This window comes from Aulonocara sp. 'chitande type north' Nkhata Bay, linkage group LG22 (assembly GCF_057382095.1).
Source record: "Aulonocara sp. 'chitande type north' Nkhata Bay isolate Kocher_YH1m ecotype deep benthic linkage group LG22, A_spYH_male_GT1.1, whole genome shotgun sequence".
Classification (NCBI taxonomy): domain Eukaryota; kingdom Metazoa; phylum Chordata; class Actinopteri; order Cichliformes; family Cichlidae; genus Aulonocara; species Aulonocara sp. 'chitande type north' Nkhata Bay.
In genome coordinates this window covers 36,480,448-36,552,536 of record NC_141364.1, presented here as the reverse complement: position 1 = coordinate 36,552,536, position 72,089 = coordinate 36,480,448, and the positions used below count along the sequence as shown (strand labels likewise).

The 72,089-nt window shown below is 41.6% G+C and overlaps 3 protein-coding genes across 5 annotated transcripts; 1 reads left to right on the top strand and 2 right to left on the bottom strand.

The window, feature by feature from the left end:
* Positions 1-37,548: 37,548 nt before the first annotated feature.
* sdhaf3 (succinate dehydrogenase complex assembly factor 3) lies at positions 37,549-39,035 on the bottom strand. The gene is made up of 2 exons (XM_086280938.1): positions 38,736-39,035; positions 37,549-37,955 (listed from the first exon to the last, which is right to left on the bottom strand). The coding sequence occupies exons 1-2, from the start codon at positions 38,910-38,912 to the stop codon at positions 37,761-37,763; spliced, it is 372 nt and encodes a 123-aa protein (XP_086137064.1). The 5' UTR covers positions 38,913-39,035; the 3' UTR covers positions 37,549-37,760.
* Positions 39,036-45,340: 6,305 nt separating this feature from the next.
* Positions 45,341-48,117, bottom strand: rpa3 (replication protein A3). The gene is made up of 4 exons (XM_086279774.1): positions 47,909-48,117; positions 47,700-47,774; positions 45,601-45,712; positions 45,341-45,520 (listed from the first exon to the last, which is right to left on the bottom strand). The coding sequence occupies exons 1-4, from the start codon at positions 48,005-48,007 to the stop codon at positions 45,438-45,440; spliced, it is 369 nt and encodes a 122-aa protein (XP_086135900.1). The 5' UTR covers positions 48,008-48,117; the 3' UTR covers positions 45,341-45,437.
* Positions 48,048-59,194, top strand: umad1 (UBAP1-MVB12-associated (UMA) domain containing 1). Of its 3 annotated transcripts, XM_086279772.1 has the most exons (5): positions 48,048-48,329; positions 50,889-50,977; positions 55,269-55,354; positions 55,762-55,926; positions 56,969-59,194. In XM_086279772.1, the coding sequence occupies exons 2-5, from the start codon at positions 50,896-50,898 to the stop codon at positions 57,020-57,022; spliced, it is 387 nt and encodes a 128-aa protein (XP_086135898.1). In that variant the 5' UTR covers positions 48,048-48,329; positions 50,889-50,895; the 3' UTR covers positions 57,023-59,194. The 3 variants fall into 3 exon arrangements, with proteins under 3 accessions (XP_086135898.1, XP_086135896.1, XP_086135897.1); XM_086279770.1 differs by having other exon boundaries at positions 48,054-48,329; positions 55,762-59,194; XM_086279771.1 differs by lacking the exon at positions 48,048-48,329 and adding an exon at positions 48,410-48,527 and having other exon boundaries at positions 55,762-59,194.
* The last annotated feature ends 12,895 nt before the right edge of the window (positions 59,195-72,089 follow it).

Genomic DNA, 72,089 nt, shown 5'->3' with positions numbered 1-72,089 from the left:
TAAAGTACTTAATGTCATTAAAATTAAAGTGTGGTATTTTTGGGATACAGCATCTTTAGCCTCAAACTGGCAGTGTAATTTCTGCCACTATCACGATTATATCAAGCATATATAAACCACTTTAAGCCTTTCCATCACATTGCCAGACCAGCCTTTATCTTTTAGTAAAAAACAACCTGTTGCTGGTCAGAGTACACAGTATAGTATCACTTAATGCATGTGACACTTTTGTGCTTCATTTTGCTTTGCATCACATTTTGTAAAGCTGTCTTAGCTGTCAGGTGTAATCTGGCTCTTTAGTTTTTGATAAGACAGAAATAATAAATTTCTATCTGTGAGATTTTCACTCCGGCTTGATGTTGTTTCATCAGTTCAACATCATTTCAAAGGTCCTAAAGTGTTAGCATTTTCCCTGTGTCAGGTCTCCTATGATTATGGTTAATGGGTGCTGCACATTCAACCTGCTCCTGAACATGTACAGAGGTTCAGTGTAAGTTTGTTTCAACTGGGAGCATCGCTTTAGCATTTTTTTTATTAGTGATGTGCTTTTTAACATATTCAACCTGTTTCCCAGATGCTAGTAAACACAGAATGAAGCTGTGTTGTAAAACACAAAAAAGCGCATCTACAATAAAATGGAGGATAATGTGTTATGATAATGTACTTTTCAAAAATTAATCGATGCTAAAGTGATACTCCCAGTACCAAACCTCTCATAGAATGTTACTAACAGAAGTATGGGAAAACTCCAGAATCCATTCTTGCTGACTTCTGGTGATATAGCAGTGTTTACATCAGAGGTCAGGGTTTATATCAGGGAGCTAGATCACTGAAACTCCCCTTTCTATCAGTGTAAAGGAGCTAAACAACATTTAATCCCTGATAAATCCTGTCTGATTCTGCCCCCCAGGGCTTGTGTTTTGAAACCCCTGGTTTACAGGTAAGGAGAATAAATGGACACACACATTTATACAGTGATTTTAATAAGTCAGTGAGTAAGCACTCAGAAATGTTAATGTGTGTTAATACCTATGTTCATGTAACGATGTGTTTTACTGTTATCGTAGTGCCTAAAGTTACTGCACAAAGGTAATAGAGTGGTTACTATTTCAATGATGATATGACACAAATTTTAGCTTCTGTCATCGCTCATTGAGTTACTAGTTATTTAGGTTACTGCTGTAACTAGTAGTGCAGCAGCCACAGATTTCCAATAACAGTCCCAATTAGCTTCAATGCATCAATTTTTAATATCTGCAAATACCAGTGATTCATTTAAACTGAATCATGTTTATATTGACCCAGCGTTAGGGTAAAAGTAAAATAAAATTCCAGCTGTCTGAATAAAGTCTGGCCTCTGATCCTGCATGAGAAGTGTCTGGATACCCTTTGGGCCCTCTTTTCTGTGGGCACACTTGGCGCCCCTAAGAGCAAGCAAGCGTTAAAGTTACATTAACATTTATATTATCTACTTCCAGAGCCAGGGGAGCAGGCAGACTGTTACAGCAGCTCCTACTCAATACTGAGTTTCAATTTTTAATTAATTTATTTTTTTTGGACATACTGTGCATCTCTGTTTCTTCTGGTTTGCTTGTACACACACTGGAGTGGAGCTTTTTCTGAATCTGGACCACTTTGTTTTTGTTTTCTTTTTTATGGTCCTTGTACTCAGACACCGTGTGAGCAGCCATGCTTCAGTTGTTTACACCAGAGATCAGCTGGTAGCTCTCCGTGCTGCATGTTTCCTTGGGTAGAAAGAGACGTGGGACCCACGTCTGTCACAGGGCGGCCCGGAGGCTGGCATGAGGGAAAGGACCCAAAAGCAGATTCAGTAAACTCAGCAATGACTTCACGGTAAGAAAAGAGGAGGGTATCTCCAAACACAGCATGCCCAGGCCCTTTTCTGATCTCTGGGAATTTGAATCATGTCTCTGCCACACCAAATACAATAAAATGCTGGACTTAATACATGCCAAGACCAAGGAGGCATACAGTTCATCACCTCTAACTCCCCCTGGGGACTCAGATCACGGATGATCTGATATCCTCGTGTTGGTGTTGTTCCCAGACCATCATGAAAATGTTGTTCCAGGTTCAACATTGCAAGTGACCAACCACATTGTTGTGACGTTATTTTTTTGCGCGCCAAGCCATTCGTGCATTTATGAAATTCCAATGTTGCAAGGACAATATCAATTCTGCTTACTGTTTATTAAAGGGTTACGGTTAGGGTCAGGGTCCGTTGATCGGCGGACAGAGGCGGTTTCACGCAGCTTTAGTACAGTTTTTTGTTTTACGCCGGTTTTTCCCGAAGTCGCAAAAGTATGACGTCACAACATTCTGATTGGTCACTTGCAATGTTGATCCTGGAACAGCCAATGTATACACCCCTTGTACGCAGAGAACCAGCTGTGACATGCAAAGTGAAGAGATGGTCTGAAGAGACTGAAGAAGCTCCGAGGGACTGCTTCAGCTCCACTGTGTGGAAAGAGCTTTGTGCTCCTCACGGGCAAGGACATTCACAGTATAACAGACTGCATCCATGGCTACATTAACTTCATTAACACTGTGCCCCTCTGCAGTAACAAGCACTGGATTAGCCATGAAAAAAGACGAAGAGAGTCTTTAGATCAGGAAATAAGGAGGAGCCAAGAGCTCTGCAGAAGAAACCAAGAAGAAGATCGGGGACGGAACTAAAAAGATCTACAGGAAGAAGATGGAGGACCAACTGCTGCAGAACAACATCAGTGGGATTTTGAAGAGGCTTAAAAAGACTCCATCCTACAGGCCCGCTCCCTCACCATCATCCTGTCCCTTTCAACACGTGAGGTTGGAATGATCAAGGTGTGAAAGGGTGCAGGTCCAGATGGCATCAGCTCCAGGCTCCTGAGATGCTGCACAGATACATGTTCAACGTGTTCAACATGGTCCTGAAGCTGGGGAAAGACCTCCTGTGTGGTACCTGTACCAAAGTCTACATATCCAAAGGACCTGCACAGCTACAGGCTGATGTCTGATGAAGACCCTCGAGAGGCTGGTCCTAAATCATCTCCGCTCCCTGTTGAGGTCTTCGTTGGATTCGTTGTAGTTCGCCTACCAGCCTGGCATCAGGGTGGATGATGACATCATCTACCTCCTGTACCAAGGTCTGACCCACCTGGAGAAGCCTGGAAGCACTGTGAGGATCATGTTCTTTGACTTCTCCAGTTCTTTAACACTATCCAGCCTGGACTTCTGAGGGACAAGCTAGAGCTGTTAGGAGTGCCTTGAGGCAACCATTGTTATGATTTGGCACTGTATAAATGACACAGGGCTGTGGCTCTGACAGGCTGGAGTGCAGTACAGGGGCCCAGCAGGGAACTGTGCTCATAGCTTTCCTGTTCACCCTAAACAGTGCAGACTTACACAGGTGAGGACGACTCAGAGGACAAAGAGTGGATTCAGGACTTTGTGGACTGGTACCAGCGGAACCGTCTCATGATCTCCATCATCCTGGGAAAACCAAGAAGCTGGTGGTGGATTTCTGCTGGTGCAGACCCACCACACCAACACCAGTGAACATCAAGGCACCTGACACTGAGATAGTGAACTCTTATAAGCACCTCAGTGTTCACCTGAACATTAAGCTGGATTGGAGTCACAACACTGATGCTTTTAAGAGAGGTCAGAGCAGACTCTACCTGCTGAAGAGACTGAGATATTTTAGAGTGCAGGGGCGCTCCTAACGACCTTATTTGACTCTGTGGTGGCGTCAGCCATCTTCTATGGTGTTTTATGTTGGAACACCAGCTTATCTACAGCTGAGAGAAAGTGATTCTATAAGCTCATCAGGAAGGCCAGCTCTGTTTTAGGATGCCTCCTCAACCCGGTGCAGGTGGTAGGAAAGAGAAGAACTCTGGCAATACATCACTCTTGGACAATGTCTCCCACCCCATGCACAAAGCTGTTGCAGACTGCTGGATCCTAGGTTCATAAAGGAGCGTTATCGCAGGTCCTTCCTCCAAGCAGCTGTTAGACTTTATAACCATCACTGCTCCCAACAAACACAATAAGTTGTTTACATCCCTGCTGTTGCACAGTTTTTCCAGTTTTCTGTAAATAGCTTGTCATTGTTGTTTTGAAGCACAAATATACAGCACTTTTTGTACATCTTTTTTAATGATCTCACTCAACTCATTTCTTTGAATCTGAGTAGGTTATTTTTAATAAATGCACCGGGGTTTTTTTTCTTATGTTGTAAAGTTGCCCTGCAGAGTCTATTATTTTTTTGTGTTTTATTTTTTCTTTACTTTTGTGTGAATCTGCATGCCCCATCTGTCTGTCACTTTGCTGCTGTAACACCTGAATTTCCTCACTAAAGAACAATAAAGGATGTTCTATTCTATTCTATTCTATTCTAGCAAAAGACTGCCAGACTCTTGGAAATACTGTAAATGATCAGTGACTTAGTTAACAATGATAATTAACAGTCCTCAACTTTAAACACTACCTCTCTGTCTGTGTGTCTATGCTGAACCATTTATAGTCAGTGTAGCACTGCCTACGCTATGGGAGCAACCAATATGATACCACAGATGCAGTGTTTGCTTTCAACAAACAATGCTCTACTGAACACACTTTGACAGATGATTGTTTTTCAGCTTCTTCTCTAGAATGTACTTAAAGGAAGGCAAGTGTTTGTCCTTTTGTGTCCTGGTTTGCCCTTAGGTACAGTGAATGATATTAAAGGCATTAAATGTTGTCATTTGGGGAAGACAAGAAGCAGAAGTACTTTCAAGAGGTTAAAAGCACCTTAACCCTGCAATCAGAGAACTCAGAGTTTGTTTTTTTAAAAAGCATCTGAAACCGCTCAAGTTTAGAAAGAAGCTTTACATGCTAGGTGTTATAAATAACTAGTATTCAAATAGTTCAGTGGCTTTTATACCAACAATGAGATAAATTGGCACCATGAGCAGGATGCACTGTGCCTTTGGCCTGTGGCAGCTGGGATAGCTTCCAACCCCCCAATGCGACCCTGAATTGAATAAGCAGAAGACAGATTCAGTTAAAGTCAATTAAATTTTATTTACTGTATATACTTTATTTACTGTATATATCACAACAACACAGAAGAAAGAAAAAAAACCAATAATCAGATGACCAAGCGCTATGACCAAGTGCTTATGTTAATAATAACTGTAAGCTGTAACACCTGCAAACTGTAACTTTAGGCAAAGCTAAAATGCCACTAAGTTGGACACCAAATCTTTTCAAAACATAATTTAAAATGAAGGCTATAAAAGCAGTTTTCTCTCTCATATGCACAATTTGTGCACAAAAACTCCCCACCCCCCACTTGCTCTCATACACACTCCAGCTCTTTGCACTCCCTACATCAGGGGCGTCACACTTAAATGAGCCGTGGGCCACTGCTGACACTGTCATCTCATGTGAGGGCCACTTTAGTGTTCAAGTAGTACAAAAAAAACCCAAACAAACAAGAAAACACCCACAAATATTTCCAAAAATGTCGTGTTTTGTTTGTTTTTTAAAATTTCAAATATTGTATAGCAAGACAAAACCGCAAATGTGAATGCAAATTATTTTTCTCACTCTTAGCTAACTGAAGCCTTTCATTGAACTACCAAATAAACACATTGGTCCTCTCTTTCTGACACATGGCAGCACTTCTGCTATCACTGTATTCATATTTAACAAAATAAAAATGCAGACATAAGTGTGCACGTTAGTTTTTGACTCTCTTACTGAACGAACACAGCCAATCCCTCAGCATGTTTGTACTCTATGCTCAGCAGCCTAAGCAGAGAAGCCCAGACCTCCCTCTCCCCAGCCACCTCCTCCAGCTTATCTGGGGGAATACCAAGGCGTTCCCAGGCCAGCCGAGTGATATAATCTCTCCAGCGTGTCCTGGGTCTGCCCCGGGGCCTCCTCCCGGTGGGACATGCCTGGAACACCTCACCCAGGAGGCGCCCAGGGGGCATCCTTGTCAGATGCCCGAACCACCTCAGCTGGCTCCTTTCGATGTGGAGCTGCAGCGGCTCTACTCTGAGCCCCTCCCGGATGGCTGAACTTCTCACCCTATCTCTAAGGGAGAGGCCAGCCACCCTTCGGAGGAAGCTCATTTCCTCCGCTTGTATCCGCGATCTCGTTCTTTCGGTCACTACCCACAGCTCGTGGCCATAGGTGAGGGTAGGGACGTAGATCGACCGGTAAATTGAGAGCTTCGCTTTTACACTCAGCTCCCTCTTCACCATGACGGACCGGTACAGTGTCCGCATCACTGCAGCCGCAGCCCCAATCCGTCTGTCGATCTCCGGCTCCCTTCTCCCATCACTTGCGAACAAGACCCCAAGATACTTGAACTCCTCCACTTGGGGCAGGAACTCATCCCCGACCTGGAGTGGGCACTCCACCCTTTTCCGGCTGAGAACCATGGCCTCAGATTTGGAGGTGCTGATCCTCATTCCTGCTGCTTCACACTCGGCTGCGAACCATTCCAGTGTGAGCTGGAGGCCCTCACCCGATGAAGCCAACAGAACCACATCCTCCGCGAAAAGCAGAGATCAGATTCTGAGGCCACCGAAGTGAAAGCCCTCCACCACTTGGCTGCGCCTAGAAATCCTGTCCATAAAAATTATGAACGGACCTCATCAACAACAGGGGCTCTGCCACCAAGGAGTTGTTTAACTGCCTCAGTGACCTCGCCTCCGGAAATTGGCGGGTCATTCCCCTCATCCCCAGACTCTGCTTCCTCCTCGGAAGACGTGTCAGTGGGATTAAGGAGGTCCTCGAAGTATTCCTTCCACCGCCTGACAATTTTCTCAGTCGAAGTCATCAGCTCTCTGCCAGCACTATACACAGTGCAGGTAGACCACTGCTTTCCCCTCCCGAGATGCCTGACGGTTTACCAGTCTTTTTTTTTTGCAAGTCTTTTTCCATGGCCTCTCCGAACTCCTCCCACATCCGAGTTTTTGCTTCAGCCACTGCCCGAGCCGCATTCGGCTTAGCCTGTCGATACCTGTCAGCTGCCTCCAGAGTCCCACAGGCTAACCAAGCCCGATAGGACTCCTTCTTCAGCCTGGTGGTTCCCTTCACCTCTGGTGTCCACTATTTGGTTCGGGGATTACCACCACGGCAGGCACCAAACACCTTGCGGCCGCAGCTCAATGCAGCAGCTTCGGCAATGGAGATGCTGAACATGGTCCATTCGGACTCAATGTCCCCGGAGGTGTGCGTTGAAGATCTCGCGGACTGGGGCCTCTGTTAGATGTTCCCAGCACACCCTCACTACATGTTTAGGTGCACCAGGTCTGTCCAGCGTCCTCCCCCGCCACCTGGTCCAACTCACCACAGGTGGTGATCAGTTGACAGCTCAGCCCCTCTCTTTACCCGAGTGTCCAGAACATATGGTCGCAGGTCTGGTGATATGATTACAAAATTGATCATTGACCTGCGGCCTAGAGCATCTTGGTGCCACGTGCACTTATGGACACTCTTATGTTCGAACAAGGTGTTTGTTATGGCCAAACTGTGGCCCGAACCTAAGGCGCAGGGAACAAACCCTCTCATTCACCGGGAAAAACCCCAACGTACCGGCAGCAAGCCGAGGGCATATTAGAATACCCAACCCAGCCTGCCGCCTCTCACTAGGGGCAACTCCAGACTGAGACAGAGTCCAGCCCCTCTCCAGGAGACTGGTTCCAGAGCCCAAGCCATGCATAGAGGTGAGCCCGATTATATCTAGCCGGTACCTCTCAACCTCACGCACTAACTCAGGCTCCTTCCCCACCAGAGAGGTGACATTCCATGTCCCAATTGCCAGTCTTGGCAGCTGGGGATAAGTCCACCAGGGCCTCCGCCCCTGGCCGCCGGCCGGCACACAATGCACCCGACCCCTATGGCACCTCCTGCGGGTGGTGGGCCTGCAGGAGGATGGGCCCATGTCTCCTTTTCGGGCTGTGCCCGGCCGGGCCCCATGGACTAAGGCCCGACCACCAGACGCTCGCCCTCAGGCACCCTCCCCGGGCCTGGCTCCAGGGCGGGGCCCCGGTAACCCTATCCCGGGCAGGGTAAACTGTTCCCTCGATGTTTTTCACATAAGGGTCTTCTGAATCGCTCTTTGTCTGGTCCCTCACCCAGGACCAATTTGCCATAGGAGACCCTGCCAGGGGCAAAAGCCCCCAGACAACATAGCCCCTGGGATCCCTGGGACACACAAACCCCTCCACCACGATAAGGTAGCGATTCACGGAGAGGTATTAAATAATGTTTTACTTTTTAAAGAACGTATTTTAACACTGAATTCAACAACAAACAAATCCTTCCTAACAAAAAAGTCACTTCAATGACCAAATTGCATTATATTTCTTTACATCGATATTTGGGCCACAAGTAGAGTCGATCTCCCACCTCTGACTTATCTCCCTGAATCGCTAATTCTGCCTCCTCCCCCTCCAGTCCTGCACCAGCTGCTGCAGAGCTTGTGGTGGCAAACATATAGGTAAGTTTTGTGCATTTCACTGCATCCACCTAAAGGCCTTTTTACCTTTTTTCATTGAGCTTTCCTGCACCCTCATTTGGATTGTCCATAACCACTCCTGTCCAACTCTGGTCAGCTCAAGTGGCAAAATTTGATAACCTTAGTTAAAAAGGGGAGGGGGGACGAGCCGAAGAGGGCTGAGAGATTTCATTGGATTAGCCCAATGTCCTTCAAGAAAATCAACCAGGCCAAGGCCAGTCCAGCCCTGTTGTAGTAGAATTGTCTTGGTGTTCCAGCAGTAGGCCTGTGCTACACAGACCTATCAATACTGTTATTTACTGTAATGACATGTATTCTCTACTGTTGTAAAATTGGGAAATGATCAAACAAAAAAAGGTTTTCAGGGAATACTGTTAAACGTTCAGTTTGTATGCTGTCTGTCGGAACAAAACCCAGAGTGTAATGAAGGTGAGGGTTGGCTTTTTTACATTTGGAGAGAATCCAAGTGAGTCTAATAAGAGATTACATCCAGTGTTGAGGTTGTCATTTTCAGCAACTACATGGATGTTAAAAGCATAATTATTTTGTCTGAGCTGATCACTAAATCAGACAAAGTCTGAGAAATCAGAGATTTCGGCAAGGCTTAGAGTTAGGCTTTTAAATGAATAAAAATTCTGTCTGGGTCTAAGGTTGAGTGCCACTCCCCGCCCACGGCCTGTCCTTCCAGGATAATGAAAGTTAGTTTAAATTAATCATCACCTGCAAGTCACATTAACATGATCATCCTGCTGTAACCAGCTGTCTTTAAGTAAAAGTAAGTCAATATGTTGATCAATTATAAAATCACTATCAACAGAGATTTTCAAGAGAGAGACAGTCACATTTTCAAGGGCTCTAATTAGTAATTAATCAATCAGTAATCAACTCACCTGTTTGTCATTTGGTGCTCAGCTGGCACACTTTAAATACAGAGGATGCTCCTACAGTCATGGCTTTAGTGTTAAACTGGTTATGGTTAATATTCACCTCTGTCTGCTTACATGTTTTTTTGTTGTTCCCTTTCTGCTCCCTCATTCTCTCTTCCATCCAGGAGCCTGATCCGTTTGTCTCGTGAAGGATTCTGTTGAGAGAGTTTGGAAAGGAGTCTGTTTCATGGTTGTGCTTTGAGAATAACTCTACAAGACCACCTGTTTGCATTATTGTATATAGAGGCTCTGGATTGTTTTCCCTATTTGATAGACACTGTAAATAGTACCTGCACTTCACTGTAAATAAATTCACTGAACTGGCAACCTGAGTCTCACCTTTGAGTCCTGCTCAGTGGTTATGACGCCTTTCTTATTGTTACTTGGAGCTGGACTGGTTTAAACAAGTTCACTTTTAACTAGCTTATTAGTTGCACAGACGTTGTAAAGGTGCTAAGACAAAGTATTCAGCAGCCAAACATCACAGGACAGCAAATTCCAACACAGATTCAGGAACAAGCATGACCCAAGCATTACTTAGGCTCACTGCTGGGTTTGCCAGCTGAATTCAAAAGGTATAACCAGGTGTTGTATGAGATGTTTGATTGATTTCCCAAAACTTGGTTTCTATAAAGTTGGTATAAAAGCTGGAATTCAGTGAGTCAATCTAACCAACATCATCATACCCATTATGAACTTCCCTTGTTTTCTATGTAAATTGCATGCACAGATAATTATGTCATTAATTAAGCAAAAATATGCCATATGATTCTTGTTTTCAGCACTTTTGACTGAGAGGCAGTTAATGAAGAGTGGTCAGGCTTTAAAAACTTTGCAACCCTTAAATAAATGAAGGACTCAATCTAAAATGTTTCTTCTTTTAGTCAGTTGAATTATAAAAAGATTGCAAAAGGATCTAATTTTACATTTACTTAGGTTCTATTTACATTTTATGAAATATTTGAATGTAATACACCAAAATAAATCAGAAAGGAAGAAATCAGTTAATACAACACTTTAGTCATTGTTTAGTGTATCTTAAAATGCAACAGCATTTATAGGATAGATGTGATCATGACACAGGTGGAAAATATGCTACTTAAGTCATCCTTCCACCCATATAATACCTTCTGGAGCCATAATGCCTGTTGAAGGAAGCTGCCGGAGCTGCTCAGAGGAATTACAGAGCCCTTCAAAGGGGTGCAGCTAACAATCAAACAATGCATTCATAAATATTTTCACAACATGGAGTCTGAATAGTAGTGTGGTTTTTTTTGTTTGCTTGTTTGTTTGTTGGGGGGGGGGGGGTTGTTTTTAATTGCACAAGTCTTGAACAATTTAGACGTTGGCTAATCAAAACTGCTTACTCTGACAGGAGCTCATATTTGTTGGTATAAACATGTAACATTAATAGAAAAACAAAGTATTTTCTATTTCCTGTGACTTTCATCTGTAAAGCATACAGTTTATTGCATGCAATAGCTACTGTTTTATAAAATAAATCTGATTAGTAACATCGAATGTTGCTACTGTAGGTCGTTTAACACAGTGGGTTTTGAAGTTTGCCAATTCATGGTTTTCATCAGTTTTTGGTCTACTGTTGCATATTTTCAGGTACTTTGACACATTGGCATCTGCTGTGATGCTTACACCTATGACTAAGTCTTACAGGTGTTAGCTTTATTTTGACACCAAGATAGTTTACAGAGTTTAATTGCAGAGAAATAATCAATTCATTTTAACCTCCTAGGACCTGCCGTCCACATATGTGGACATCACATTTTGGGACGTCTAGACCAAAATACTTAATTTTTCTCTACAAGGTCCTGATATTCACTTACGAGGACATTATACTGCCACTGTTCTATCAAAAGTTGAAACAAATGTCCTCATATGTGGATCTCATTTTTTTCATAAACAAAAATTAGTTTAAAAAAAAAAAGGTAATTCTTTGTTTTTACACTCTTTAGGTCCCAATCAACCCAAATAGCAAAGAAAAATTAAAAATGAATGCCATGAAAGAGTTTGGGTCTTAGGAGGTTAAGCATGTCTTTTTTTTCAAGCAGAAAACCCATGGGTTTAAGAGGTTAACAAGAACATGCTGCTAAACATGTCCTTCCGGGTCTGATTGGGGATGAGACCTGAGAAAACTACAGTCTGGCATTGTTTTGACAATACCGATCGAGTTTAAATTTTTGTGACCTCCATATGACGTAACCAGATGTCATTACTGCTAATGTGAATTATTATTAGTTGCGATGTCATTGCTGCAGATCCTAGTGGTGTGGATTAGTGAGTCAATGTCTTGTTCAGTCCTGGCATACACCCTGATGTCATCCATGCAGAGGGGGTGGCTTATAATTGCACCATTTCCGTAGTCGGTATAGGTAGGCAGTCTTGTTAATGATCTGCCTGACGGGGTTAAGGTCTATGTAGAATTTTCATTTTACAAAATCTACATTTATCCTTCGATAGCATACTGATGGTATCTGAGATTAACAACCACTTTCATTAGGTAGATAACTCACCAGTTTTATTAAACCATCGTTTTGTGCACACTGTATTTGCTTAGCGCCCTCGTCTTGGGTCCACTTACTCTGCTTGTCCACCACTTCTATATCCATCACGAGTTTGTCCATCTATATCTAGAAGTCCCACAGTATCTTAGCTCAGGCATTCTCAACCCTGGAGGGCTTATCCCATTTTGACATCAGCGCTTCATCAACACAGATGATGTGCTAGTCATCATCTTTGACTAGCACAGATCTTCCTGCACACTACGCCAGCCACTTGGTTAAGGCGTCCCATGTATGCCCTGTCTGCTGCATCTTGCACCCTGTCTCTATTGATTTTGTGGTTACAGCTCATTCCTGGTGGCCATGATTGATGCCTATGTGCTGTCTATCAGTCCAGCTTTGTGCACCCATTGGTAGGATTTCTCGATGTAAGCCACTTCTTCTATCTGCCAGTGGTGCATACTGTGTTGGCGCCTGTGCTTCCATGATTGCTCTTCTTCTTTCTCAGGTTTCTGCTGTCTGAGGTATTCACTAAGGACATGATCAGTTGGGGCCATCTTCCCAATGTTCTCATGGATCTTTGTTTCATCCTCAATAGGGGTTCTGACACTCATTAGCCCCAGCCTCCTTCCTTGTGCTTAGCATACAGTCTTGGTATGCTTTGGTGTGATTTGGAGTGATGCACTCCATGCATGGTAGGGAACTTCCTTGTCTTGATGTCAGGGGCTTCCATCTCCTCCTTTGGCCAGCTTAGTATCCAGGCAGATCTTGTTCATCCCATTCACCTGACTCCTCAGGACTTCCCTTACCCTCTCCAGATATTTGGTGGTTGCAGCTTTGCCTCTTCATAGTCCCATTTGCCTGTGGGGTTTCCAGTCACTTGTAGCTGTCCTCAATATCTGCAATGTTGCCTTCTGGCAGTGCAATCCCCCCACTTCTGACTACCTTCCCTCTCTTTGTTAACATCCAACTACACTCCTCTAGTCCGAATGACATTCCAAAGTCTTTGCTGTAGATCCTAGTACTGTGGATCAGTGAGTTGATGTCTTGTTCACTCCTGGCATACAACTTGATGTCATCCATAGCCACTCTTGTTAATGACCTAGCTTCTCCATCATCAAATCCCGAAGTTGATGGGAACTTGTGGAACTGGCTTGAAGCTGGCCTCTAGTGTTGCTTGCCACATCTCCATTGGATTCCTGATTAAATGAAGGCTCTTAGGGTCTGTGTTGTCTTCGTATAGCTTTGAATAATTACACAGTATCCACTTGTGTTTTGCGAGCGTCTGCTCCAAACATTTTATTATTTCATTCACAAGTCAGTCTTCTTTTATAGAGGCATTCATGAGCCCTCTCAAATACAGCGCCCCCTACTGGCAAAACCCCATTGGCACATGAACACCCACACATCACCACATCCCCTTTTCTCTGACAACATAGGTCCCACGAATCAACATATACACATATTTGTATTACAACAATATTTTTTTTTCTCTCAACACCATCAGAATATAAGATAAAAACAAATCCAGTCATAGCTTTACAGATTAAGCCTAACTGGTCTCTTGACCTTACGCTCTGACCTCCTCAATACAGGTTCTGAAACAACTGCACTTTTCTCCACATGCTCATGTCCATCCAGTGGTTTTAAACCAGACACTGTCTCTGCATGTGACACATCAACATTTTCATCTTCCTCACCATATTGTTCCTCCTGAAATGTCTCTTTAGTCTTCAGCAAGTTACGACGGTTCCTTCTGAACACATGACCTTCTTCAGTTCTTACGTCATATGATCTCGGACCTGCTTCCTGAAGAACAACGGCTTTCCTGCTCCATGCATTCTGATCTTGGATTCTCACTACATCATCCTTTGCAAGCAATCCAAGTGCTCTTGTTCCCTTGTCGTATTGCAGTTTTTGCTTCCATTTCAGATGCTCTTGCTTTTTTATAATTTCTTCACTCTGCTTGCTTTCTGCATAGCAGGGCAAAGTTGTGTGTAGCTTACGATTCATCAGTAATTCTGCAGGGGATAAACCACAGTCAAGAGGAGCAGTCCTGTAGCTCAGCATAGCTAAATAAGGATCTGATCGACTGTCTGTAGCCTTCTTCAGAAGCTGCTTGATGATATGCACTCCTTTTTCAGCCTTGCCATTTGCCTGTGGATGTTGAGGACTTGATGTGACATGTTTAAAGCCGTATTCTCTTGCGAAATTCTGCCATTCTTTGCAATTATAGCAAGGACCATTGTCACTAATGACAGTTTCAGGTATTCCATGCCTGGAAAAGATAGACTTCACATGTGTGATCACATTATTAGCAGTTGTACTTGTAAGCAGAGCAATCTCAGGAAAGTTAGAGTAATAATCTATCACCAACAGATAGTCTTTCCCATTAAAATGAAATAAATCTGTTCCGACTTTCCTCCAAGGCGCTGTAGGAAGTTCAGGAATCATCATGGGTTCTCTTGCCTGTCTGCTCTGAAACTTGTTACATGTTTCACACTTTCCGACCATGGTCTCAATGTCTTTATTAATGCCAGGCCAGTACACAGTGTCTCTAGCCCTCCTTTTACACTTTTCTATTCCCAGATGTCCCTCATGTATTCTTTGAAGTATCAGCTGTCTCAGACTATGTGGTATCACAATCCTATTGCCTCTCAACAGCAGTCCATTTACCACATTGAGCTCCGATCTAACATGATAATACTTTGAACAAGACCCTTTGGGCCAGTCCCCTTGGATATTTTCGATCACCGTTTGCAGCTCCCTGTCTGCAGCTGTCTCCTCGCATATTTGTTTTATCTTTGCGTCAGACACTGGCAGAGACTCCACTATCATATTAACATGATCGTCTACTTCTTTCTCAGTGGAGCTTGCGTGACACACCTCTGATGCTCGCGACAGTGCATCCGCTAAAGCTAAATGCTTTCCTGGTGTGTATATCAAGTCAAAGCTGTACCTTTGCAGTTTCATCATGAGACGTTGAATCCTCGGTGACATCTCATCTATTCGAGAGTGGAGCTGCTGGCACTAAGAACAAAGGGACAGACCGGCATGCGACACAACATCCCGGCCGAGCTAAAGAGGAGCTACAGAGGCTGCAAAGCTGGAGCGAGGAGAGCGGATCACCGGAGGCGATTCAAACCATCAATCCCGACAGTGATCATGGGCAACGTGAACTCGTTACAGAATAAGATTGACGAACTGTGCGCTCTGAACAACCACAGACTATACCGTGAGTGCAGCTTGTTTATCTTCACGGAGACGTGGCTAACCGAGCTAACGCCGCAGGCTAACGTAGACCTATGTGGTTTCACATCCGTGAGAGCCGATAGGGACACGCAGGCCAGCGGAAAAAGCAGAGGTGGGGGACTCATTGTCTACGTTAACAACAGATACTGTAACCCTGGACACGTCTCCGTTAAAGTTTCGGTATGCCGTCCGGACCTGGAGCTGCTAGCTGTTAGCTTGCGGCCATATTATCTACCTCGGGAGTTCAGTCATGTGATCTGTGTGTGTGTTTACATCCCTCCGAGGGCCGACGCAACAGCTGCCTGTGAGAAAATACACACAGTCACAGCAAGACTTCAGACACAAAACCCCGAGGCTTTCATTATTATATCTGGAGACTTTAACCATGCCACACTGGACTCTACTCTGGCTGCTTTTCACCAGTTTGTGAATTGTCCCACAAGGAGCAACAGGACAATTGACCTACTGTATGCTAATGTGAGAGATGCATACAGAGCCACCCCCCTCCCCCCACTAGGGAAGTCAGACCACAACCTGGTTTACCTACAGCCACAATACACACCCCTCGTCCAAAGGCAGCCTGTCACAACGCGCTCCATCCGGAGATGGACCCCAGAAAAGGAGGTTGCTCTGAGAGACTGCTATGACACCACAGACTGGGATGTGCTCCTGAGCCCACATGGTGAGGACATAGAGGGGGCGACACACTGTCTTACAGACTACCTCAACTTTTGTGTGGACACAGTCGCCCCTGCTAAGATGGTACGGTGTTATCCTAATAACAAACCGTGGGTAACACAGGAAGTCAAAGCTGTCCTCAACATGAAGAAGAAGGCTTTCAGGAGCAAAGTGAAGGAGGAGATGAAAGCAGCACAGCGGGAGGTGAAACGCTGCCTGAGGGAAGCAAAGGACACCTACAGGAGGAAGGTGGAGCAGAAGTTGGAGAGGAACAATATGAGGGAGGTCTGGAATGGTGTGAAAACCATCACAGACCACAACACCAAGAAAAGCACAGTGGGGGGGGACTGTGGAGAAGGCAAACGAACTCAACAACTTCTTCAACAGGTTTGACCAGCCCACAACCCCCCCACCCTCACCCTCACCTTCACTACAGAGTCCTCTCCCCACTCTCCTGCCTCCCTCGCTTCCCCCCCTTCCTGACACCATGACACCCCCCTCCTCCAATCCCTCTCTCAGCAGCAAGACATCTCCCCCCCTCCCCTCCTCCCAAACATCTCCCAGTGTCACAGTGGATCAGGTCAGGAGGCAACTGAGGAAGCTTCGCCCCAGAAAGGCAGCAGGCCCAGACAAGGTGTGTCCTAGGATGCTTAAGGCGTGTGCTGCTGAACTTGGGGAGCCGCTACAACGAGTCTTCAACCTCAGTCTGCGACTGGGGAGAGTGCCCGCCCTATGGAAGACATCCTGCATCGTCCCGGTCCCCAAAAAGAACCGGCCCAATGAGCTGAATGACTTCCGACCGGTGGCACTGACGTCACATCTTATGAAGACTCTAGAGCGGCTCTTCCTCAACTTCCTCCGACCACAGGTACAACATGCCCAGGACCCACTACAGTTTGCATACAAGGCGGGTGTCGGAGTGGAGGATGCCATCCTGTACCTCCTACACAGAGCCCACTCACACCTGGATGGGGGAAAAGGCACGGTCAGGATACTGTTTCTTGACTTTTCCAGTGCCTTTAATACCATCCGGCCCTGTATGCTTCAGGAAAAACTGAACAGGATGGAGGTGGACCCCTGCCTGGTGGCCTGGATCTCCGACTACCTCACCGACAGACCACAGGAAGAGGAGTACAGAAGTCTGGTGAGGAACTTTGTCGCATGGAGTCACACAAACCACCTGCAACTCAACACCTCAAAGACTAAGGAACTGGTTGTGGACTTCGGGAGGTCCAGAGAAGGTCCACTGCCGGTTCAGATAGAGGGGGAGGAGGTGGAGGTGGTCAACAAGTACAAGTACCTCGGGCTGTGGGTGGACAATAAACTGGACTGGTCATGCAACACAGAGCACCTGTATAAAAAAGCCCAAAGCCGACTGTACTTCCTCAGGAGGCTGAGGTCTTTTAACATCTGCAGGAAGCTCCTGAGGATGTTTTACCAGTCGGTGGTTGCTGGAGTACTTTTCTATGCTGTGGTGTGCTGGGGGAGCAGCACAGCAAAGAAGGACTCATCCAGGCTGGAGAAACTGATCAGGAGGGCTAGCTCTGTGGTCGGCATGAAGCTGGACACTCTGGTGACAGTGGCAGAGAAAAGGACACTAAAGAAACTGCTGGACATTATGAACAATGCTGGGCATCCTCTGCACACGGCCGTTAACAACCAGAAGAGTCTGTTCAGTGACAGGTTGCTTCTCCCCAAGACAAGAACTAACAGACTTAAAAACTCCTTTGTCCCACACGCCATCAGACTGTTTAACTCCTCCCTGGAGGGGAGAGGGAGGGGAAACAGGAGGACAAAGGAGGGGGGAACAACTAAGCTGTAGTGCCTCTTCACCTCACTGTGCAATACCTTGTGCAATACTTTTGTAAATAGTCAACAGTGCAATAGACTCAATACTTGAAATGTGCAATTCACTTGTATTTTTATTTTTTATTCCTATTTATTCTATTTATCCCCTTCGTATATTTTATTTATATTGTCTCTGTGTTTATATATGTATGTGTGTGTGTGTGTGTGTGTGTGTGTGTGTGTGTGTGTGTGTGTGTGTGTGTGTGTGTGTGTGTGTGTGTGTATATATATATATATATATAACAATTCTGTAACTGTAACTTCGGTCGTTGCTGTGCTTTTTTTGGAAATCGAATTTCCCAGAGGAACCCACCCGAGGGATTAATAAAGTTCTATCTTATCTTATCTCGTTCAGATGTTTCTTAATGATTGACACCAAAGGACGATGATCTGTCTCAACTGTAAAGGTAGGAAGACCATAAACATAACAGTGAAAAATATCAAGTCCATATGCCAGTCCGAGACATTCTTTCTCAATCTGAGCATATCTGGTTTCAGACTTAGTCATGGATCTAGAAGCATAAGCAACTGGTTTCCAACTCCCTTCTTCAGCCTGAAGTAAAACAGCTCCAAGCCCATCCTTTGAGGCATCTGTCGAGATTTTCAGACTCTTAGTTGGATCATAATATGCAAGCACTGGGCGCGTTGTCAGTGTGGTTTTCAAATCATTCCATTCTTGTTCATGCCTCGCTGACCATTTAAATTCCATGGAATCACGAAGTAACTCCCTTAGTGCTGATGTTCTCACTGACAAGTTAGGTATGAATTTTCCTACAAAGTTTATCATTCCCTCACCCTGAGCACACCTCTCTTATCTGTCGGGCGTGGCATTGTTGCGATGGCTTTTACTTTTCTTTCATCTGGCTCAATACCTCCAGCAGAGAATTTGTCTCCCAGAAATGTTATTTCCTTCACACCAAAATGACACTTGTCACGATTTAGCTTTAATCCATTCTCCCTCATCCGCTGCAGCACCTTCACCAGTCTTTCATTATGTTCTTGTAGGGTGGAGCCCCATATAACCACATCATCAACATAACAGCGAACACCTTGTAAACCCTCTAACATGTTGTCCATGGCACGATGAAAAATCTCAGATGCTGAGATTATGCCAAATGGCATTCTGAGGAATCTATACCTGCCAAAAGGTGTATTGAAAGTACAGTATTTTGAACTTTTCTCATCCAGCTTTATTTGCCAAAAACCCTGTGCTGCATCTAGCTTTGAAAAGTATTTGGCGCCCGCCATTTCACTTGCAATCTCTTCACGCTTTGGTATCTGGTAGTGCTCACGTTTTATGGCTTGATTTAAATCGCCAGGGTCCATGCATATTCTCAAATCATTGTTTTTATTCCTTTTATCCACACACACCATTGAGTTTACCCACGCAGTCGGTTCTTCCACTTTTGTAATGACCTTCAACTGTAACATCCTGTTAAGTTCTTTCTTCAAACGGTCCTTCAGTGGAGCTGGGACTCTACGTGGTGCATGGATCACTGGCTTTGCATCCTCTTTCAGCTGGATACTGTAATTGCATGGTAGACATCCCAAACCTTTGAAGATATCCTCATAATGCTGTACAATGGAGTCAACTGCTCCTCGCTGTCCACTTTCTGTTTCTGGACAGCTGATGTGATACACTCTTTCTACTAGGTTCAATCTTTTGGATGTCACGCCACCCAGCAGTGATTCACGACCTTCTGGAACAACATTAAACAATACATCATAATCTTTATGTTTTATTGTCACTTTAAGCCTGCATTGACCACTGCTCTCAATATACTTTCCATTGTAGTCTTTTAGAGGTACTCTTTTCTTTATTATTTTGGGCTTTGGTTTCATGGCATGGATCTCTGTCATGCTGATTAGGTTCGCCTGCGCACCTGTATCAATCCTTAGTGCCACCAAAGCTCCTTGTATTGGGAGTGAAACAATCCACGTGTCTTCATAATCTGAGCATCGCTCACTGTCCTCTGCTTCGTTATGCTCACTTTTTACATCCTCAAGTGACACTATGCTCGCTTAAGTCAGTCTCTTCAACTACATGCACTGATTTGGGTTTGGCTTTTGACAGACATTGTTTGGCAAAATGATTTTTTCCATCGCATTTCAAACATCTTTTGCCATAAGCTGGACACTGTCTAGGTTCATGTCTGCTACCACATCGCTTACAGGAGTACACTGTATCCTCTTTGCTGGGCTTCTGCGACATATTCTTCCTCATTTTTTTTTAACCACAGCTATTCTTGCACCATCATGTACTGCAGCGACGCTCGTCTCATTAAATGTCTTTGCATGCTGCAGGGCTAACTCACTTGCATGACACAGTCTTTCTGCTTCATCCAGAGTTAACTTGGAATCTCTGAGCAGCCGTTCTCTAGTCCGTTTATCATGGATCCCATACACAATTTGATCACGAACCATAGAATCTTTCAGCTCTCCAAAATCACATGACTGTGCCTTCAGCTTCAAATCAGTCACAAAGCAATCAAAAGTCTCTTCTGGTTGCTGCATCCGAGATTGGAAAACATACCTTTCATATACTGTGTTCTTCTGTGGTGAACAGTGTGCATCAAACTTTTCAATCACTCTGTCATACTTATTCCTGTCACCAACTTCCTCAAACTCAAACGTGTTGAAGACTTCAATGGCTTGAGGACCAGCTACCGTGAGCAGCAATGCAATTTTCCTGGCATCGGGTTTAGAGTCCAGTCCCATGGCAGCCATGTACAGCTCAAACTGCTGCTTAAAACACCGCCAGTTGCTGTCCACATTCCCCACCAGTTTCAGTCCTTCCGGAGGCTTCAAACTTTCCATCTCAAACAGAACTTTGAGCTGCTATCGCTTCCGCTCTCCCGCTTTTACTCCTGGTACCATGTGTTGTCTTCGTATAGCTTTGAATAATTACACAGTATCCACTTGTGTTTTGCGAGCGTCTGCTCCAAACATTTTATATCTCATTCACAAGTCAGTCTTCTTTTATAGAGGCATTCATGAGCCCTCTCAAATACAGCGCCCCCTACTGGCAAAACCCCATTGGCACATGAACACCCACACATCACCACAGGGTCTTGTACAGTTATGTGAGGCAATAATGATATTTGTGTGAGGCAGGCATTTAGATAAAAGCTAGGACAGGGGGGGCAATCTCAGTCCACGAGGGCCGGTGTCCCTGCAGGTTGTAGATGTGTCCTCGATTTAAATGGCTAAATTAGCTCCTCAACATGTCCTGAAGTTCTCCAGAGGCCTGGTAACGAACTAATCGTGTGATTCAGGTGTGTTGACCCAAGGTGAGATCTACAACCTGCAGGGACACCGGCCCTCGTGGACTGAGATTGCCCACCCCTGAGCTAGGAGAATACAATATCAGTAGGTGATATTGAGAAATCCCCCCCAGTGGCTGGACAGAACTGGACTGAAAAACAGCCCAGAGGCACTAATCATGGCTCTAAGCAGAACATCCATATTTTCTACAAGATCCATACTGCAAAGCTCTTTACCTTAAAATATGAAGTCCCTTAAGGTGACTGTTTTTGTGATAAAGTCATCAACATTTCTTTCAATAAAAAAAAATATTTTCAGTAAATAAATGTTTGGCCTTGAGTTTCATCGTTTTGTGTCTTTGATTTTCCATCTTGTTTTATTAAAGCTTATTTCTACATGTAATCTCAGCGGAATTTAATATATTTTTACTTTGAAAACAACTTAGAAGCACCTTTGACTGAATAGTTTGTTTCTGACACAACGTTTTTTTCTTTAAAAATTTCCAAAGCAAGACTCAAGGTTATGTGGTCTTTATAACATGACAGCGTTCAGGGATTTGTTCATTGAATATAAGTTTGACATGTTGACTATGCAGGAATAGCACGCTTCAAGGTTACACTGGCAATATTGTGTTATTGAAATTGGTAGTTACTGAAGGTGAAAAATTCTCCATTACACCTTTAATCCCACTGTGTCAGCAGTCGCCTACTTGTGTGAGGATCAGAGTGGTGGAAGAGAGTCTTGTAGCTGCAGATGCATTGATAGAACAGATGTAATTCAAACCACTGTACCCACCACCTATTGCTCTGCGTTCTTCTTACTCTTAGGGATATAAGGCAGTGTTTTTTTACACAATATTTTTGTGTAGGAAACTATAGGAGCCTTTATTGGGCTACCAAAACAGATCACTGACACCTTAGTTGTAGCACTTAACATCAAGAAAACTATAATGATGCTATTTGATATAGATATGCATCCAGAAAGTGTTCACATCATCCATATTTTGTGATTCTGCACACAATACCCCATGCTGGCAGAGTGAAAAAGGTTTGCTGGAAATTCTTGTAAATTTATTAAACATAAAAACAAAAAATACATAGACGAGTTTTCAAAGACTGCCATAAAATTGAGCTCTGGTGCAGCCTGTTTTCACTGATCACCTGTCATCTTTTTCTACAATTTGATTGGAGTCCACATGTGGTAAATTCAGCTGACTGGATATGATTTGGTCCCATAGTTGACAGTGCATGTCATACAAATGTACAATGACTTATCTGCAGATCTCTGAGACAGAATTATATTGATGCACAGATCTGAGAAATGTACAGAAAATTTTCTGGTTTCAATGACTTTTTGTAAATGTTCACAAAATCACACATTGCACAAGCGTATTGGTAACCAAGTGTGAAAAAGAAATCTTCCCTGTAAAAGTTACATGTAACAGAATAATAAACAAACTAAATCCAATCTATCCCTTCATTATATCTAGACGTGTCTAGGTTGGGGTGTGACTTATCTAAAAATAGCTCAACATTGAGAAGCAGGTGAATGGGATTAATGAGCTTCTGAGAACAGAACATACTTATAATTGCAGCTCAGTTTTATTCATAGTGATTTATTAAAAGAAAAGGAGGGGGATCCTTGTCTAGCTCGTCTCATTTCAGTGGAAGCTTCTTTTATTCCATAAAGAATAAAAACATATATAAAAACAGAGGGGCTGTCCTCTTTCTTCCTTAAAAAAACGTAGATAAGAAGCAGACGTTGAAAGGTAATATGAGCTGTAAAATTTCAAACGCATCCCACACTACCAAAATTTGCATATTTTGCATTTCCATGTATGACAGTAAAAAACTGAAGATATTCACAAGAAAAAAACTAAACTCATTACACACTGTTGTGTGGCCTTAATTATATTTGAAAGCTTTCAGTTATTCAGCAGCACAGTGGCGGTTACCACTGAGTGGAAAAAGATGTACCACCTTTCACAACTGGGATAAGGTCAAGAACTGTCAACCAAACTGCTTTACAACTACATGTCCAATGAAAATCTGAAAAAGTGTTCAACTTTCTTAATATGTCCATATTATGTTTCTTTGGACTAGAAGAGCTGTCATGACAAAACTCAATTGATGAGCATTTACGTCTTTACAGTGTACCAAAGCAGTAAAGCCACACAACCTGCAAAGAGGAGCTAGCTTGTTGGGGATGGCAATTGATAGTGCGGTCAAGCTGAGGGCTTTCTATGCATGAATCCAAGCGATGAATTGTAATGAAAATAATTTTATCATTCATTTAACTTAGTAATGACATTTTGTGAACTCTTTGTTAAAGACCCCTTTTAATCTATTAATAAAATACATAAAATTAAAAGCAGTTAGAAATTAATTTTGACTTATTAATTTTAATCACCTTCATCATCATGTGTGAAGTACAGAACATGGAATTAGAAAATATTGGCCTTGAGTTTCATCAAGTATATTTTAATATACTTCTAGATGTAGGCCAGTGTTGATGGAGGACACCTGGTCCTCACAGGACTACCACTACAAATCAATGAAAATATTTGAAATGAGCTCAATCTTAAACATATGCAGCAGTAATTTTCCATTCAGCAATGATGTGGAAGATTTTTCTGCAGAGTTATTTTTACTTTTGATATCAGTTTCATCTGTAGTGAGGTATTCTCATGATGTTCTATTGATTCTTTTCTTAAAGGAAGAGTTTGAAAAAAATGTATCCAACACTTCTCATTTTTAGCTAACAGTAAATAATTTTGGTAATATAGTAGATATTTAAAGATTATATAAACATATACATTTTTGTCACAGTGGACTGTTTTTTTGTGTGTGTGTGTGTGTGTGTGTGTGTGTGTGTGTGTGTGTGTGTGTGTGTGTGTGTGTGTGTGTGTGTGTGTGTGTGTGTGTTAAATATTAATACAGAGTCACATGCATCAAAATAATGCATATTGTGCTCCAGTAATGAATTGTGCAATAAAACATGCATTTGTAAATTCATTTACAGATCATGTAATTCTTTTATTTATTTAAACAGGACTATGGTCATTATTTAATAATATAATTTAAAATTATATCACTAATTCAAATGTAATTGTTATCTATTAATAAATATTTCAAATCAAAAATGGAAATCACAAAAAAGATTTAAATTCATAATAAAAACTTCAAAAACCATTTTCAAATCCCAGATTTTAAAAAACCTGAATTTCAAACGACTTACAGAAATAGAAGTAACTAGTGTTGGAGTCAAATTGTTAAATGTTGTCATTGTGTTACTTAAATTTGTAAGTCTTAGTTCAAACTATAGGATCAAAGATATTATTTTGTTTCTATTACCCTCCCCAGCCTGTTGGTGGGGGAGGCTGTAGTGTTTTATAGGGGCACATCCTATGTGAGAGTTCTGTTTTCTTGTTTAGTAAACTTCCCGCCTTTATGACCCTTTTGGTGAGCAGGAGGTCACACAAACGCACCCCCAAACACACACACACACACACACACACACACACACACACACACACACACACACACACACACACATACACATTCTCGCACAGGCATACACACACATGCACACACGTGCTTACACATACACACATGGTACCTTATCTTTTATAACCATAGGAGGGTTTTACAATGGGTGGTGCTTGTGTGTACTGTAACTGTTTTCAATAAAAGGCAGCAAGTGGAGGCCGGGGTCGAAGTGGTCTGACCAAGGGCAGAAGGGCTGCTCTGAGATCCTTGTGCAAGTAAAATCGATCGATCGCTGATTGTCTTGCTTCCTTGTCGTTAACGGGAATAAGTTTCTAAACCAGCGGGGCCTGTGGAAGCGCAGACCCAACAACTAGTGAAATGTTTTTCTGTATGCTCCATAGGCCTATAAGGCCTTAAATTCTGTAGATCAGTTCTTTTGGTTCAGTTACTAATATAAGCATTACAGTTTTTTACAGTCGCTAACAAGCGTTTGTCCAAACAGTTGTCACATTTGCAAAACTCTAAACACAATTAGCACAGGATCGGTCTGTTGTGGCCATACCATTCACACATTTCATGTCGTGTTCACCCAATATGCAGTCAGTGAACACATTTCCACAATGCTTACATTTTCTTAACAGACAAGTTATACCTCCCAACAAAACTATGGACTGTTCTTGTAGTATCTACGAATGTTAACACACAACATCCCACAATAGCAAAAACAATATTCCAAACCGTAGATACAGTATAAAAACCTCTGCCCCTGCAATGATATCAGTACAAAAACAATATCAATATCAAAAATATATCTCAGCTGTAAACAAACAAACAATTGAATAATTGACACACAGCTGATTTATGTTGGGTAAATTGGGCCAACCACACCTTCTTCCATTCTGGCTTAGACTCAGTGGGGTTCATAAGGCAAGACCTTGAGGAGTGATGTTTTTGGAAACAAAAAAAAGACAAACACTGTAATGTCTGGTCGAGGAGGAGTAAGAGCAAGGGGCCCAGAGAGAAGAGCAGGCCCAAGGAGAGGGCAAGGTATAGGTGTAAGAATGCGTGGTGGTGGCATTCCAAGGGCTGCAAGAACAGTAGTCAGTGATGAAATCCGTGCCACTATCATTGACCATGTAATCAACCATGGTCTTTCACTAAGAGAGGCTGGTGAAAGAGTGCAGCCCAATTTGAGGTGGTCAACGGTTGCCTCCATTATACGCACCTTTCAACAAACCAACAGGTAAGTATTGCATTTTACATGGATTGTTCCTATTCTCACTTGACATGTCAATATGGTCATACAGTAATGCATATGTTGAATTGTCTGTCTTTCTAAAGAATGCAACGTCTTCCACCCTCTGGGGGAAGAGGAAAGCTCCTCAGTAATGATCAGGAGCTTGCCATTGTAGAAATGGTTACTGCAAATAATGCAATAAAACTGCGTGAAATACAAACCAGAATTGTGGCGGACCATGAGATATTCGACAATATCGATAGAATCAGCCTCACAACCATTACGCGGACATTGTCCAAACACAGAGTGCGGATGAAGCAGCTCTACACTGTTCCCTTTGAGAGGAACAGTGAGAGGGTCAAGGAGCTACGACGACAATATGTCCAGGTACAGTGTATATTCAATCCAATGTCCAGTTCTATAAGCTTTGCACTTTGCAAGTAGGTAACCTACACAATACTAGGTTACAGTACAGTATGGTATACAGTAATAACATGACTTACATAAACTTTGTTTCAGAGAGTTATGGAATTGGAGGCCAACCAGGCCCCTCATGAATTCATATACATCGATGAGGCAGGATTCAATCTGGCCAAAAGGCGTCGACGTGGACGGAATGTAATTGGAAAAAGGGCCACAGTTGATGTGCCAGGACAGAGAGGGGCAAACATTACCATGTGTGCAGCAATTGCAAATGCAGGATTACTCCTTCACAAATGTCAGGTTGGACCCTATAATACAGAGCGCTTGCTTGCCTTTCTCAATGATCTCCACCAGCGCCTGGTTCCAGAGCAGGGTCAGGAGGGTGAAAACATGAGGACCTTTGTAATTACCTGGGACAATGTGGCTTTCCATCACTCGCAAGCAATAACAACATGGTTTGAAGTCCACCCAAGACTGGTGAGTCTCTTCCTTCCACCCTATTCACCTTTCCTCAACCCCATAGAGGAGTTCTTTTCTGCATGGCGGTGGAAGGTTTATGACCATCAGCCACATGACCAGATGTCCCTCCTTGAAGCCATGGATGCTGGCTCCAGGGACATCACAGTTGACGATTGCCAAGGGTGGATCCGACATACCAGGCGGTTTTATCCCAGGTGCATCGACTTGGCTGACATCAGATGTGATGTTGATGAAAACATGTGGCCTAACCCTGAAGATCGCAGAGATTAGATGCAACTTTTTTGCCTTTTTTTAGCCCCCCTCCCCCCCTTTTTATCTTGGCTTTTTGCTGTTGTTTTTTTGTTCAGAATGCTCTTGTGTGTTTCATGGATATTTTGTTCACTGTAAGCAATACTGTAAAACTTTCTCTGTCCTATCATACTGTGTTTCTACTGTACCTCCTGTGGTAAACAGTAAAGAAACAAAAACTTGTTTGCTTTTTACTGGAATGCTTTTGAATGTGAACATTACTGTACATGTGGACATACAGTTACCAACCAAGACATTTCTGGTGTCAATATGGTGGATTGCATGTTTCGCATGCAAATACCTGTGAAACTGAAACATAAAAGTCTATGCAGTTTTTGTAATGTCAATAATAGCCAGTATTTTGAAACCTGGTGTACTTTGATTGACTGCATGTACCTTGTGAAGTGAAAACAAGTGTTATTCTTTGACAGACTAATTTCATTTTGAGTCAGATTTATAGTGTTTTTGTACAGTTAGTGTGTGCAGAGAAAGATGTGTTCTAATTTTGAAATGAGGAGTTAGTATATATTTAACAAAGTGTATTTTTGGGAAGGATATTATCCATTTGGCCAATTGTGTTTTGTAGGTGTGGGTCTGTGTTAAGAGTTTAGAAAAAGTATCTGAAGTATGGGTAGGCGCTTGTTAGCGACTGTAAAAAACTGTAATAAAACTCTTTAATTTAACCATTTTGCCTCCCTGTCTCCTTTCGACCCGGACACTTTTTGTTACCTTCCCTCATCCCCTGGACATTTTTAGGGAAACGAAACAGATGTATATAGTAAATTATGTAGAAATGATTATCACAGAGTACAAAAATTTAGGTTATTTAATCCCGGATGATGTTTAGGCGATGTATCCATTTACATTATTGTGTGTGTTTGTTGACAAGAACTTGAACTTCTCTGGGAAATGAGGACACACCCACATCTGTTCTGTACCATAGTAATGGAGGATGTTACAGCTTTCACATCCCTTTGAGTGAGCATTTTGGCATCTAGCATGCACACAGAAAAACCTGCCACCTGGACTTCAAACGAGGGGCGATCGTGGCTAAAGTGTTGGCAGTTCGTCTTGTAATCGGAAGGTTGCTGGCTCGAGCCCCGGCTCCGACAGTCTTGGTCATTGTGTCCTTAGGCAAGACACTTCACCTGCCTACTGGTGGTGGTCAGAGGGCCCGGTGGCATCGGTCAGTGCGCCCCAGGGTAGCTATGGCTACAATGCAGCTGCCATGTGTGAATGGGTGGATGACTGAATGTAGTGTTAAGCGCTTTGGGGTCCTTAGGGACTAAGTAAAGCGCTATACAAATACAGGCCATTTTACCATTTCAAACAGGAGACACACCTTCACTTACTGCGTCCTCTGCTTTTACCTCTTAATCTCTTTCTCCTTTAACCCACAATTCAAATCACTCCAAAGGAGTCATGTAAAGTTATTAAGAAGGATGTTTGTAACTTCCTCACGTGTGTACTTTTACTCATTTCCTGAGTTATATTTGAGAAAATGATCTTTAAAGAGTGGGTGACTACATGTAGTGATGCTAGCGTTAGCAATTTTAGCCAACATGGCGGTCAGGTTGAATCCAGAGGCACACACTCAGAAGTTCAGCTTGAATTCCTTTTTATTCTTCAGCTATCAGTGTTGGGCAGAGTGTAACACCAAGGCTGGATGCTCCTTGTACAAGCACACACTTCTTAGTAGTATAAAATTATCAATCAGAGAGTTTCTGACATCTCTGTGGCTAGTTTGCATTGCTTTTTGAAGGACCAGAAGAGTCACGGAAATACTAATCTAATAGTTAATCAGTTATCTCATCCAAGAGCTAATCCTGTGGTTAATCCCAAAGCAAATACACTTACTTATACGATAGCTAATCCATGCGCTAACAGGAAAGAGAAATGCAGTAAGAAAATAGATTTGAAAATTAGTGAAATCGCCATTTTACATGTCAGAAATAAATCTTTGATTCTTGAATCCAGACCTGGTCCAATGTTCCACAGCCCAGACAAAAATCCCTTCAAACCCCACACTTGCCCTGCCACTACTCATCGACTCATCCAAGTGACTTCTTCAGTCTTAGCTCAATACAGGTTTTCCCAATTACACAGTACATTTGCACGATGACTAAACGAGCACCACTGACAAACAAGTTTTCTGATCATTAATATGCAAACTGTCATGACCATTGATCAATGTCAATTGATTAATGGTCATGACAATTTACATCTTTCCCCCAGGCTGTTTGAGTTGGTTTATCTGACATTCACACCATTACTTAAAACATTAAATAATGTCCTTAAACACTGGTTGGGCCCTACCACTATTGCTTACAGGCATTGCTCAAAATGTCTGTACTTCCAAATGTAAACTACAGAGGTCCTTCGTTTATCGTGGGAGTTATGTTCCAAAAATAACCTGTGATAAGTGAAATCTGCGAAGTAGCCAACTTTATTTTTTACAATTATTATAGATGTTTTAAGGCTGTAAAACCCCTCACTACACACTTTTCTCAGACAGGCAGGAACATTTTCACACTTTTCTCCCTTGTTTAAATACTCTCAAAGTTCAAACCTTCGTAGAGAAATAAGTCCAGTATTATAGAATGAAACCAAAGGCACCCTTTGGCGGTGCAAAACGTTTCATCGACATGTGTTGTGTTTGTTGGGGAGAAAACTTACAAACATGCACTTCAGACTCACACTGCTAGCATCAAAGATTTATGTAAATTTGACAAGCATTCTGTACTATACAGGAGACACAGCACAAGATTGGTTGACAATGGTCTACAGCCAATCAGGACACTGTAAAAAAAAAATCGGTGAAACAGTGAGGCCGCGAAAGGTGAAACGCGTTATAGTGAGGGTCCGCTGTACTAGAGTTGGATGTCTCGAGACCGGTGTTGTCTCGAGGCCACTCTTACGTGGTCTTGCTCTTGTCTTGGTCTCGCTGTCTCGGTCTTGCTTTCTCAGATCAACATAGTGGTCGGGAGATTTGGAGTCAACCATCGGCGGAGCGGGGGGGTGACTTACTGGCCTTAAGCCCGGGTAATTTTTAACTTTTGGAGTGTAATTTGTTTCATAGTTAGATGCCTGACTGACAACTGTATAAAACAAAAACTACACACATTATTCGAAGCACAAACCGCACAGTTGTAAATTCCCCCTAATTTTCGGTATGATCCGAGGTCAGGCACTATAGGCGACTGAACACAGCACTTACACGTGTGAGTGAGGCGGGGGGGAAGCTGCTGCCTGCGCGTGCGCTGTTGGAGAAGCGCAGCCAGGCAGACAGAGGAGAGCTTAAGTTTGAGCAGGTACCAAAGCAAATCATTCGTACTGTACCAATAATGTAAATATGGTGTATCACAAAAGATTGATATCAAACTGATCACTTGACCCATATTACGTTACTTGCTCTTCGAGTGAATCAACAAATGGCGAAATGAAAAGCCGAACAACAACACTGCTGTTTCTTTAGAGAGTCTTAGCTTACGTGTGTGTTTATTTCATATTTTCAGTTGTTTCCCTCCACGGCTAAACAAACTCTCTAAACCAGTTTCAGTTATGTACTGATGACCACAACAATGGACGTAATGGGCTTCTTACAAAGAAAAAACTCAGGTAGAAGGTTTTTTTATATATTATGCTTTGTATGTTGTTCAGTATATCTCTATGCAAAACAAGAGGAATTTCAACACACAGCAGTATATTGACAGTTGAAACCAGATATTTACATACACTTTATGGAAAACACAAGAACATTTTTTTACTGCACAACATCAGTTTAGAGTAAACTTGTTTTGTTTTGGATAAATAAATATTGAAATATCTTTTGAATTAGTTAAATGTCAGAATAAAGAGAGACAGAGCTTTCTATTTTTTATCTCTTTCATCAAATTTAGGAGTACATATACACTAAGTTTATTGTTAATTAATAAGAAAACTCCAGACGATTCCATTCTGAGCTGAAGAAGCTTCTGATTGGTTAGTAGAGTCCATGTGAGTAAATTGGTGGCACAGCTGTGGATGTGGATATAAGGCAAAACACAGAGCCTGTTTCTTTGACATGGGAAAATCCAGAGATATCAACCAAAACACCTGGAAAAGAATTGTGGAGCTCCATAAGTGTGGCTCAGTTTGAATACAATTTGGTGCCATTTGCAATTAAGAAATACAGATAGTTTCTCTCTTTACTCTTAAAGTTAACAAATATGTTTTTATATTTATCAATCTAAAAAAATTAACATTTAGTCTGATTTGATGTTACAATTAAAAAAGTGTTTTTATCTGAGGAGTACATAAATATCTGGTTTCAACTGTATATTTGATGATGTTGGTGTTTGGCTTGATTGTCAGCACAAAGAGGGAGAGAGAGGAGCAGAGAGAGAGAGAGGAGAATGAGGACAGAACAGAGATGAACATAAGCAGGTGAGACACACATGTTAGTCAAATGGTTGTTTGCCAAAACTCATCAGAACATGTATCTATTACCTAGTGCAGAGCTTCCCAAAATGTGGGGCCCGCCCCCTAGGGGGGGCGCAGAGCCATTGCGGGGGGGGGGGGCGCAGAGCCATTGCGGGGGGGGCGGTATGAAAAGGGGGGGGACCACCTGGACACTGCTAGCACGGGGCACCCACACAAACGCAAAGCAGGAGATGAAGCATCGCTGAATATGTTTCCAAACCAACTTCATTCTAAGCCAAAGACTAGAAAATATGGTGAAGCAAATCTTCCCTCTGGCTTCACCTGCACAAGTGCCGAGGTAGGTCTCCCTGCAGGATTGGTTTTCCCTGCGTCGGGAGCAGCGCTGGGCTGCTGGCTGTTTAAATCACGGACAAACAGGATCCCACATCCTTGATTTTTAGTTCACAAATACTTGTTGTAATGACTAACGACTCCTGACATGTTGGAGATGTTTGCTCTTTATACAGTAAAGTTACAGTGGGATACAAATAACATCAGGCTGATCCTGCCACGATTTGTCCCCCGGTTCAAATCACAGACAAACAGGATCCCACAGCTGTTTATGTTTTTAAACCCATTTTGCACAGAGAGGCATTTTTTGAAAAATGTATTCATAGTAATGTTGAATATTATTCCACAGGAAAAAAACAACTACATGTAAAATAATCACACCGTGACGCCTCTGCCTTTGTAAATGGAGGGACAGTAACTGTGTGTTTATATTTAAGTGTTTAAAAACTGAAGATAGTCAGATTAACAGTATTTTGTCTCTATCTGCCATTCTGCAATTCATCTCATGTAAACAATAACGTGGCCACAGCGTGACGTGAAAAAAGGAACATACCTTTGACATTGTGTGACGAACTCTGTATTCCTCGTCCACACGTAAACGCAAAAAACGGCGTTTTTAAAAAATCTCAGTTTTCGGTGATTTGAAACGCTGTTTACGTGGACGAAAGGTCCAAATGCATAGAAACAGCTGCATTTTCAAAAATACCCGTGTAGGTGCGGATATAGCGTAACAGAGTTAGTAGTTTATTTTATTACTACCTGTAATTTATTGCAGTTTACTTGTATTTGCTTAATTGTTTACTAAATGTTTGAGGTGTGAAATAAACCGCAATGAAGCAAAATATGTGTGTGTGTGGTTGGAGGATGTGCTTGTGCTTGTGCGTGCGCGTGCGGGGGGGCAACATTTTTCTTGTAAAACAAAGGGGGGCCTAGCAAAAAAAGTTTGGTAACCACTGACCTAGTATATCTTTTTAGATGCCATTTGTTACTTTTCAAATTCTATATTTATTAAGTTATGCTGGCTTGTTTGCACAACAAGGCTAAATAATTATATAAACGTTTCTCAATCTAAATATTGTACTTTGGTAGAATTAAAAAATAAGTGTTGTGGTAAATGGTAAATGGCCTGTATTTGTATAGCGCTTTACTTAGTCCCTAAGGACCCCAAAGTGCTTTACACTACATTCAGTCATTCACACACACATTCACACACTGGTGATGGCAGCTACATTGTAGCCACAGCTGCCCTGGGGCGCACTGACAGAGGCAAGTGCAGGTCTATGATGATTTTTAGTGCCACTATCATCTAGTTCTGATTGTGGTTCTGTTTTGGTTAAGTCCTAAATAGTCCTGATTTTGAACTGTTGTAGTCCTGTTTTAATTCCGGATCAGTTCTGGGTCTGGTTGAATCTGGGTTTAGTCCCTATGTCTTGATACAGCCTTGACTTTGTTCTGCCTTGCTGCTTAATTAAAAAACTAGTTTAAGGTGTCCTGCATATGTGATATATATTTTTTCCTATATGAAGTCATTCTTTTTTTAAACAAAGCTCAAAACACAGCCTAATAAATCTTTCAGTCATTTCAAAAGCATCCGCTTTAAGAGCCGTGCTTAGAGAGTGCTTTGTAGTGAATCAGAAGAGTCAGAAGCCATTGAGCGAGAGCCAGCTCCTCACTTAATTTCCTTTCGCTGCTCAGCTCTGCTCCAATCCCTCCATATTGTGGCCAATCACATGCGAGGATATAGGATAATATCAGTATGTGAAAAACAGAGAGGGTGAGAGACGCGACAGTCAGGTGGAGAGTGCGTCTGTCCTCTCAGTAAGTGAGTGAGACAGTAGACAGCGGTGAGGAGGGCTGTGCGAAAGCAAAAACACATGAATATGCCTGAGACCCGTAAATGAAGCAGCATCTGGCTGCAGTTTAAAGACTTTTTGTCTCTGTCCTGGTTTCGTCTCGACTTGGTCTCGGTCTTGGTCTCGGTTTAGGCGGTCTTCACTACAAGCCTACACTGTACTTATTTTCTATAATTCTGACCCATCCAGCAATGAGCTGGTTCGCTCCTCTAGATTCAGTCATTTCAACATTCTACTTGAAGAACAAGACACCCATGAGTAAAACTGGCAACTATACAAAAAACAAAAACACAAAGAGTCCTAGAACTCCACATTTTTTATTCTTTGGCAAATCAACTGCAGTACATACTCAAATGGATCCATCTTCCCCCATCATATATTACTTGGTCAGACATACAACAAAAGCCTCGTGGAAACATTTTCTGGAATATCTAATATTTAACTTAAATCAGTTTTCCATTATTATTATTAATCACTCCTGTTCTTCCTTCTTGGCTTGTTACCAATGTCATTATTGTTGTTGCTGGTTGTTATTATAATCCTTAACACAATCCAATATTTGAATTATTAATTTTTACTACAAACAGCTATGCTAAAAGAAAAGACGATGATAGTGGCAATGACAGCTTAACATTATTGCCATTTTTTTGTGTTGCTTACATATTCCATTTAGTGTTGTTGTATTATTATATATTGTCATATTGTGTCACACACACAATAGCTGATTAATTAGAATAAAGATTCTATTCAACACTGGACACAGGTAATCACAGAGGATTGATCCCTGTAAGAGAGGAGAAGCGTATTACTCCGCTGAATTTGAACAGGTAAGTCAGGAGGATATTTTTTTAAGGAGTAAACATGGCAGATTTTCTTACTTTTGAAATTTTAAGAGCAGTGATTCTGGAAGCATGCATCCAGGTGAATGTTTGGTGGAGAGGTGAAGTGAGAAGCCAAGATGTCCTATCCTTGTTCTTTTCAGAGTCCGGAGGATTCAGGAGGGCAGGTGTAGCTGAGATATAATGTACTGAGTGAGTCACAGTGAACTTTCTCAAACTTTACTATTTAAATAGAATTTTTTTAATACTAAGGGTCCACATGTCACTGTTGTTTCCAGTGGGACACTGCTGTTAAGCATGTTGCATGTGTGGGGGTTCCCAGCCAGATTGCATGGACTCCACACTGGTAAGGCACATTCTCTGTAGCTCCTTACATTTGGTGTATTTTACTTTACTAAGTATTAGTTCTTAAGGCTAAAGGTCCCCAAAGTGCTTTTGATTACTTTGAATGAGAAAAACAGCATTCAAAACTGCCATCATTGTATCATGGACAACCCCTCCCACCCCATGCATGCCTCCATGATGGACTATCAGAGCAAACGCAGCAAAAGACTCATTGCCCCGAAATGCAGAACTGACCACCACAGGAAATCCTTCGTACGGGTGGCATTAAGACTGTACAGCTCTTCCTCACTCTGTAGCGGATTTTCCTGAGGATTAATACCAAAGTTATTCTGTTCCCATAACTATTTATTTTTCAGGATATAGTCATATAGTTACTTCGTTAGAGTTATTTGATATTATATTTTGCACTATCCTACGGTATATTACTGTATACTACTAATATATTCTTATTGTATATATTGTATATCTTATTCCTCTGTCTCTCTTGCTGCATTCAGCACGTGTATGATAAAAGAATTTCCCTTGGGATAAATAAAGTTCTTCTTATGTTATCTTATGAAGAGAGGCCTACTGCTGTGTGTGTCGGCTGATTTTGCTGCTGCATTTTGTCTTTTAGGTATGTGTAAAGATCCAAGTCACATATAGATTTTGTTTTATGTGTATAACGAGTTCGTTCTACGGCTGCATGATAAATAGTATTTAACATTTAGAGAAAGTTCTCATAGCCATCTCCCAGGCGTAATATTATGTAGAGCTTCTTTCAATACTACTGACATTTATTTAGACTCTTCTTGTCTTCAATTGATCTTTCTGAATTAGCAATTACTTCTTCTAAACCAAATGTGTCAAACTCAAGGCCTGCAGGCCACATTTATTTTTAGTATTTAGTATTTATTTATTTATTGTCATTGTCAAGAACAATGAAATTGCGTTTGGGGCTTCCATACAACCCAAAAAAAAGAAGAAAATAATAAATACCCCTTAAAACCCAAGTGTACATATTTAACCCAGTGTGACTCCAATGCAATAAGACAATCCTTAGCAATAATGTTCGTAGAAATTCAGACAAAGACCTGAGAAACATGACAAAATACAACAATGCAACCCATACATTTATATCCGACCTAAAGTGTGTAACTGAGTTTGACACACCTGCCCCAAACCATCACTGTGTCCTTTAGACTCCATTCCTGCAAGACTGCACAAAGAAGTCCTGCCATTAACAAATGTTTCAATCTTAAATATGATCAACCTATCTTTATTAATAGGCTATGTACCACAGGTCTTCAAGCTGGCAGCAGTTAAAGCATTACTTAAAAGGCCATCAGTTAACCATTAGCTAATTATAGGCCAATCTCCAACCTTCCTTTCATATCAAACATTCTTGAAAGAGTAGTTGTCAAACAGCTAACAGATCATCTGCAGAGGAATGGCTTATTTGAAGAGTTTCAGTCAGGTTTCAGAGCTCATCACAGCACAGAAACAGCTTTAGTGAAGGTTACAAATGATCTTCTTATGGCCTCTGACAGTGGACTCATCTCTGTGCTTGTCCTGCTAGACCTCAGTGCAGCGTTCGATACTGTTGACCATAATATCCTATTAGAGCGATTAGAACATGCTGTAGGTATTACAGGTACTGTGCTGCAGTGGTTTGTATCATATCTATCTAATAGATTTGTTCATGTAAATGGAGTCTTCTTCACACACTAATGTTAATTATAGAGTTCCACAGGGTTCAGTGCTAGGACCAATTCTGTTTACATAATAAATGTTTTCCTTAGGCAGCATCATCAGAAGCCATAGAATTACATTTCGTGCTATGCAGGTGACACCTAACTTTATCTATTCATGAAGCCAGATAAAATACACCAATTAGTTAAAATGCAGGAAAGACCTGGATGGCCTCTAATTTTTTGCTTCAAAATTCAGATAAAACTGAGGTTATTGTACTCTGCCATAAAAATGTTACAAATATAACATCTAACCAGATGCTTACTCTGAATGGCATTGGCTTGGCTTCCAGTAACGCTGTGAGGAAACTTGGAGTAAAAACTCATCTCACAGCCCATTGTTCGCCAGTGGTGATAGTTTCAGTAATTGTGCAAAGGTATGTTTTATAAAGCTGTGGAAACCTGCAGCCAGCTGAGACTGGATAAGTGAGGAAACATTTCTCCCACTGAAAACATCCAGATGAACAGAATCAACTTTTTGGGATTAAAAAGTACGCTTGTCTTGACTGCTTGGCTGTCTCAGTCCACATCCTTGGGTTGCTTTTTCTGTGCTGTGTCACAGATGTTCAAAATATTTAAGAGATAAACAAGAAAACTGCTTAGTTTCTATTAGAGCTACCAATTTAGATAAACACAAACCTAGTGCAACTAAATTAATAGTGCTACAGCAAATGTAGTAATATTTACATAGCATTTTTCTAGTCTTACTAAGCACTCAAAGAATTTGATCCTACAAGCCACATTTTCATATTCACACAAATAGACTTTAATACATCACTTTACTCTATGCCTTTTAGCACTTGTGAAAAATCTAACATTCACACTCACAACTCTGATGAACTGGGAAGAATTTAGGATTCAGTACTTTGCCCAAGGACAATTGAGGACCAAAACACTGACCCCCCCAATGAGTAGATGACCCTACTCTAAACATGCTGGAGCACATTTACGTGGCAGACATTAAGAGCTGTCTAGAGATTTTAAAGGGCAGAAAATGCTGAAGAAATGCAGGGCAAAATGCAAACGGTCACTGGACAGCTGTACTGTGATACGGCTGGATGTGGAGTGACCATTATGCTTACATTACTAGCGTGCTAATGTACTTCAGGAGGAGCATGACATCACTTTTATTTGCACCAAAAAAGGGTCACACAAAGCAACACAGAATTAGTACACAGCATTTTAACGTAATCAAATATTCTTAAAAGACTCCTTCGAGCACCACCCTTTACCTAAAGCACTCACGAGTTTAAATTCATCATAGTCATATGTTGTTTGTTTTTGTCTTCTTTCTGTCCAAGCACTGCTCTCTGGCCTGCAGCTTCACTTCCTGTCCTCTTGTATGTCAAACTGTCTTTTGGATTTGGTGGATTCCACCATGAGTTCATACAGTTGGCTGATCTGTTCATCCTGGAAATCATTGAGCTTTTTCTGTGACAATTGGTCTCCAAACTTTACTGAGTTGTATCTTTCCCCAGCTGACTCCAGAACCTGAGTCTGCAGAGTGTTCTTGTAGTTCTGCAAGGGAGATTGGGGATGAAGGAAACAAACATCAGGTTTGAGCATTTAGCATCTGCTCTCCCACACACTTATTAAACATTGTGGCTGCTAGATTTCATTTATTGCCATGAAATGAAATATATGCATTAACATGAATGGAAAAAATCTTTATTGGGAATAACTATATTCAAATGATCTGAAATCCCGTCTTCCTTTTTGAATCAGTGAGAAACGTTTCATATATTTTTTATTGTTTCTTTGGATTAGGGCCTAATTTAAATCACACTAAATAACTACTAATCATCAAATCATTGCTAAAACAGCATCCAGTGGTGTAGGAAAATGAGGAAAAGCAGTAATATTAGTCAAATGACATGTATTTAAATGTTCTTGAGCAGTAACGGATATTCATGATGCACTTTTTGCTATGCTTGAGATCCTTGAGCTCAAGGTCACAGGTCATAAGTCACCAGAGGTCGAGAGGAGATCACCCAGAGTAAGTGAAATAGTTATAGCACCTTCTGGTAACTTTTTTTTTTTTTAAATACACGTAGAATACTGTGAGAAGACAAATTATTTCATATTTTGTCATTTTCTGTCTCTATTTTCAACAATGCGTTAACATAAGGATGATAATTTATTCTATTTGCAAATATAACCAAATGTCTATTGGACTATGAAGTAAAATGGTGAAAATCTGCAGATAAAGAAGACAGTCGGCACCTGTACCGTAATATCTGAAATATAGTGCAACAAAAGTCTAGCCGCGGCTGGCTTGACCGCCGTGACCCGCCTTACCTCCCACTCTGTCATGAAGCTCTTGACCTCCTTGGGTCCTGCACTCTTATGTCTTCTAAACTCGTCCTTCACATATTGGTCACCAAGGGCTCGGAGCTCTATGGGCAGGAAGCGGTGCAGGACCAAAATTCTCTTGTAAAGTGAACGGACTCTGGAGACGTGAGCGCACACCGCCATCAAGTGCACAGAAACCGTATCTAACACGGCAGGGTTAAAGAAATAAAGGAAAACGGCGACAGACAGGACACAGTACCAGACCACAACATTCCCAAGTACAATTACTCAACTGAAGTCCGGAAATTGGTCTTCTTCGTTTAGTCAACAAAGTAGATGACTGGCGCATTTTCGCCCCCTCCTGGGTGCAGTAGACTATTTCAGCCGAAAAACCTTTTTAAAACTTTTAAAACTTCATGTTTGATTATGAACGACAGAAGCAAGCAAGATCAGCAGCCAGTGTGGCTGATTCTTTGTTGCATCATGAAAAGTCTGCTATGAGAAAACTCTTATCATCTTTCTGTAATTTGATGATTTTTTTGTTTGTTTGTGTGCGTTTCTTTATAGGCAGTCCAAATAGACATTATTCATTCTCATTTGATCAAGTCCCAGAAACTACTTTCTTGTTGTTATTTCAGTTTTGGGCATTTAAGCTTTTATGTCTACAAACATCTATGACATGTAGTTTAGGTCCCATCTTCAATTTACAAAATATGTCTCTCTTTGAATTCCTGGCTAGAGATACAAAAGACATGATCATTTTTCAGTTTCCTCCAAATGACTCTCATTAAAATCACTGTAGTCACTGTTTAGCTTTTCTATCAGCCTCTTCAATCCACTGCAGTTCTTGATAGAGATTAAAAAAAAAAAAAGTTGAATATCAGTTGACAGCTGGATTTGAAGAAACTTAGCCTCAAAGACCTGGAAATTCATTTGATTGCGATACATTTAGAGGAGTTAGAGTTTTCACTGAGTAAATATCATCAGATTGTCCTCAGTGTCTCTATTATCAAACCAAAGGCTTTAGAAAGGTAAAAATCTTCCTCACAACTGTAAATCTCTCATATAACTGAAATTTGGGGACACATGCACACATACTCTACTGCTAAGTTTTTATTGAAAATTATGCACTTTAATGTCTCATTGCACTCTGAAATGAAAAGCATAAGCAATAAGCAATTTGAGTTCAAAAAAGAAGTAATGTAATTTATAGACCAAAATATATTCTGAACTTTTGACTCATCAAAGTAGCCACTTCTTGCAGATATAACAACTGAACACACACGTGGCATTATTTCTACAATAGAAATCAAATATTCTTTAGAAAGTTCTTCCCAAATCTGTTGCAAAGTTCCCATAAATGTGGACCTTGTAGTTTGCTTTGCTTTCACTCTGAAACTGTAAATAAAAGTCGCCACTTTCAGGGATTTAAATAAAGCTGTCAGACCAGAATATGGATCACAAGTCCCCAAAATTCATAGTTTCTCTTCATATCTTAATTTTTCCTCCATGGATAGATGAAAAGAACATTACTTTAGGGTAGGGTAGTGCGTCGGGTATGTGTCTGAAACCTATGAATAATTATATAATGCACACTAGTATTCTGAGTCTTTAATTGAGCAAATCAGACTTAGCCCTTAGCGAATACACAATACTAGGAATAACATGATTTATGGGTTTGAAGTTCAACTAAATAAAAAAAAAACATAATTTGCAGTTACGTAATATTCTGAAGATGTCACTTGGATGAGTGACGAAATGTTTCTCCCACTGAAAACGTCCAGATGAACAGAATCAACCTTTGGGATTTACTGGATGATCGATCATGCATCAAGACATTAAGACTTTTACATTTGCTTGATACAAATTGAATGCAACTTAATCATTTTACATTTTATTAACTTTGAACTCAAGAGACTTCTAGTACAACACTTAATCAATATGAACACTGTAAGTATGATTTAAAAAATTAGTAAAAACACTTCTTATGATGCAGTTAAATCAGCCCAGTTTTGGACCATGTATAGCACCACTATTTTATCTAATTAAAATCTTCTATTTATATGTTACACAATTTAAAACAGCAATAACCTTAAACCAAGAGTCATATTTAATTATTTTGAAACTAAGTTTAAGTTTCCCATAACTCTGTATTTGATACGATCAGTATAAAAAGTATTTATTGTTAAGTTACAAGTAAAGTCTCAAACAACACATTTACTGCGACACATCTCATGTCAACGACCCCTCCCTCCCAACTTTAATAGCACACTGTCATACTCATCCAGTACACTTTATACACTCACACTCACCAACAGACCCACTCAAGATATCACTTTCAACAATGAGTGACGTGGGGGGGGGGTGTCTTCCTGCATCCCTGTTTCATACACCCTGCCCGGGACGAAGGTCCACTGGTGGTTTGGGTGCTGCTGGACGCTGGCTGGTTATTTGAGCACTTCGTGCCCTGTTCTCAGGTTGTGCCAGGGCGGCTGGCTCTGGTCGGCTCCTTGTTATCTCTCTCACACAATTTGGCCGTGGGTGCCCTCCCTCATTTTCCTGCTGGGATTAGATGTGCAGTTGTTGCTGAGATGTACTGTTATGTTTTCAGTAGTCCTGGGGGCTGCGGATGACCCGGATCTCCTGGATCTGTCTGCCTCTGGCTCCTGGGGAGCATTATTGCAGCTTCCCATGATCATTTCCAGAAAAGGAAAAAACAAAAAACAAGGAAAAAAGAATGACAATCAAGCTGCATTAATACACTGTTGCCAAAACAATATTGCAAATTTAATACAAACAAACAATAATTCCATCCATCCATTTTCTTCCACTTATCTGTAGCCAGGTCACAAGGAGAGCAGCCTAAGCAAAGAATCCAGACCCCCTGTCCCCAGCCACCTGCTCCACTTTACCCAGGGGAACTCCAGTTTGTCCTGGGTCTCTGGGGCCTCCTCCCGGTGGAACATGCCTGGAAAACCTCACCTGGGAGGTGCCCACCCCAACTGGCTCTTTTTGACGTGGACGTGCAGCAGCTCTACTCTGAGCCAGCCAGAAGCCACCCACCCCCAGGTGAAGGAACATTTCTGCTGCTTGTATCCGCAGTCTTGTTCTTTCGATCACTACCCAAAGCATATGCCCATAGGTCTGGGTAGGGACGTAGATTAACAGGTATGGAGGTGCAAAACATTGTCCATTCTGACTCAATGTCCTAAGCCTCCCTCACTCCCTCCCTGTTGAACTTCTTTCGGAGGTGGGAGTTGAAGATTTCCTGAACTGGGGCCTCTGCTAGGCATTCCCAGCACCCTCACAATACATTTGGGTGTGCCATGTCTGTCCAGCATCCTCCCCCCCACCTGACCCAAAAGCGTGTGAACAGAAAGCAGCTGCCAGTTTTAAACAAAAACATTAATAACACAACAGCAGCAGTGATGATGACTCTGGCAGTTTAACATGGAGCTGGAGTCTGTTTACACGCAGCAAAGAGGAGGAGCCGTTGCAGAGATGTGAGCTCAGGCTGAGTGGAAGAAAAACGTGTTTCTAGCATTCTTCCTGTGATCACCATTTAAACCTTTCAACCACATTTTAACCAATTTTCACTTGATTGTCAAAACTACAAAAATCTGAATCGCTGTCCAAATACTTACGGGTTTGAGTTTGGGTGTCATACTTGACAGTACTCTCTCATTTCAGTCTCACATCAATTACATAACCCTTTCTGCATACTATCACTTACGTAACATTAACCGACTTCGTCCCTTCCTTACTCCCCATGCTGCTGCCATCCTCATCCATAGTCTTATTACTTCCCAGATCGATTATTGCAACTCCCTCTTATTTGGTCTCCCCAGTAAGTCCTTCCATAAAATTCAACTTCTTCAGAATTCTGCAGCTCGGGTCATAACTCGTACTCCCTTAAGAGACCATATTATCCCATTTCTTCAATAGCTTCACTGGTTGCCCATAGAAGCAAGGATAAACTTTAAAATCTTACATCTCATATGTAAGTGCATCCATAACCTTACCCCTCATCTCTGTGATCTGCTTCATATCACCACTGTTTCCTGCTCTCACAGATCTTCGTCTGTCACTCATCTTGTTGTTCCTTCTGCTCGTGTCATCACTGTGGGGAACAGAGCTTTCTGTCACTCTGCTCCTCGGCTCTGAAACTCACTTCCTTCAGTCTTAAGAAATATATATTTATATATATAAATATATACATATATACCCTGAAGCTCCCAGGTCTCTGGTACAGGACCTGAGCTTGAAGGATTGACCGCCCACAGGGGTGAGCGGGGATATATATATATATATATATATATATATATATATATATATATATATATATATATATATATATACATACACTCTTATATAAATATAGATAGAAATATAGATTTCCTTTTTAAGTCACAGCTCAAAACCTACCTGTTTAAACTGGCCTACTTGCTTTAATACTGATCTTACTTGCTGTCAAATCGGGGCCGATGGTGCGATATGGCAGCCTCGCTTCTGTCAGTCTGCCCCAGGGCAGCTGTGGCTACGACTGTGGTTTGCCTTCACCAGTGTGTGAATGTGAGTGAATGAATAGTGGTATTGTAAAGCGCTTTGAGGGCCTCGAAAAGCGCTATAAATGCAATCCATTATTATTAGAACTGTTCAGAGAACAGTTGTTCTGGAACCAAACAACCAATGTGTGTTCATATTACAGGTCTTCACTTTAGCTTCTATGCTCCCATCATTTGTTGCACCCAAAAAATATTTTTCAACATAACAGAACCCGTTATTTTTAGGTACTTTTGGCCCATGCCTCTGTAACACTTCTCTGTTCAGGGTAAATTCTCTGATTATACTGTCCTCTGCTGCCAAGTACGCTCATAACAGAAGTGTTTACTGTTTTTGGCTGCTGTTGGGGGGGGGGAGTGTAGAAAGAAGGCAAAAAAAATATTTTATTTATCCTAGCCTAGCTTTGGAAATTTGTTACAACAGTAATTTTAGTAATAAGGAATGTAGAGCAATACAGAACTTTGCTAAAACTGAGACTAAATGTATCGCAGCAGCAAAACATTTAAAATGGCTATTCCACTCCTTTCCAATACAATTACCTCGACGCAATTTCTTTTCCTGTTAGCAACTGGGTTTGTTAAGCCCAGGGGTCGGCAACCTGCGGCTCCTTAGTCCTTATACTGCGGTTCCGCGTGGTTTGGGAAAATAAATTAGAAGTAATTGGCTGTATTTTATTTATGTTAGTTCTGTTTTTTTTAACTTGTAGTTCTAAACTGGAAGATTATTGTGATATTGAAATATAAAAATAAAATTATATTCTATTATTTTTTTCATCGCTCAAAATAAGCGTCACACTCGCGGAAGCCGGTGTATCCGCCGAAACGGCGTGCCTTTATCGAGACTTTCAACCCCAGGTAGGCCAGTTATGGATCTTCGGATCCACATTACGTCAGCAGCTGTTCTTCACCGTGAACTATGTTAAAAACAAACACGCTCACGCCTCACAGACGACAGCTTACAGTCCTGCGTAAAGATGAAGTGACTTCGTACAGCCCCGATTTGCAGACGCTGTGCGCAGAGGTTCAGGAGCAGAAGTCCCATTGTAAACATATCACGGCAGGCCCGACGATGTTTCCATGAACACGCTTTTCAGCATCTCTTTATTGACCACTTTTCACACACGGTTGCTGTACGCATACAGCCGGCTGTAGCTTTTCAGCTCACAGCCCGACACACACCAACACAACAGCAGAGATGGCACAGACGTTAATGCGGCGAGGCGTGATTGCGGGTGCAGCTCAGGTGCGTCGCCTCCCCTGCAGCGGCGCTGCAGACCACGCCCCGCCACACACATTAACCAGGTAAAATACATTTTTAGGCAGAATGTTTTTTTCTTCAATTATTTTTTTAAAGTCAGGTCAAGGCTCCAAAAGCCGATATAAGGGTGGCGGCTCACAACAGTTTTTGTTTGCTGGATCATTTTAGTTCAGCTTTCCTTTTGTTATATTTCTTTCAGTTCAAAATGTGTTAATTACATAAATAAAATGTCATTTTCTCTGTAGCACTTCGATTTCATAAGCAGCACACCTTAGTTGTTCACACAAAGCATAAATGTAAAAAACAATATATACAGTGTTATCTTCATTTTAGATGTCAGAAAGTATTTGCGGCTCCCAGTGTTTTCTTTTGCGTGGAAACTGGCTCCAAATGGCTCTTTGGGTGTTAAAGGTTGCTGACCCCTGGTTAAGCCATTCAGCTTCTATATTTTGTCTCTACATTTAACCTTTTTATGACTCTTAGTTCTTGTGCTGCCAAGAAAATGTATTACAAATGAATTATGAAGTGTAACGCATTCTACTCTCCGATTGGTTTGAAAGCTCAGCTAAACATAATGTGAAACTAGCTGAAACTGACAAGAGTAAAATTAGCCAGCTGAACACTTCCCATTCAAGTGTCAGTGCTGTAAATTCCAGTCTGTGCCACTGTGGACATGAAATTCTGCTGTTGCTGTCACTCTATTGTGTCTTTTAAATTTGTTTATATTTGAGTACATAAAGTATTACCCACTTATTTTACAGTTTATCATAAAAAAAGAACCTTCAGTGACATGTGATTAACAAAGGTTTTCATTTTAATGCAAATATTTTGTACCACACTATTCTCTCCAACATGTAAAATGAGACACAAAAACAATGAAGCCAATCTTCATCCACTTGCAGCCACTTCAAACGGGTAGTACTGAGGAAAGTCGTGAATGACCTTCAGGGCTTCATTATACAGCTCCAAATCTGTGGGATAAGCAGACACAGCACACTGTGAGTCACAGATCAGGAACAAAACTTTACTCAATCAGTCTAGAGAGACGTACCAAAGGGAATGCCTTTGTCCTCTCGTAGGATGTTGTATGTGGTGGTGGTTATTACTCCTTTGCTGGACACCATACCAATGACCTCCACAATGCCACTCAGCTCTTCTTCAAGCTAAGAAAAGAACCAAATAGTTATTGAAAGTTTCTGAATGAAATTTTAAACCAGCCATTTTGCCAACACTCCACCTTCATTTTGCATTAATATTTTAATCCCCCTGTGTTTATTGAAAGTCAACAATCTCTGCTCAAGACTTTCAATTCAGTTAAATTTATTTAGATTTTAATATACTTTTAAAACAATATAGATGTAGGCAGATTAATATAATAAAGCAAAGCTACATCTTTAGCAATCAAGGCTTGGTCTGTACTCATTTGTCCAGTAATCCTTAATCCTCTTAATCCTTAATGCTCTAATTGAATTTCATTCTTGCCTGAAATAGGACATACTTCTTTCCCCTGCTAGAGTAGGTTTCTTAACAGAAAACTCATTGTTGCAGCCATGGGCAGCCCACACTGACCCCTGTAGACTGTTTTTTGTTTTAGTCTCCTTGACTCCACTGTTCTCTTATTAGTTAGCTAACATAAACTAATGTGAGTCTATCAACTGCAACCAACTACGGGTGGGCGGATATATCGAATATGCTTGATGTATCTTAACTGATTTGTTTGTTTGTTTCAATTTTTATATGTTATAAGCACAAAAGAGCACCCTTTTTAATTTCAGTTCTTTTATTTTGTCTCGTGAATTCTTGCTTTTTTTTATTGATATGCTCTTTGTTAAATGCAGTGTTGGGCAAGTTACTTTGCAAAGGTAATTAGTAATAGTTACTTCTTTAAAAAAGTAAGTGAATTAGTAACTCAGTTACTATATTCTAAAAGTAACTAATTACTTGGTAAAGTAACTATAGCATTACTTTAAAAAAAAAAGTTTAACCCTGTGGGGTCCAGGTATAATTGGCTGTTTCTGACTACTTTTCATTTACCTCTAAATTTCACCTTTAAAAACTGTTTATCTTGGCTTGTTTGGTATCATTCTTTTCAGCACAACCTCACATGTCTGAATTTACAGTTAGTTTTTCCATTTTGGCATTCTGTATTAGCACAATAATCTAAAAATCAGACTTAAAAACATAAAATCCGAGTAGAAGAGTTACGTTTTTTTACTGTTTAACAAATCATTTTCATAACTTGAAATGCAAACAGAAATTGTACATTTTAAAAACCTATGCACAGTTTTTGCAAACAACAAAGTTAAATGCAGCTATTTACCTAAAAATGCAGCCAATGCATTTTTCTAACAACCATTTCAAAGTATTCAGAACAATCAGGTATTCTGCATCAAATAAGATGGGACATAAATTATTGGTGCCTCTTCAAAATATAATTTCTGTCCACTATAAGATAAAGGCCCATATGGAAAAGAAATAGTAAAAACTTATGATTTACTCATGAAAGTGGCCACTTTCTCATTACTTTCATATATTGTTTTAGTAAGTATCCAAAACATACAAGTTTCATTATATAATTTTTCTAGGGATCTTATATCTGTTTTCACTCTTGTATGCTTTTCATACAAGTTTCACACAAGACAGATACAAACTTTATAAGATTTATATATATTTTTTCCATATGGGCAAGCTTGCAGGTATCAGGCTTGTGATGTTCCCCACGCTCTTATTCCCATCACTGATTAAATGTGTAGTGTTGACCACGGAAAGAAACATACTGTGACTAACTACATAACTATGACAGAATAAAGTTATGAGTGCTGTATTTGGGAGGAAATCTATCTAGGAATTGATCATTAACACTGAAATCTCCCCTCATAATTACAGTCACAGCTGTATAGTTGAGCTTATCCGACACGTCGTTCAGAATACTGCAGCGACTCCCTGTGCGGGCAGGCATAAATAGAAGTGACTGTGTGATGACGATGCGGCGGCGAGCGAAGCTCCTACGCGGAGAATATGACCAACAACAACGGTACAAGCAAACAAGAGTGGTCCACAGACCAGTTGTACCACATACTTCGTACCACCAGCACCGCTCACCCTGAAACGTGTAGGCAAACTGATGCCATAAATTATGGCAGTACTCACAGGTTCGTTCAATTCTACCGTAGCGCTCTTTCCTTCTCCATCAGACACACTGAACGTTTTTCCTGTTGGGTGAACCTGGTCAAGAAAAGCAAAACTAATACTTTATGTCCTTGCTGTTAACAGAGTGGGCCAGTGCATATATGCAGGTGTAGGTTAATCCATATTTATAATTGTTAAAAATAGTTTAACTAGCACCAGCCAAAACCCACCTTTTCAACGCGCCCAACGAAGCAGACACCTCTGCCAATGTGCTGTGACAGCATAGAGCAGTTTATTCTTGGTTTAGAAGCGTCCAGTAGACTTGCCATCTTTACAGTTAGCTTCTTTCACGTTCCTGGACCTTCGACAGCGCAACACAGCGCGGGAAACGCGTAGTCCTGACCTTTAGTACAAAGGCGCAGCTCAGGCGGGCGGCTTACCCAGATTACATGAAAAAACGCGGCACTTGAAATTACGGCCAAAGGGGAATACAAAACAAGCGCCTCTCATTTTTCCAAGCCATATCCGTTGTGCTCTAACATTTTCTTCCGCGGAAACGACAACGAATCATTCCGCTACATATTGCTGACAGCACGAATTTTACAAAAAAAGAACACTGATAATTTCTACGTGGACAAGGACCGCTTTAAGGTCAGTGAATTCACCGTCATAATAACTCGGGTGATCCTAAAGGGCGAAAATATGATAGAATATTCTGATATTTTTTGTAATGCTGAGCGAAGGTAACACGAACAGGAAGTAAACGAGTGGCACCAATAACTGGCAGTAAACACTAAAGGAACAAGAACTGACTTTATTAAGGCTTTCTGAATTCGACAAGTAACGATAGTAAGAGTGCAATTTTCACTTTCTATAGAGCCATGGCTGTTGTTTGGGCTCTCAAAACACGACCGAAGGGTAGACAGCGACCAGGGTCACTTTAAAAGAAATGTATCACTAATAAGTTGTGATGCATTTCTACATTCATATGCCCATGAAAACCTTAAATACGCCCGTTTGTTTAAAGTGATTCAACGTCGTTCGCCTTGGCTTTCTCTTTGACTAAATTATGTGTAGAACGGATTTGACGTTTATCGTCAGTTTTCAGAACAAAGATGTGAAGTCTCAACAAACAAGGACGTTCTGTGAACGTTTTTTTTTTAGCGAAACTCCATTCTTGATAATATCAGGCAATAGTCCTGTAGAGCACCGAGACTGTAAATATGTAGTGAGATCTCAGCAGAATACACATTTCACAAGTCGTTAGCAGACTTCTGTGAAGTTAAAGAGATGCGTCTTTCAAAATGGGATTCCACACATTGGAGATACCGAATGAAATATACTGTGGTTCACTACGCATAATGTATTTTTATTTTTGTGGTTCCAATACAATGACTGGAAAAAAATAAACTGGATTGAGACAAAACAATGGCCCAAAGATGGGATCCAGAACCGAAATACGTTACCTGCACTCACTCTTCAGCATAAAATCATTTCTTAATATATTTGTTTAATATTTTCCTGGTTGCTTCTCTAAATGTTTGCTGCAGTTCAACCAGCATAAACTTTGAACAAATGCAAGTGCAATATTTCTGTAATTTCTATTAATGAATTTATTTGTCACTAACAGATATTCACAGCACTGATCACATGAAATGTCAGCCTATAATAGTTATGGTGTAACAACACAGTGGTTTAGTAGCACAGTGTGGCTGCTCAAGTCAAAGAATGGATGTTGATAAATTATATATATTATATAAAGGCGGGTAGAAAGATATATTCTGTGTGGCAGAACATCTAGGCATGGCAGAACGATAAGTGAATGACAGAACCGGATGCATATATCGTGGCGAAGTTACGGTGTGGTGTAGTAGATGTCTTTATGAGGAAGTATTTTTAGATGACTTGCTGAGGGACTCATTTCTATCTCGTGTTCTTCCTGTCACGCGGCTCCTTGAGATCTTCTGTAAACAGTGATATACCTGATATGTATGGGATACATAGTCAGACCTCTTCAATAGCAGACCATTTGACTTCAAAGTAGAAAAAAAGAACAATATTGGTTGCATTCCAATAAGAATGGATTCTGCTTTTTGGATCAGAGCTAGTTTTAAAGCCTGCTGTGTTAGGGTGGACAGCTACAAGTAACAGGTATAGCCTAAAAGGTAGATCAACTGAAGGTTTTCAGTTTGAATCCAGTTTCAGAGGCTAAATGAAAAAGAAAAATTGTGTTTCTTAACATTGGAATGGGTGTGACAGCAGAGGATGCTGGGTATAGAGTGAGATAGAGGCAGATGATCTGTTGTTAAAATCCCTAAAAGAGGGAGCAGCCAAAAAAAAAGAAGGCGACCATTAAGCTGGGATGAGGAATACATTTTTTTACAAGTGCAAATAGTGTACTCTGTAGTGCTATTTGTTTGCTGGAATTCATAGGTGCCAACAGAGAGACATTTATCTTTAAACAAATATTAAGGATTCTGTGCTGCTGCTCTCAAACTGGTAAAAGTCACAGATAGGTACACCTTCAGGGCTGCACCAAAACACACAAAGTAAGGAACACATGACAGAATCATCAACTTGTTAAATTAGCAGCACCAAAAATAGTTAAATTTAAGCAGTTTTCCCTTAAAATGTTACCCTTGTTGTTCTGAAGGTAATGCCTGTGAACTCACATGTTGGAATTCCAGACCTGGCACATCCAAACATATTTTGAGGGTGTGCTGGGAGACCCTTTTCTAGACTAAAAATTGGTACACTACCTGACTGTGGTAGAAGTGGTAGAACTTACAGATTTAAATGTCTAGTAGCAAATTCAGTGATTTCAAACAAAGAAAAAGGGGGAAACTGTCTCCTCAGTTAACTGAGTTATTCAAAGACATGGGTATATTTTTTCATGACATTATTACATTTATCACTTGCATTTGCATACCACACAAGAAACTAAAGCACAATCCTAAAACTTTTCTCAGGTTATGTAAAAACCTGAGAACATTCCTAAGGGTTCCCTGAAGCTTCTACAAAACTAACCTTCAGATAACAACCTGAAGGTTGCTGTTTCTGTTTACTGACATTTGAACTTCGAGTGAATCAGTCTGTTGTTATGCTTTCTCGACAGTAAGCATGATAAAATGAATGAATGCGAAACGTATAATGCACTGGCTCTTCATCTAACCTATTGCTTCTTCTGTTTTTGGGTTTTTCTTTACACAGGTTTATCATGTGGAGCTTGTTTGGACTGCGTAAGGACTCAAAGAAGTCAACCCCAGACAAGGAAGTAGATGGAGGATTTGTTATTGTTGGTAAGGAACATATTAAAATGAAACTATATATAAAGCTGAAGTTTACAACTTGTTTTACAAATTTTAAAGAGTTTTTCTTAGTGATGTATGGTTATCTGCACATTCACATACAGGTATGCACCTCTGACAGGAAGCACTGTAATGTTAAAATGAACTCACAACTCCAGAATGTCAAATCAAATCAAATCAAATCACTTTTATTGTCACATCACATGTGCAGGTACACTGGTACAGCACATGTGAGTGAAATTCTTGTGTGCGAGCTTCACAAGCAACAGAGTTGTGCAAAATACAATAATGTAAACAAGCAAAATACAAGAATGGCTACATTCATTCAAACTAATAAATATATGTACAATATATAATAGTATAGGCATTTCTGGATGAATGTGGTTGGAGTTGTGTGTTTTGTTCCTTTCAACCATCATCATACCCTGTAGCATGTACTGCATGACAAAAGACCAGTGGTGTTGTGCATTGCTCTTATGTAGAGCCTACACACAGTTTTACTGACTGGTGTCTCAAACTTAAATGAGTTGTGAGCCACTGCTGGCACTGTCACCTCTTGTGAGGGCCACTGTTCAAGTGGTACAAAAAGCAAACAAACAAGAAAACACCCACAAATATTTCCAAAAATGTTTTGTTTGTTGTTTTAAAATTTTAAATATTGTATAACAAGACAAAACTGCAAATGTGAACGCACAGAACGCACAATTTAGATAGATCTCTAAATTGCTCTTTCTCTCTAAGGTGCTATAGAAAGTTGTCTTCCACTAGCTTTAGGCTTTTCTGAAAGCTAATAGTGTCACATTTCAGTCTGGTTTCAAACCACATCATAGCACAGCACAAGCACTTTTAAAAGTTTTTAATGGTCATTTATTAATTACCGACTTGGGCGATTCTCACGCTTTTAGACCTAAATGCTGAGACAGTTATCCTAATCTCTAGACTAGAGAGCTGTGTTGAGTCACTGCTTTTGATGGTTTAGATGTTATTTAACAGACAGAAGCTTTCTGTCAGGTTAATTGAGTTTTCTTCAACACCTGCTCGCCTCACTTGTGGGATCCCCCAAGGATCCATTTTTAAGTCCAATGCTCTTTTTAACTCTTAATACTCCATTAGTTTAAAAAAAAGAGAGAAAAAACAGAAGTGGTACCTTTTGGACTTCCTGACACTCACTCCTCTTTTAAATGTCATCCCCTATTGATCAGTAGACCCACAAAACCCTTATACAGAAAGTTGATTCCAGCTGTCTCATTAAAACATCTAATCCCTGATCCTGTTATCTGTACCCAGATAGTGCAGGTTTCTGGAGTCAATGTGGCTGAGGCCACTTGCTCAGCCTGACTCCCTTGACGTCCAAGTGTCTTCCCTGCTTGGCCTGATATGAACAAACCAGAGTAGCCTTGCAGGTCAGATCTTATAAGTAACACCTGTTATTGCAGCTCCCGTGTCGTTTGTGGCACTTGTTAATCTGAGTTGGTTTTAGAGGCCCATACAACAGGCCCAAGGGAAAATATTACTTGGAAAGGCTTGAGCAGCGAATCAGAGCTATTTGGACTAATATAGATTAATACTTAGATTTATACCTTTATTGTTCCACAAAGGGTCAAAAAGGGAATGTCGACAGTTTAGACTTTAATTGCAGGTTTTTATTAAAGCAGCTGGGCAGGAGCAATAAAATAATAAAAAGAAAAACATTAAAAAAATAATCAAATCACTTAAATTCTATTAATTTAATTAACTCACTTTAAGGTTATATGCATGTTTTGTTCTTGTCTTTGAGGGGAGAGAGGTTGGTGGTGTGGTGGCCACTTCCAGCACTGAAGATGTGTTCCACTTCACTGCTCTGTGTTAATGGGAATAATCAGTAAACCAGGTTTCCTTGATAGATTCCACATCCTCTCAAAGATGGTAACAAAGCAGGTAACAGCTTGGAAGTCTTGAGAAGCTGCAACTTCCACTTAGAAAACGATGGAAGTTCAAATCCTTCTCAGAATTATAATCCAACCCTGATGATGATCATAATGATGAAATAGGGCCAAATGCAATCTGTGAGTCCACCGTGGACAAACTCCCCTTGGCGCCTTTGTTGGAATCTCCAACGGTAAACTTCTGGAATCCAGTCCTTTGAACTGCTCATCACGCAGGGCTCCGGAGACTGACCCCCAACGCCTCCAGGCATCCCAGTTTATACTTGTTATGTGCCCCACTCGCCCCACCCTTCTCTCTCTCTCTCTAATATCTATTTAACCCATCAGTTGTTTACATAAGATTCACTAATCTTCAGCCCCACCTTATCTCTCTCTCTATCGTTCTCTGTTAACATGGAAAATTTAATTACATTTGATCATTCAGTCACATATCAATAAGATTTACTTCACATTTCATTCAGTTCAGATTTTATTAGCACGTTCTTTAGCATACTCCCTTTATGTCTAAATGCTTTAAAAATCTGTGTTTGTTAACCACAATTTACTCAACACAATATACTGAGTACAATCCCCCTTTCACTAAATCACACACTTTAAAAGTCAGACATCCAGAAATCAGCGTGTTGTGTCCTGTATGTGCTCTCATTCACTCTCTTTCTCTCTCTCTCTCACACACACACACACACACACACACACGCACACACACACACACACACACACACACACACACACACTCTCACATCTCTCAAGGCTGTTTCTACACAGGCTGTCAGTTAGGTCTGAGTTAGGCGTGTCTCAAAAAATCATTATTTTATTTTCTTACTTTTATTCTTATTCATCATTTTAGCCAAACTCAAACATCTTTATATTTAACTGATTATGTGCTGATCAGTACTGAGCATAATTAACTCTCAGCAAATTCACATAATTCACATCATAATTCTGTGTTTGACCCTTCCAACATTTAACACTGTTTTTCTTGTTCCAAAATATAATGATGGGTCGGCCACACAGTTCTTATCATCTCAAACTCAGACATGAGTAAAAAGGGCTGATGATGGATCAAGTCTATACACACAAAATCTAGACAACTAGAATAGACATTTCCTCTACTCAGACTACATTTCTCTACTAACAAGTTGATCAGACTTGTATTTTTTATTTGTCTTTGATTACGAATAATCATGATCTGCTTAGCTCTGTTTTAGCACTCTGACCACTTTCATCAAATTGTTATCCCCTCAGCTTTGATAGTAAAGGCAGCCAGGGGGATTTCAGTCTTTTCCAAAGTTGGCCCTGCGGGTGATTTTTGACAGCAGCTTCACATTTGATAAACAAAGAAATGCTGCTGTTAGTGCCAGTTTCTCCCAGCTAAGGATCCAGATTCAGATGACATATACCAATTAGTTACACTACATGAATGTCTTAAAGACAAAGAGAGGATGATTTCTAATTTATAAATTAGAAGTAATTTATATAATTTATAATTAATTATAAATTCAGATAAAACTGAGGTTATTGTATTTAGACCTAAAAAATCTCAGAAACACAGTGTCTAACCAGGTATTGCATTGCCTTGGCTTCTAGTAACACTATGAGACATCTTGGAGTAGTTTGTGACCAGGATAAGTCCTTTAATTTGCTTATTAAACAAATTTGTAGGACTGCTTTCTTCCATTTGCACAATATCATCCTGTTCATGCATTTTTACCTCTAGTTTGGACTACTGTAATTCTTTTTTGTTTGTTGGTTTTTAAAGAAAAACTCTCCATATAAACTCTCTGAGCAACCTTTAGTTAATTTAAAACGATACAGCAAGAGCACTGACAGGACTCGACACAGAGGCCATATTTGTCTCATTTTGGCTTCTCTTTATTGTAGTTTTTTGAAGATTGGTGGATCTCTGTCTAGCTTTACTTTTCTGTGACGGTCTTTTTGTACCAATCACGTTACTGACCTGTAATGTGACTCTGTGCTATACACTGGTCTCCCAGTTTTGCCGACTTTTAAGACCTCTTGCTGCCATCAAATTCTGAATTCCCTTATTTGTTACCTCAAAATCAGAGGTCCAGTTTTCTGAAAATCTTCTGAACGCGTTAACTCAAGAACGAGGGAATGTATGATTTAACTTTTTAATTAATTAATTAATTTGTTTGTTTTATAATTGATACCATAGCTGTTAATTGTGTTTGCTGATTATGATGTTTCATGTTCACATGCATCTTGAAAATGAGGTAAATAAATATTTATTAATGAATAGAATATATATTTTTTTGGGTGAGAAGCCTTATTTCTTCTTGTTTCTTCAGTATTTGTTTCTAGTAAACATTAAGCTGTCTGTCCTGTTTGATCTCCAGCCGAGACAGTTGAAGAACAGAGACAGAAGCTGCAAACCATGAACGTCACACAGCCCTCAACAAATGTCATAGTGCAAGCATCAAAGGTGAGCAGCATGCCACGATCACTCTTCAAGCCCTTTAACACTGAGCTTAAGCAGAAGCCTCATCGCTCGCCTTCTGATCATTTCACATTTACTTCCCAAGCCTCACTACTTTAGCATTGACTGCTTTATGTCTAATTGGGCACTTTGCTTTAGACTCTAATTATACTTGTAACTGCATGTTTGTGAATTACTGTTTGCGCCATTGTCTCACTGTACAGAAAACTGTGAGATGCATCTATTCAGAGCCTCCACATTAACACAAATGTCTGACACAACCCAGTAATCTAAATCTTATCCAGCAGAATAAGACATAAATTGAACTTCAGGGCAGAATTCGGGCAGAATGTTGCACAAAACTGGTTTCAACATTGTACACTCACAAGGAACATCTCTCCTTTTCTTCATAGTCGTCCTGCTCAACTCCAGATCCGCAGTATGACACAAAGTTCCCAGCAACTTCACACAACACGGGGACAACGATGAGACCTCGAGCAGTGGAAGCACATTCGACTCTTCCAGATCTCCTCGGGGATGTCCCCTTCACTTTGGCTCCTCATGTCCTGGCCATGCAGGCAGGATTCCCCCTCATCCCTGATATATTGCTGTCCCGGGACATAAATTATAATCTAGCCAGCTTTCAATACGACTTCACTTTAGAGAATTCTATTCTTCACAACGCCTAGTTTCTTTGAACTGCAATATTCCATAGTTCACACTATGGGGAACAGAGCTGGTAGGCTGCCATAGCTGACTTTATAACATATTGAAGAGAACAAATCAAACCTCATCTAAATGACACAAAATTAAATTAATTTAAATGTAGGGTTACTGAAATATAATGAATATATGGTCAAATTGTACTGTTGATCCCAAAAAGGTCACAGTTTTATAGGAAATGAAAGGCTTTCTTAAACTCTGTGTGTTGCTCATGGTGTGCTGCTTAACTTAAACGCAGACGGACAGTTTAGGTTGTGATTGCCTAAAACATGGTAAGACATTTTTTCAAGTTACACTCTGTAGATATAATGAAGTATAGGGTTACTGTGATTAGCAAAAGGAAAACTCCAGGTTATTACAACTCTGGCCCCATTGTCAGCGCTTCAGCTATCCCTTTGAGCAGTTAAGATCATGTTTTTTTCACCTCCATGTAGCTGTTTCCAGCCCCACGGGCTAAGGCCCAGCCAGCGGCCACTCCCCGGGCCTGGCTTCAGGGTGAGAGCCCAGAAACCTCCCCCCAAGTGTAGACTTGTTCCTTGGTTTCTTTGCTTAGACAGCAAAGAAACCAATGGTTTCTGAATTGCTCTTTATTGGTCTCCTCACCCAGGAACAATTGGGAAAGCGTATCATGGCAAATTGACCCAACCACATAGCTCCTAGGATCACGACATACAAACACCTCCACCACAATAAGATGTCGCAATTTCTGCTCTAAAATGAAGAGATTCTGTGTCTATTTTGTTTTCCTTATAAACATGCAATGACCGTTTTGTTGGTCATTGCATGTTTATAAAGTTTGCTGTACTGCATAACCAGTAAAGCAAACAGTTTGGGTTTTTTTGCTATTCTGCTGTTTTTCTTTTTCTAATTTTATTTGTTTCTTCTCTTTTGTACCAGAGAATCTGTTTGAGGCACATTGGCTCATTCCGACTGTTGGAACCGCTGCTGTAGGACATTTCTTCGTTATGGTTTTTCTTCTTCAGGAAGAAAAACCATAACATAAAATGGGTACCTCCAAGCATCCATTACCAGGCCACCTGCTGGCTGGGGCTCAAAACAGATTCCTTAAAAATCAGAGCCACTACAATTTTTGAGAAACCAGCAGTCTCTCATAAAACAGACTGCTGCTGTCTATAACTATGTAAAAGTCATTATATAGGCAGACAACAAACAGACATGCAGCAGACAGCTTGCAACCATTCACGGTTGTTGTAGAGCCATAGCTACATACCTTATATCTTTAGCCTGGATTCCACTGCAATGAAAATAGAATGGCTGCTGTTAATGCGAATGTTCGCACCATCTTCCACGTGCAGAGTTCCTGCACAACTGCCTGACAATATGTGACAGTCTAAGTGAGGACTGACATTCTGTAAAGATCGAGATACACTTTGGATTCAGGTCTCAGCACATCTGCTCTGAGACCTAAACCCACTGTTACTGGTTCCTGTGCCATAAAGGGGCAACTTCTGCCTTGGTGTCTTCCAAGAACTATCCATTATTTTGACAAAGAACTGAATGTTACATAGTAGCAGAATCCACATCACTGGTAAATTTACATCTCCATAACAACTGATGTCACTGATTCCAGTTTAGTGCTCAGCAACTCTGTGGTTCCAGGCCAGTGCCAGCTGCTTGGTGTGTTTTCTGGCACTGGATCCAGCCTTTAATATCCAGTTAAGTAAATTATCTTTGGATATGCCCAGAACTGCCTTCTTGCTTCACAAGACTAATGTCCCTATTTTTCCTCATCAACATTTTTAACATGTCAAGTTTGTTGTTGTTGTTGTTGTTTTTCTTTTTTTCTTTTTTTTGGGGGGGGGTTGAACATTTGCATGGTGGCCCCTGTTACAAAAATGGCCTAAGTTATGAATTCGATTTTTCCTCCAAGAAAGAACTAATTTTTGTATTTGTCTATTTGCCAACAATTCAAACACTATGAAATGTAAACCCTCGTCATGTGAGGATGTTGAACTTGGTTGAAAAGGCACTGACTTGGTCAGTAACATGGTCACTTGAACAGATTTTGAAATTCATACCCTAGGTGCAGTTACTAAAAAATCTTGAATGACTTTCAAGACCTTTAAGTCAAGCTCTCAGTGAGCTTGACCTTAAGGTCAGAGGTCAAGTTTTCTAAAACTTCAGAAGGAAGTCACCTGGGAAATTCAAATTCATACCATGGATTCATCTAATAAAACTCTCAGATTGAGTCTCTGTGACCTTAACCTCAACGTCAGATGTCAACTTTTCTGAAATTCTCTTGGGATTTTCATTATCATGGATATTTTTACTAGGAGGCTGAGAGGTAGACCTGGCAGCCCCCAGTATTTTTAATCCAGTAAATGTACATGCTAATGGTACCTTGCCTTTCCTGAGCTAGTGCACATTTTACTCTGCAAAACATCTTGTGAGCATTGAATATATGCTATACACGGGTTAATTGTATCCCACTTTTTGCATTTAAACATTCACTGCTGTAATCAGCATTAATATATTGATACTTGTACTTCAGATGTCATGAGGATTCATGCAAGTCATGGGTGACACTCAAACGTTACCTTTAGGTAAATTCATATTAAATTATCAATATGCTGAATTCACAGATGGGTTTCTACAATGGATGTAGTTTCAACATCCTGTAAGCTTTTTAACCAGTTACTAGTGGCACTCCGTCACTGTGTGTGTGTGTGTTCCTGTCTAGCTATCTTTGTGAGTACCAAAATCTGCATTCTACTATACTTTTGAGAACCAACAGTCACTTGTGAGGACACACACACCTCACACATTTTAAGGCCTTTTTGATGCTCAAAATGTGGTTTTAGTGTCAGGGTTACAATTAGGTTATGGTTAGGGTTAGGCATTCATTTTTAATGGTTAGGGTTAGGGTAAGGGGCTAGGGAAACCATTATGTCAATTAAGGTCCTCACTAAGATAGCTGAACGGGCGTGTGTGTGCTGTGTGTGTGTAGCAGTGGTCAGATTGACCTCTTAAGTTGAGGTTTGCTGAGATGGAATCTTTTTTTGGCCCATCCTATTCCTCGAGGAATCTGTTGGTAATGTGTGGCCTTGATTGTGACTGGGGACATTTTTTTTTCACCATTAAATTGTTGTTGAGCATTGTTTACCTTGTGTCCTTATAGTTATTTTGTCTCCTTTTTTAAAATATCTGGACATTTTATTGCTACTCTTTATATTGCTTTCTTTGGGGAATGTCATAGTTTCAAAAATAAACTTAGAACTTTACCCGTCTTCATACTGACCTGCTTACTTGTTTGGTTTTGGGACCTAATCTTTCTCGACCTGGAACTTGATTACTTTACTCTATAAAATGTCTTGTGAGCCATGAATGGAAGAAGGTACAACATGTATCACTAAACATCACACACACATCTCCTTGTTCAGCTAGCAACATGCCTTTCTGTTCTGCCATGTTGGGAGATTAGTTGGATGCATTTGTTGTCACAGAGCTTCAAGTGAATGTCTAGTCCATCCATTCATTCGTTCCATTTGCCCTTATGGGGGTCATGAGGGGGCTGAAGCTTATCCCAGCTGCCATAGAGTGAGCGGCAGGGTACATCCTGGACAGGTGTGGTAATCTGACACAGAGAGACAGGTAACCATTCACACTTGCATTCACCTCTTGGGCATTTAAGAATCATCAATTAACCTAACCCCACTAATTGCCTGTCTTTGGACTGTGAGAGGAAGCCGGACTATCTGCAGACAACCCACACAAACACAGGGGAACATGCAAATTCCACACAGAAAGGCCCGGTGAGATAATAATAATGGATTGCATTTAGCGCTTTTCGACACCCTCAAAGCGCTTTACAATACCACTATTCATTCACTCTCACATTCACACACTGGTGGAGGCAGCTACAGTTGTAGCCACAGCTGCCCTGGGGCAGGCTGACAGAAGCGAGGCTGCCATATCGCAGCATCGGCCCCTCTGGCCATCACCAGTAGGCGGTAGGTGAAGTGTCTTGCCCAAGGACACAACAGCCGAGACTGTCCGAGCCGGGGCTCGAGCTAGCAACTTTCCGATTACAAGACGAACTGCCAACTCTTGAGCCACGAGATGGTGGACTCGAACCTGAGAACAGTGCTAACCACCATGCCACCGTGCAACCATGCAAATGAAGAGAATCTAGTAAATCTTTGCTAGTTATAATAGATGTAATTTATCAACTCTGTTTTTGTTGGTTTCTATAGTATGTCCAAAGAATGTGAATCCTGCAGCAATTTGAGTGCGTGTTTATACTGGTCAGGGATCCCTTGAGACAGAACTGTGGCATCTTTATACATTTCAGAGTCAGCCTCTAAGAAATCCTTGGAACGTTTAAACCTGCATTGCTTCTGTGTGTGTGTGTATTAGTAGGCTTTTTAATGCATTCCCTATATGTGTGCGTGTGTGTCTTATTTTCATTTTTTACTTTTTGTTGCTATGCTGAGAACCCTTCTCTTTCTCAAGTTCTGCCCCGAGTCACTCGGCCTGAGTGTTGTGCTTTTCAGGACAACCTTTAACCCAGTGATTTGTGTCCCACACTAAAAACAGACTTCATTCATTCTCCCTCCACCTTCTGCAGCTGTCTGTCTCTCCAAAATCCTTCATCTCTGTAGCCATAGGCTGGTGAAGTTGCTATATAGCGTGATTTTGGCATTTGTATATGCTGCTGGTAACCCTGTAAGGCTGAGGGTGATGCCATTTTCTGACCACCTGCCATTGACTCCTGATGAGGTGGTGTGTCTCCACTTTAAAATAATCAGTCTTTATTTTAGTTTCTGTTGGTTTAAATTCCACTTCAGGAATAATGAGTGTTGTGGTTCATTCATTCCTGGAAGAAAAGGAAGTAGCTTCTAAGTCTGCATTAAAATCAGAGCAGTTCCTCTATTGTGCTAGCTGGGGGAGATTGGTTGATGTTGAAGCTTGTTTTTCAGGTTTAGAGTGGGGTTGAGGTGAAGCTGTGGAATTTTTACCAAAATCTGCCCTTGGATGTAAGTCTGACGGTGCTGATGGTGCTTGTCTGTCATTTTGCTCCAGCCTTTGTTCTCAAGGAGAAGGTTGACCCAGGGCCGGGTCTATCTGCTTCTGACACTGAGACGTTTGATTAATATCATTTTTCATCCTGCCTGTCAACACTTTCTCTCCCTGATTCCTGCTTTGTCATAAGAAAATAATCTTTCTAACTGCATTAAATGACAATATTCATTTCTTCTAATTAATTTGCTTTATACATATCTTGATTTTTCACTTTTTTAAGTTTCATTTCCCTTTATTGGATTATTTTATCTTATACTGAAATACTTTGTTACACTTAATTTCTGTTGGCTTTTGTAATTTGAGCTCCCCGTGTTGTTCACGTTTAATCTCAGAGACCGAGATTCTCAGTGATTCTCAGTCAGTCATGACTTATGTAACCCACAATGCCACTAACATGAATCTGCCTGTGGTAACATTAGCCTTAACTAAAGCTTGGTTTTAATCTTTTTGTTGTTCTTATTTAATTTTTCTGGATAAAGTTTGGAACGATGTCCCCTTGCTAGAAGACATCAGTTCAGCTCTGTTGTAAATGGGTCAATATCTACAACACTGTAGAAGAGATGGATAATATCTAAAATATTTGTTTTAAAAGCCCAGAAAATAAATAAATGAATAAATAAAAATAAAAAAACGTGGGAAAGAATAGCTTTAAATTTTAAATTTTTGTACAAGAAAAAAAGGTTGGAAACATTTTTAGCCATGGAACTGGAGCATTTAGTTTTATTTGGTTTGCCTATTTTTACTCAAGCCTCATTGGATTTAAATCGTCATTTCTGTTTCATGCATGTTTTGCAGATTGTTTAAAAGGTATTTTATAAGAGTGCTATTTATGTCTTTTTACTTCTCTTGCCATCATATTCCAATCTTATATGCAATAGCAATTACAATGTTCAAGAGGGCTAAATCGCAAACTGCAACTTTTAAATATCATGAACTGTGATCTCTGTAACATTTTATTTATTTTCATTTGTTTATTTCATTTGCAATCGGTTCCTCTCAAAGGAACAAGTACATATTTATTTGATGAGTAACTCAAACCCATGCAGACTGCCTTGTTTTCTGAGATTTGGTGAGATAGTTCTTTGTGTATAGCTAGAGAACTGCCTCCACAGGTGACTACATTACATGAAAAATGTAGATTTGGATATACACTTCTTTTATATATTATCAGTTCTTTTTTTTCTTTTTTTTAAAAAAAGATGTAAATAGCAAATTTTAAAATAAGTTCATACACCAATAAAAATACTTTAAAAGGTCATTCTGATTATGATTCAGATTTCAGGATGGACTGCGAACACTTGCACAATCTAAGCTCACCCAGAGACCTTTGACCCCCTTCAATCCTCACAGCTGACCTTCTTGACAGCCTCTTCACCTTTCTCAAGTTGGCAGTAATAGAAGGCATGCTAAAGAAGTTTTCATTCCTTTCTGGAGAGATACCGAACAGAAGCAGAAGTTGCATGTAGGGTTTGACGTGTTGTGTCAATCAGAATCAGAGAAACTTTATTAATCCCAGAGGGAAACTGAGTTGTCATAGCAGCAAATATACAACAAACATCACACACTCTTATAAAATGAGTGTAGAAACAGAGATATTGATAGAAGTTAATATTGATAGTCTTAAGTTAAAAGTACGTGTTTTTTGTTTTGTTTTTAATGACATTTTTGACAGTTGCTCCAACTGTTTGCTTAAATGTTACTGTAGGTTATTTTTCTACAAGCAGGCAAATGGTCATAAATTGAATGCCAAACTAATGAGAATGTGGTTAAGATTTGCAGGGCATGGCATTTCTTTCTAAAAGAGATCTTAACAGTGATATTATATTACACAAGTCAGGTCCAATACTGTATGTTAGTGCAACTAACCATGATTTTCCTCTTGCACTCAAATCAGGCTTTAACTTACAGCAAAATGTATACAAATCAAATTTCCTATGTCATTTTGTTTCTGTGTTGAGGATACCCTCTTTACTGTGAGGACATCCTTACTCCTGCATTTTACTTGTTCCAGAATCTTGTAGTGAGATGATGACAATAACATCTTCTGAGAACCTTATATTCAGTAGTTCTGAGATTAAAGTAAGCATGTTCCAATTTCTTTTTAGATTTGATTTAAAAAACAAAAAGCAAAACAAAATCAATGCATTTTTTTCAGTGAATCAATATGTAAGTTGTTTTTTCTTTTCTTGCTTGTTTGTGAGTTGTTTTTGTTCTCTGGTGTTCTGCTTTAAAATTGTTTATAGAACTCTTGATTCTATTTGATACAAAATCCCACTGTTTAATGTATTTACTGACTGTATTAACACTCATGGTGTCAGTTTTAGTCTTGTTAATGTGTCAAAGAGGCCACATCAGTTGGTAAAATGACCACTGATTTCTTTATTTCTTATTGAGTTCTACATAGTCAAAAAACTTTAGAATTTTAGTAGTATTTGATTTCTGAGTCATTTAACACTGTGTTTTAACATGAAATGTGGTTGTAAAATGTAAAGACAAAGGTTTGGAGCTCATATAGTCAGTGTTGGGAAGGTTACTTTTAAAATGTATTCCACTACAGATTACAGAATACATGCCCCAAAATGTATTTTGTAACGTATTCCATTACATTACTCAATGACAGTAACGTATTCTGAATACGTTGGATTACTTAATATATTATCATGCTTTTTACAACTTCATGAATGTACTATTGCTGTGTGATTTATTACGATTACTGAAGGTCCGCAACACCAGACTGCAGATGAGCTGCACACAGGGCTGGACTGGGACAGAAAATTGGCCCGGGCATTTTGACTAGAGACCGGCCCACCATTATAGGAAAAATCATAAAGCCTTTGAATGAAAATAAACACTGTTGTGACTAGGGATGGGTATTGATAAGATTTTAACGATTCCGATTCCATTTTCGATTCTGTTTAACGATTCGATTCTTTATCGATTCTCTTATCGATTCTCTTATCGATTCTTTTTTTTTTTTTTTAAAAAGGAGAACACTAAGGTCGATTAGCTCAGAGCTTTGTTTTATATCTTCTTTTTGAACAAGATAGAAATTTAGGAGTAACATGGCCTTACAAACCCAACAGTGAGATCTTGAGAGATCCAGCCTACGGCTCTTCAATGGGGTGTCACAGGGTCCCCAGGAAAAAAAATTGTAAATGTAAAATAATAAAATAAATATTCTTGTGAGACATATCACATATTGACGGGGTCGGGTTATGTTAAAAAGTATAAATTGTTATACTTTGTTCATTGGTTCAAAGGTACCCCACACTTCTTTTTTTGTTTGCTTGTTTGTTCTGGTGTATTTTTCATTTGAACTGTTACTCTGCCAGAGTACTCATATTTACAAGATGGCATTGAACGCCCCATTGGTGTATCAGGAAAACTATTTTGTACGTATGTTCCTTGAAGGGGATTGAAGTCGTTCTTTTTTCCACCGCAGCGAAGGGCTAGGAGTAGGAGAGGAGCTGCTGTATGTTTTTGTTATCGAATCGATCTGATTGTGAAATAAAGCATATGCAGTGAGAAAGCAACTCCAGGAGTCATCCCTGCCTTAAAGCTGCAACATTCTTCTGTAGCAATAACAAAGTATAACATAAATTGTTCTGTGGCAATTACACAAGAATATCCAGTAATGTCCCTGCCCACAATTAAACACATTCACTTACCAAAAATCGGGGGCATCTGCTGTGGCAAATGGGTGCAAGCCTTTGACCACAAACTTAGACACTGCTCGGTGACATTAGTCTATCCTGGCCTGAAAGGAGACGCTACCGGTAGACTGCAGCGAGAACTACCAGCGAGCGCCAGCCAGACTCTGTCTGTCTCTCTCATCATGGTCACCTACATGTACAGTAATGGCAGGTCTTGTAATAAGGCAGATTGCGCTAACATAATATGCGCTGTTAGTTGATTATTTACCTGCCGCATTAACGGGAGAGGACGTGCAAACGTTACCGCTGCTGCTGGGTTGAGAGTCACGAGTCCGGAGCGGAATTAAAAACGCGTGTCATCGCGTGTTTTGTGAGCAAATGCTTTTGCATATTCGTAGTGTTTCCTCCCTTAAATGAAATATCTACTTTGCAAGTTGCCCTGTTGTCATCGGTTCTCATAAAGTATAATCAAACTTTTGAGCGTTTGAGCCGCCGTGTTTCCTGCCAGGTAAATGACGCTCCGCAACGTGGTGACGTCATTCGGGGCGACTGGAATCGATAAGGGAATCGTTTGCAAAAATGGCAAACAATTCCAAGGAATTGAAACAGTGGGAACCGGTTCTCAACAAGAACCGGTTTTCGATACCCATCCCTAGTTGTGACAGTAATGTACACTGTTCTGATGGTATATATGTATCAATCTATCAATTGTTTGTTGTAAGACTCAGATAATTATTTTTGTAAAAGTGAGACATTTTAAATGGGAATAAGAAAGTATTTCCTTGTGCCCCCCTTACCCTTTTAATGCCCTACATGGACCCCTGGCAACACTTTGCTAGACCCGCCCCTGCACAGTTACCAGCTGTCAGCTACTTAGAAAAGGATCCTGGTGTTATTTGTCTCTCAGAAACAGTTCATAACTTCCCTTCAACTCATTCATGTCACCTAAAAGGTAAACCTGTTTCTCCATCACAGCTCTGATGATTCAGTAAGGACATCTCCTGGTTTCATCTTCATGTTTCCCTCTCACCAGATAACCAAACCATATCATGACCAGCAGGTTTACAGCTGTGGCTCCAGCAAACATCAGCTGATACTAGAAATTAATATTAAATAAATTCTAACAACAGCTGATCAAGCTTAAAAGTGCTGCTGTTGTTTAGCGCGACATCCGCTGGTTTCCTCTTTCTGGCGCAAAGTGGGCAATAAACAAACAAGAGAGACGATCAGCTGATCATTGATCAGTTTCATGATTGAAGTAGAAACAGGAGAGGGAGGGTGAGAGGATGAGAGAAGAAGAGCCAGCTGTGCAGCATAAACACAGAATAAATCCAGCTTTGTGTCTTTTTTCATTGTAGCTGAAGTCCGGGACAAACTGTTCCTTTTCACCTCAATACGAAACGCATGATATTTTCTCTGAATACAAGATGATTCCGTTTTTACGGGACAGTTTGAAACTCTAATAATTAACCTTATGAATAAAATAAAGTTCAACATCAGTAACATAGCACCCACCCAGCTGTATAGAAACTCCATCATGCTAGCTAGTACGCAGTACGAAAAAGTCAGCATAACGAAAATAAACTCCACCTAAACTTGGTTCATATCTGACCCAGATGGACTGCAGGTCATAACTTCTTACCTGAAGTTCAGTTCACGTGATACTCAGCCCGGTGGCCGCTTCGGGTCTCTCCTCTTGCCTCCCTTTTCCTTCGTCCACCTGCTGGCTTCCACCACTTGCTAATGTTATTGAATCTGTGGAAGCGCCGCGATAGCCACCACACGAAGTAACGAGTAACCATCCATCCATCCATCCATCTTCATCCGGTTTATCCGGGGCCGGGTCGCGGGGGCAGCAACCTAAGCAAAGAGGCCCAGACCTCCCTCTTCCCAGCCACCTCCTCCAGCTTATCTGGGGGAATACCAAGGCATTCCCAGGCCAGCCGAGAGATATAATCTCTCCAGCGTGTCCTGGGTCTGCCCCGGGGCCTCCTCTCGGTGGGACATGCCTGGAACACCTCACCCAGGAGGCGCCCAGGGGGCATCCTTGTCAGATGCCCGAACCACCTCAGCTGGCTCCTTTCGATGTGGAGCAGCAGCTGCTCTACTCTGAGCCCCTCCCGGATGGCCGAACTTCTCACCCTATCTCTAAGGGAGAGGCCAGCCACCCTTCGGAGGAAGCTCATTTCTGCCGCTTGTATCCGCGATCTCGTTCTTTCGGTCACTACCCACAGCTCGTGGCCATAGGTGAGGGTAGGGACGTAGATCGACCGGTAAATTGAGAGCTTCGCTTTTACACTCAGCTCCCTCTTCACCACGACGGACCGGTGCAGCGTCTGCATTACTGCAGCTGCAGCCCCAATCCGTCTGTCGATCTCCGGCTCCCTTCTCCCATCACTCGCGAACAAGACCCCGAGATACTTGAACTCCTTCACTTGGGGCAGGAACTCATCCCCGACCCGGAGTGGGCACCCCACCCTTTTCCGGCTGAGAACCATGGCCTCAGATTTGGAGGTGCTGATCCTCATTCCCGCTGCTTCACACTCGGCTGCGAACCGTTCCAGTGCGAGCTGGAGGCCCTCATCCGATGAAGCCAACAGAACCACATCATCTGCAAAAATCAGAGATGAGATTCTGAGGCCACCAAAGCGAAAGCCCTCCGCCACTTGGCTGCGCCTAGAAATCCTGTCCATAAAAATTATGAACAGAACCGGAGACAAAGGGCAGCCCTGGCGGAGCCCATCACCCACCGGGAACGAGTCCGACTTATTGCCGGCAATGCGAACCAAGCTCTTGCAACGGTTGTATAGGGATCGAATGGCCCGTAGCAATGGGCCAGACACCCCATACTCCCGCAACACCTCCCACAGGACACCCCGAGGGACACGGTTGAATGCCTTCTCCAAGTCCACAAAACACATGTAGACTGGTTGGGCAAACTCCCATGCACCTTCAAGTATCCTGGAGAGGATAAAGAGCTGGTCCAGTGTTCCGCGACCAGGACAAAAACCGCATTGTTCCTCCTGTATCCGAGGTTCGACTAGCGGACGAACTCTCCTTTCCAGCACCCTGGCATAGACTTTCCCAGGGAGGCTGAGGAGTGTGATCTCCCTGTAGTTGGAACACACCCTCCGGTCCCCCTTCTTAAAGATGGGGACCACCACCCCGGTCTGCCAGTCCACAGGTACTGCCCCTGATCTCCACGCAACATTGCAGAGGCGTGTCAACCAAGACAGCCCTACAACGTCCAGAGCCTTCAGGAACTCGGGGCGGACCTCATCAACACCAGGGGCTCTGCCACCAAGGAGTTGTTTAACTGCCTCAGTGACCTCGCCCCCGGAAATTGGCGGGTCATTCCCCTCATCCCCAGACTCTGCTTCCTCCTCGGAAGACGTGTCAGTGGGATTAAGGAGGTCCTCGAAGTATTCCTTCCACCGCCTGACAATTTTCTCAGTCGACGTCAGCAGCGCTCCGCCAGCACTATACACAGTGCAGGTAGAGCACCGCTTTCCCCTCCTGAGACGCCTGACGGTTTGCCAGAATCTCTTCGAGGCAGTCCGAAAGTCTTTTTCCATGGCCTCTCCGAACTCCTCCCACACCCGAGTTTTTGCTTCAGCCACTGCCCGAGCCGCATTCCGCTTGGCCTGTCGATACCTGTCGGCTGCCTCCGGAGTCCCACAGGCTAACCAAGCCCAATAGGACTCCTTCAGCCTGGTGGCTCCCTTCACCTCTGGTGTCCACTATTTGGTTCGGGGATTACCACCACGGCAGGCACCAACCACCTTGCGGCCGCAGCTCAATGCAGCAGCTTCGGCAATGGAGACGCTGAACATGGTCCATTCGGACTCAATGTCCCCAGTCTCCCTTGGAATGCTGTTGAAGCTCTGCTGGAGGTGTGCGTTGAAGATCTCGCGGACTGGGGCCTCTGCTAGACGTTCCCAGCACACCCTCACTACGCGTTTAGGTGCACCAGGTCTGTCCAGCGTCCTCCCCCGCCACCTGATCCAACTCACCACCAGGTGGTGATCAGTTGACAGCTCAGCCCCTCTCTTTACCCGAGTGTCCAGAACATATGGTCGCAGGTCTGCTGATACGATTACAAAATCGATCATCGACCTACGGCCTAGAGCGTCCTGGTGCCACGTGCACTTATGGACACTCTTATGTTCGAACAGGGTGTTCGTTATGGCCAAACTGTGATTAGCACAGAAGTCCAATAACAAAGCACCGCTCGGGTTCAGATCAGGGAGGCCGTTCCTCCCAATCACGCCTCCAGGTCTCGCTGTCATTACCCACGTGAGCATTGAAGTCTCCCAGCAGGACAACAGAGTCTCCAGGTGGAGCACCCTCCAGAGCCCAAGCCATGTGTCGAGGTGAGCCCGACTATATCTAGCCGGTACCTCTCAACCTCAAGCACTAACTCAGGCTCCTTCCCCACCAGAGAGGTGACATTCCATGTCCCTATTGCCAGTCTTGGCAGCCGGGGGTCAGTCCGCCAGGGCCTCCGCTCCTGGCCACCACCCGGCACACAATGCACCCGACCCCTATGGCGCCTCCTGCGGGTGGTGGGCCTGCGGGAGGATGGGCCCATGTCTCCTCTTCGGGCTGTGCCCGGCCGGGCCCCATGAACTAAGGCCCGGCCACCAGACGCTCGCCCTCGGGCACCCTCCCCGGGCCTGGCTCCAGGGCGGGGCCCCGGTAACCCTATCCCGGGCAGGGTAAACTGTTCCCTCGGTATCCTTTTCATAAGGGTCTTCTGAATCGCTCTTTGTCTGGTCCCTCACCCAGGGCCAATTTGCTGCTGAGTAACGACCCTATCTAAATCCCAGTAACGAGTAACGCATTCCTGGTTTTGGCATAATAACTAGGTACCGTGCTTGTTACCACAATAATAACGTAGTTATTGTAACGTGTTACTTAATAACGCGTTAGTTCCAACACTGGTTATTATTATATTTACATGCTTCCAGCTCCCATTTCTGCTCGATGACAACTCGTACTTTTCCACTCACCTTTTTCTCCCTCCTCGCGCTCACAGACACATAACGGGTATGGCAGTCCATTCTCCCTGCAGCACGGACTACAGGGAGTGCAGAATTATTAGGCAAATGAGTATTTTGTCCACATCATCCTCTTCATGCATGTTGTCTTACTCCAAGCTGTATAGGCTCGAAAGCCTACTACCAATTAAGCATATTAGGTGATGTGCATCTCTGTAATGAGAAGGGGTGTGGTCTAATGACATCAACACCCTATATCAGGTGTGCATAATTATTAGGCAACGTCCTTTCCTTTGGCAAAATGGGTCAAAAGAAGGACTTGACAGGCTCAGAAAAGTCAAAAATAGCGAGATATCTTGCAGAGGGATGCAGCAGTCTCAAAATTGCAAAGCTTCTGAAGCGTGATCATCGAACAATCAAGCGTTTCATTCAAAATAGTCAACAGGGTCGCAAGAAGTGTGTGGAAAAACCAAGGCGCAAAATAACTGCCCATGAACTGAGAAAAGTCAAGCGTGCAGCTGCCAAGATGCCACTTGCCACCAGTTTGGCCATATTTCAGAGCTGCAACATCACTGGAGTGCCCAAAAGCACAAGGTGTGCAATACTCAGAGACATGGCCAAGGTAAGAAAGGCTGAAAGACGACCACCACTGAACAAGACACACAAGCTGAAACGTCAAGACTGGGCCAAGAAATATCTCAAGACTGATTTTTCTAAGGTTTTATGGACTGCTGAAATGAGAGTGAGTCTTGATGGGCCAGATGGATGGGCCCGTGGCTGGATTGGTAAAGGGCAGAGAGCTCCAGTCCGACTCAGACGCCAGCAAGGTGGAGGTGGAGTACTGGTTTGGGCTGGTATCATCAAAGATGAGCTTGTGGGGCCTTTTCGGGTTGAGGATGGAGTCAAGCTCAACTCCCAGTCCTACTGCCAGTTTCTGGAAGACACCTTCTTCAAGCAGTGGTACAGGAAGAAGTCTGCATCCTTCAAGAAAAACATGATTTCCATGCAGGACAATGCTCCATCACACGTATCCAAGTACTCCACAGCGTGGCTGGCAAGAAAGGGTATAAAAGAAGAAAAACTAATGACATGGCCACCTTGTTCACCTGAGCTGAACCCCATTGAGAACCTGTGGTCCATCATCAAATGTGAGATTTACAAGGAGGGAAAACCGTACACCTCTCTGAACAGTGTCTGGGAGGCTGTGGTTGCTGCTGCACGCAATGTTGATGGTGAACAGATCAAAACACTGACCGAATCCATGGATGGCAGGCTTTTGAGTATCCTTGCAAAGAAAGGTGGCTATATCGGTCGCTGATTTGTTTTTGTTTTGTTTTTGAATGTCAGAAATGTATATTTGTGAATGTGGAGATGTTATATTGGTGTCACTGGTAAAAATAAATAATTGAAATGGGTATATATTTGCTACATTCTTTAGGGTGACGCCTGTAGCATTCAGCTTAGCACAACAACAACGAAAAAAAGGTGCTGGGCCTTTCTCAATATGTATACTTGTGCGTACTTGCGTTCTCGTGTACTCGTGATACGTCATCAGTCGGAGACCAAGTACTGTTCCAATTCGAAGTCCGCATCAAGCCAAGAACGCGAAAAAAATCCCGGATGTGTTCTCGCTCTGCCCGTTTTGTCGAGCATGCATCGGTGGTGACTTGTGTGGACTTGGTACAGCTAAATATCCCAGAATGCATTTCATCCAAAACTCAAACACGGCAATGGCGGACGAGCAGGGCTAAAAACATTTAAATATTACTCTTTCTGGGTCACAAAATACATGTACACTATTTTTATTCAATTCAATTCAATTTTATTTATATAGCGCCAAATCGCAACAAAAGTCGCCTCAAGGCGCTTCATAGATACAGAGAAAAACCCAACAATCATATGACCCCCTATGAGCAAGCACTTTGGCGACAGTGGGAAGGAAAAACTCCCTTTTAACAGGAAGAAACCTCCGGCAGAACCAGGCTCAGGGAGGGGCGGAGCCATCTGCTGTGACCGGTTGGGGTGAGAGAAGGAAGACAGGATAAAAGACATGCTGTGGAAGAGAGACAGAGGTTAATAACAGATATGATTCAATGCTGAGAGGTCTATTAACACATAGTGAGTGAGAAAGGTGACTGGAAAGGAAAAACTCAATGCATCATGGGAATCCCAATTTGTGCATGTAAATGAAGAGTCCTCTTCACACACTGAGGTTAATTATGGAGTTCCACAGGGTTCAGTGCTAGGACCAATTCTGTTTACATTATACATGCTTCCCTTAGGCAGTATCATTAGAAGACATAGCATACATTTTCACTGCTA

What these genes read in the sequence shown, in the direction of transcription:
- sdhaf3 (XM_086280938.1), bottom strand. Translation starts at nt 38,912, where the DNA reads ATGGCGGTGTGCGCTCACGTCTCCAGAGTCCGTTCACTTTACAAGAGA. An exon ending in GCTTCATGACAGAGTGGGAG is followed by an intron (nt 37,956 to 38,735) that starts GTAAGGCGGGTC and finishes TCTCCCTTGCAG; the next exon opens with AACTACAAGAACACTCTGCA.
- rpa3 (XM_086279774.1), bottom strand. Translation starts at nt 48,007, where the DNA reads ATGGCAAGTCTACTGGACGCTTCTAAACCAAGAATAAACTGCTCTATG. An exon ending in TCGTTGGGCGCGTTGAAAAG is followed by an intron (nt 47,775 to 47,908) that starts GTGGGTTTTGGC and finishes TTTCTTGACCAG; the next exon opens with GTTCACCCAACAGGAAAAAC. An exon ending in GGACAAAGGCATTCCCTTTG is followed by an intron (nt 45,521 to 45,600) that starts GTACGTCTCTCT and finishes CTTATCCCACAG; the next exon opens with ATTTGGAGCTGTATAATGAA.
- umad1 (XM_086279770.1), top strand. Translation starts at nt 50,896, where the DNA reads ATGTGGAGCTTGTTTGGACTGCGTAAGGACTCAAAGAAGTCAACCCCA. An exon ending in TGGAGGATTTGTTATTGTTG is followed by an intron (nt 50,978 to 55,268) that starts GTAAGGAACATA and finishes TTTGATCTCCAG; the next exon opens with CCGAGACAGTTGAAGAACAG. An exon ending in TCATAGTGCAAGCATCAAAG is followed by an intron (nt 55,355 to 55,761) that starts GTGAGCAGCATG and finishes TTTTCTTCATAG; the next exon opens with TCGTCCTGCTCAACTCCAGA.